The sequence below is a fragment of the Oncorhynchus keta genome, chromosome 17 (assembly GCF_023373465.1).
Source record: "Oncorhynchus keta strain PuntledgeMale-10-30-2019 chromosome 17, Oket_V2, whole genome shotgun sequence".
Taxonomy (NCBI): domain Eukaryota; kingdom Metazoa; phylum Chordata; class Actinopteri; order Salmoniformes; family Salmonidae; genus Oncorhynchus; species Oncorhynchus keta.
The window spans coordinates 10,027,180-10,099,268 of NC_068437.1; the positions used below are offsets into that span (position 1 = coordinate 10,027,180).

Sequence of the window (72,089 nt, forward strand, 5' to 3'; positions counted from 1 at the left end):
ATATACATGTACAGGCTATATATGTAATGCCTCCCATAATGCAGCCATTCATTTCTATGGAGGGACGTAAAAAAGCAGACTTCTCCTGACAGACAGTGAGTGGCTGTGTCAGAGCCCTGAGCGGAGGAGAGGAGATGGGAGGCTGAGTGAAAGAAGCTTTTATGGCCGGGCGCTGTGGCATTGACGCCAGGGACTAATACAGTGCAGTATACAGCTAAACCCCATAAAGATGACTGAAGAATCCCTGTGGCGCAATCCCAAGTGACACCAGCATCTGTTGGTTGTGGAGATGAAATGCGTGAATGAATGCCAGGAATCCATCAATGAGAATGTATTTATACACCTTCTTAAAATGAAGTCTGGAGTTTGTGTGCTTGTATTTGTGTGTTACTGTTAATGTCCCTTGGAATTATTGTAATGTCTTTTTAAGAAGTTTCCCTATCTCTTTATTAATATATTTACCAAAAAACAGAACTACACTGAACAAAAATATAAACACAACATGTCAATTGTTGGTCTCATGTTTCATTAGTTGGAATAAAAGATCCCAGAAATGTTCGATGTGCACAAAAAGCTTATTTTTCTCAAATTTTGTCCACAAATTTGTTTACATCCCTGTTAGTGAACATTTATCCTTTGCCAAGATAATCCATCCACCTGACAGGTGTGGCATATCAAGAAGCTGATAAAACAGCATGATCATTACAGAGGTGTACCTTGTGCTGGGGACAATTCAAGGCCAGGCTAAAATGTGCACTTTTGTCACACAACACAATGCCACAGATGTTTTGAGGGTGAGTGCAATTGGAGCTGTCCTCCAGAGCTGTTGCCAGATCATTTAATGTTCATTTTTCTACTATAAACCGCCTTCAACATAATTTTTGAGAATTTGTCACTACGTCCAACTGCCTCACAACCGCAGACCACGTGTAACCACGCCAGTCCAGGATCTCCACATCCAACTTCTTCACCTACGGGATCATCTGAGACCAGCCACCCGGACAGCTGATGAAACTGTGGGTTTGCACCAGTGGAGGCTGCTGAGGGTAGGATAGCTCATAATAATGTCTGGAATGGAGTAAATGGATTGGCATCAAACACATGGAAACCGTTCCCCTTATTGTGCTCTAGCGATTACCACAAGCCCGTCCTCCGAAATTAAGGAGCCACAACCCATTGTGAGTTGCACAGCCAAAGAAATTCTGCACAAACTGTCAGAAATCGTCTCAGGGAAGCTCATCTGCGCACTCGTCATCCTCACCAGGGTTTTGACCTTACTGCAGTTCGGCGTCATCAACGACTTTAGAGGGCAAATGCTCACCTTCGATGGCTACTGGAACACTGGAAAAGTGTGTTCTTCACGGATGAATCCCGGTTTCAACTGTACCGGTCAGATGGCAGACAGCGTGTATGGTGTTGTGTGGATGAGCGGTTTGCTGATGTCAACGTTGTGAACAGAGTGCCCCATGGTGGCTGTGGGGTTATGGCATGGGCAGACATAAGCTACCGACAACAGACACAATTGCATTTTATCGATGGCAATTTGAATGCACAGAGATGCCACGACGAGATCCTGAGGCTCATTGTCGTGCCATTCATCCGCCGCCATCACCTCATGTTTCAGCATGATAATGCACGGCCCCATGTCGCAAGGATCTGTACACAATTCCTGGAAGCTGAACATTTCCCTGTTCGTCCATGGCCTGCACACTCACCAGACATGTCACCCATTGAGCAAATTTGGGATGCTCTGGATCTACAGTAGGTGTACAACAACATGTTCCAGTTCCCGCCGATATCCAGCAACTTCGCACAGCCATTGAAGAGCGGTGGGACAAAATTCCACAGGCCACGATCAACAGGATCACCTCTATGCAAAGAAGACGTGTCGCACCGCATGAGGCAAATTGCGGTCACACCAGACACTTTTTTTTTAAAGGTATCTGTGACCAACAAATGCATATCTGTATTCCCAGTCATGTGAAATCCACACGGTAGGGTCTAATGAATTTATTTAAATTGACTGATATCCTCATATGATCTGTAACCCAGTAAAATATTTTACAATTATTTTTGTTCTGTGTATATTGCTCCTCTCTGTCTTCCTTGTGGGTTTGTTGAATTACAAACTGTTGAGGAAGGCCTACTAAGCGAATAAAATAACATCATGATTTTGTAATTGGAGCATTCTGGAGTAGTCAAATAGAGTAGCTAACGTCGTATGAAAGGACTGTAAATGTATGAACATAGCCCCGTGACACTATATTTGGCTCAGGGCGTCTTATTTGAGAATCCCTATTTCAGGTGTAAATGCAGCCTCCGAGGTTTTAAAATCATGCCGGTATTTGTGTTTGCCATAAATCTTTATGGAACAATGCTTGAAAGTGTGGATTTGTTTGAAATATCTGGATTTGAGGATAGATTCTGAATGATCTTTTGTGAAGCAAATTGATTATATTAGAAAAATAATTTAAATATAAGCTTGGGTTACTATACAGATCTAATAATTGTTTTACTGTATCCATTAGAAATACTGTACTCTAGAAACACAACAGCTGCTTCCTCTATCCTAGGCTATGGTGACATCTATCAAAACACAAAACACAGACCTTACTTTACAAATTAGATTATTTTATTTTTTTTGCAAATTCAGGGTCAAATAATAATAATCACAGTGGTTGTTGAGGGTGCAACATGTCAGCACCTCAGGAGTAAATGCCAGTTAGCTTTTCATAGCCCATCTTAGAGACAGCAGGTGCGGTAGAGAGAGAGATTTGAAAACAGCAGGTCCGTGACAAGGTAGCACGTCCGGTGAATAGATCAGGGTTTCATAGCCGCAGGCAGAACAGTTTAAACTGGAGCAGCAGCACGACCAGGTGGACTGGGGACAGCAAGGAGTCATGAGGTCAGGTAGTCTTGAGACATGGTCCTAGGGCTCAGGTCCTCCGAGAAAAGAGAGAAAGAGAGAGGAGATAGAGTTAGCATACTTTAATTCACACAGGACACCGGATAAGACAGGAGAAATACTTTAAATATAACAGACTGACCCCCAACACAAACTATTGCAGCATAATTACAGGAGGCTGAGACAGGAGGGATCAGGAGACACTGTGGCCCCGTCCGACAATACCCCCGGACAGGACCAACCAGGCAGGATATAACCCCACCCACTTTGCCAAACACAGGCCCCACACCACTAGAGGGATATCTTCAAACCACCAACTTACTACCCTGAGACAAGGCCGAGTATAACCCACAAAGATCTCCCCCACAGCACGAACCCAAGGGGTGCACCAACCCGGACAGGAAGATCACGTCATTGACTCAACCCACTCCTAGGGACGGGATGGAAGAGCACCATTAAGCCAGTGACTCAACACCAGTAAAAGGGTTAGAGGCAGAGAATCCCAGTGGAGAGAGGGGAACCGTCCAGGCAGAGACATCAAGGGCTGTTTCGTTGCTCCAGTGCCTTTCCGTTCACCTTCACACCCCTGGGCCAGACTACACACAATCATAGGACCTACTGAAGAGATGAGTCTTCAATAAAGACTTAAGGTCGAGACGAGTCTGTGTCTCTCACATTGATAGGCAGACCATTCCAGAAAAATGGAGCTCTATAGGAGAAAGCTCTGCCTCCAGCTGTTTACTTAGAAATTATTGGGACAATAAAGAGGCCTTGTGTCCTGTGACCGTAGCGTACGTGTAGGTACGTACGGCGGGACCAAATCAGAGAGATAGGTAGGAGGAAGCCCATGTAATGCTTTGTAGGTTAGCAGTAAAACCTTGAAATCAGCCCTAGCCTTAACAGGAAGCCGGTGTAGAGAGGCTAGCACTGGAATAATTACAATCACATTTTTTGGTTCTAGTCAAGATTCTGGCAGCTGTGTTTAGCAGTAACTGAAATGTATTTAGTGCTTATCCGGGTTACATCAATTCACTATGTATGAATCACAAAATTGTCTGTCACTCCCAAACAGAAGACAACTGCATTGATACCACTTTTTTTCTAAATGTACAGTATCAACTTATATTTCCCTATATTCAGTACCAGTCAAAAGTTTGGACACACCTCCTCATTCGAGTGTTTTTCTTAATGTTTACTATATTGTAGAATTATAGTGAAGATATCAAAAGTATGAAATAACACATATGGAATCATGTAGTAACAAAAAAACTGTTTTAAATTTGAGATTCTTCAAAGTAGCCACCCTTTGCCTTGATGACAGCTTTGCACACTCTTGGTCTTCTCTCAACCAGATTCACGTGGTAGTCACCTGGAATGCATTTCAATTAACAGGTGTGCCTTGTTAAAAGTTAATTTGTGGAATCAGTTGTGAGCCAATTCGTTGTGTTGTGACAAGGCTAGGGTGGCATACAGAAGATAGCACTATTTTGTCAAAGACAAAGTCCATATTATGGCAAGAACAGCTCAAATTAACAAAGGGAAAGCCAGTCCATCATTACTTTACAACATGAAGATCAGTCAATATGGAAAACTTCAAGAACTTTGAAAGTTTCTTCAAGTGCAGTCGCAAAAACCATCAAGCGCTATGATGAAACTGGCTTTAATGAGGGCCGCCACAGGAAAGGAAGACCCAAAGTTACCTCTGCTGCAGAGGATAAGTTTGTTAGAGTTACAAAATTGCAGCCCAGATAAATGCTTCACAGAGTTCAAGTAACAGACACATCTCAACATCAACTGTTCAGAGGAGACTGCATGAATCAGATATTCATGGTCAAATTGCTGCAAAGAAACCACTACGAAAAGACACCAATAAGAAGACAAGCAATGAACATTAGACCTGTGGAAATCTGTCCTCTGGTCTGATGAATCCAAATTTGAGATTTTTTTTCCAACCCCATGTCTTTATGCAACGCAGATTAGGTGAACAGATGATCTCTGCATGTGTGGTTCCCACCGTGAAACATGTAGGAGGTGTGATGGTGCTTTGCTGGTGACACTGTCAGTGATTTATTTAGAATTCAAGGCACACTTAACCAGCATGGCTACCACAGCATTCTGCAGCGATGCGCCATCTCATCTAGTTTGCAATAATTTGTTTTTCAACAGGACAATGACCCAAAACACCAAGGCTGCGTAAGGGCTATTTGACCAAGAAGGAGAGTGATGGAGTGCTGCATCAGATGACCTGGCGTCCACAATCTCCTGACCTCAACCCAATTGAGATGTTTTTGGATGAGTTGGACCGCAGAGTGAAGGAAAAACAGCCAACAAGTGCTCAGCATATGTGAGATCTCCTTCAAGACTGTTGGAAAAGCATTCCCCATGAAGCTGGTTGAGAGAATGCCAAGAGTGTTGTGGTGGAATATTATATTCAATGGAGAGATACTGTGTCATTTCTTCAAATAATCATCTTTATTCAATATTGTTGAATTATTGCAATAATGAAAACGTGGACCCAACAGTGTTGACTGTTGGGCCGAGAGCCTAACTGATATATAGGACAAAAAAAATGCTAAGTCAGACTGGTTCCAACTCCCATAAGCCACCTTGGTTATCTACAAAAATATGTTGTTTACTTCCAACCCGGCTTAGTTTCCCAGATGCCAGGATGATGATGCAATGAGGCATTGTTCTAAATTCTTCCAGGCTATCTCTATCTTGGGTCACACACACACACCACATCTTTCCTATAGAATGCCAGATTTAGGTAATTATAACCAAGTCATTGTCAGCCCAAGCTATCTAACAAAACCCATTTCCTTGACCCTACGCCCAGACTAACCACAGGAAGCTAGAGTGGAAACCATCTCTATACAGTAACAGATGCCAGCCCAAGCTTCAAAAGACTCCTCTCAGTTAACTCAGAAAGGGAGAGAGAGTCCGAAGAACCTTATTCTATTTCATGGAACGGCCATTTAGTGCATAAATATAACAATCTTGTAATCTTGCTACCACAGTGTGCACAGCTGTCATCGATGCAAAGGGTGACTACTTTGAAGATTCTCAAATATAAAATAGATTTTGATTTGTTGAATTTTTTGATTCCATGTGTTATTTCATAGTTTTGATGTCTTCATTACTATTCTACAATGTAGAAAATAGTCCAAATAAAGAAAAACCCTTGAATGAGTAGGTGTGTCCAACGTTTGACTGGCGATGTATTTATTAAGGAACACCAAACTTTACAAGACTCTCACTACTCCCTTCGACAACAGCAGCGATTACACATCCCAAGGATACATCAAATTAGGTTGGAGAAAGATCTTTCAGATACAAAGGCCCAACTGACTGGAATAATTGACCTATAGAAATCAGGGCATTAAAATCTCACGATGATTAAGCACAAACTGTTTGTGTTACCTACATCACAATGTGAAGATATTCGTAAATACTGCATGTATGTAAACATTACAGGTACTTATTTGTATTAGTTGTACGAGTAGTTGTAGCAGTAGTTTGCATTAGTTGTAGGCCTATTAGTAGTTGTACAATAATTAGACAGTATTTGCCATATTATTCTACTTAATAAGTATTGTTTTATTTGGACAACAAAATGGTGCATCAAGGGATTTCATCCTGAAAAATGTCTAATAAATAAATATACTAATGACAGTGTCTTTCTACCTTGACCGTCGATGCAAGCTGCGATACTGCCATCTGTAGGATGATAACGAGAGTGCAAACTGTTTCTACTGTAAACTCTGGATCCTCCTTTAACCTTTATTTAACTGGGCAAGTCAGCTAAGAACAAATTCTTATTTACAGTGACGGCCTACCCCGGCCAAACCCTAACGATGCTGGGCCAAAAGTGTGCTGCCCTATGGGACTCCCAATCACTGCTGGTTGTGGTACAGCCTGGAATTGAACCAGAGTCTATAGTGACACCTTTGAACACTGAGATGCAGTGCCTTAGACTGCTGCGCCACTCGGGAGCCCTTAAGTGAAATAATGTGACAAAGCAGATGATTATAGAAAAGCATATAAAAAGTCCATCTAACTTTAGCTGTACACATATGATTCTTAGGCAATAGCAGTATGTTTGTGTGCAGGGCTGAAATTTATTTGTTCATTTTCAAGCTGTTGGCTACGTCCCTTTCCAGCACACTAAGCAAATTCTACATGGGGCTCATGTGAGAGACGAACCCTTGCCACAATCTGCGACAATTACATGGATTAGGCACTTTACACAGAGGGCAATTTGACCAGTCAGTCAAAGACAAGTGATAGGCTAGTTGCTTTGATGTTGGACTGCGAAGGACGCTTCCATGAATAAGTGTTGGAACACGTCCAACTAAGTCTACGATTTTAATTGGCTGCATAAGATGTGCCAGGGTGTATTCACTGCCATCTGGTGAAGTTAGCAAAGGGCTAACGTGTGCCATGTTATCAGATGGGACCAGCTACAATTTAGCTTTCTGTCACATGCAAGTAAATCAACCTTTTTAATATGATGATACGCATTTTGTGTGTGAGAGCCTGTTTAACTTTAAAAGCTTGCTTATGTTTGCAGGTATGGTCCCAGTATATTTTGACATGGGAAACAGCAGACAGACAACACATTGTTATCAAAAGGCTATTTGAGTCATTTACCATGTCTAATAGTTGTTTTTGTGAGGCATTCCTTCACAGTTTCCTCATATACAATCCATTCATGGTCCCGTCCATAAAAGCAGTTCTAAGCACTACTGTCTGGTTCTGAGGACTCCTTAGGGGCCCTAAAAATGGAGTGACCCCTCCACAGACAATCTGTGCACTCAGCACTTTTAACGACCTAGTACAACTATGCCAGTGCACTATATTATTGCCATCAGCCTGTGTCCCAAACAAGAATACTTCATTGTCCAGAGAGTGTGTTTCAGTTCTCTTACTCCACAAAACATAGTCACTTGTAAGTGTATAAGGTCTGACATGATTGTGTGTAATAACAATATTAGCAGAGTATAACATGTCTATGGTTTGAGTGGTATTAATGATTATTAATAGAGAACAAAATGGAGGCCCACGATTATGGAGAATGTCCCCTTAATGAGGCATGCACACGGTAATGTGGAATTCTTTGACTGGAAACAGGCATTCAGTATGCCCATTCAGTATGCCCAAACTGAGGTATTTATTGGGTAATTCATTTAGAATAACATTGTGCCACATTCTTTCTGGCCATTTACAGTTACAGTTAACCCATATGACCCAGACAAAAACTACTTCAGTTTCCTGTTCTTGGCAATGAATCACAGCTCAGCAAGTTGTTACTTTGCACATACTCAGCCGTCTGAATGCAGTGTAGGGACTGACAGCCATAAGTCGCTCTTTAATACTGGAAAGAATCCAACCTAATTGGTTTGTCAAATGACTGAGGGCAAAAGGTGGGGAATTCCATGCTCCAAGCAGGTTCATTGGGATGAGTCTTATTCCGAGGCAGAACGGAACCATTTCCGCTAGATGGGTCAGCTGCCTAGTTAAAAATGGTCTGTTTTGTAAAAATTCATGATTTAAGGTTTCGGCATTAGGGTTAGCAGTAATGATAGCGTTTAGGGTAAAAACACGATTGTATGGCTTTGTGGCCGTGCCAGCTAGTGACCGTCCCACAGAGATTCCTCCAGGGCAAGATTCATGAAGAAAAACGCATACCGTCTCCTTCAATGGCATGCGGATACATCCGATAGTAGTAGACTTTGCTGATCCATCCAGTGTTTGTTAGGAAAGGGCTGCCACCATTCCACCTGATGTTTTGGGGGCCCTTTTTGTATTTACTGTACCTTTTTGTTTCCAGCGAGTGGCTTTGTACATTACATTACATTACATTTAAGTCATTTAGCAGACGCTCTTATCCAGAGCGACTTACAAATTGGTGCATACACCTTATGACATCCAGTGGAACAGCCACTTTACAATAGTGCATCTAAATCTTTTTAGGGGGGTGAGAAGGATTACTTACCCTATCCTAGGTATTCCTTGAAGAGGTGGGGTTTCAGGTGTCTCCGGAAGGTGGTGATTGACTCCGCTGTCCTGGCGTCGTGAGGGAGTTTGTTCCACCATTGGGGGGCCAGATGATGGAAATATCTCGACAAAATGTAAGCCTTCCTCACCTTGAATCTTCGGCACATATGTTCCCTCACAGTAAATGAGTCTTGTGGTACAGACCAGGGGTCTATACTCAGCTCTTACCCTACGAGGTCCGGAGCCTGCTGGTTCTGTTCTGCCTGACAATGAATTGCACACACCTGGTGTTCCAGGTCTAATCAGTCCCCGATTAGAAGAGAACGACAGAAAAAAAAAGTAGTGGAACTGGCTTCAAGGTCCAGAGCTTGAGTTTGAGGGGTGTAAACAACACTAGGCTGTAGAACGTTCACACAAGAGAACTGAAAGTGCCTGGATGACCTCTACTAAACACTACGTACTGATCCAGGGATGTGTGAAGCACCACAGGTATGCCCAGCCAGAACAGAGCCAAAGGACGACAGGGCAAAGGATGTTTGTTGTCACCACACAACACACTCCGGTTCACTTTCGGGTACTTATCCGTTCATGTGTGGTTTCTTGGAGGAAAGCGGAATGGAAATGGAGTTAACCATGCAAAATTACACACAAGGCAATTAGGCCTATACTTTATTGCGCACTACTGCATAATGAGTTTAACTAAATACAGAAAATCATGTACTCAATTGCACACTACAAAGATAAACATGCATGAAGCTAAACATTATTGTAGTGCCTGAATCACATCAATGAACATGGATGGCTAAATAGTAAGCAGGCCCAGGTAGAGCCAGAAGCTAGCGTTAGCCACGTCAAGTATGCTGTAAGGCTAGGATAATGCACTGGCCTACGTCAGAGAAAGGCACATATCCAACATCCAATTTCCTAAGCCTCTGTGTGTGTGTGTGTGTGTGTGTGCCTGTGTGTGTGCCTGTGCCTGTGTGTGTGTGTGTGTGTGTGTGTGTGTGTGTGTGTGTGTGTGTGTGTGTGTGTGTGTGTGTGTGTGTGTGTGTGTGTGTGTGTGTGTGTGTGTGTGTGTGTGTGTGTGTGTGTGTGTGTGTGTGTGTGTGTGTGTGTGTGTGTGTGTGTGTGTGTGTGTGTGTGTGTGTGTGTGTGTGTGTGTTATACTCTCCAAAGGGATGCACTCATATTGCAAAGGGTTAACTGGAAATGTGTCCCAGGTTTACTGATACTGTATAATAAAAAGTTATATCATATTATTTTAATATTATTGCAAGCACAGTCCAACACATCAAAACAATATATGTTCATTCTGAGTTATGCTTCTCCCCCCACAAAAATATATTTTAGCAATACTTCTAATCCTCTGAACAGGAGGTAGAAAAATATTATGGATTTAGCTTTATCAGCCTCATGCCAATTTCACCTTTATTGTGCCTATCAAATAGCAACCATCCACTAGTACATTAGAGTAGTGTGGTTCCGTGGTACTGCTTTGGTTTTCAAATCCTCCGACTGTTTGCATGACCTCACACTATTGGCAAGACGATTCAACACTACCTCTCTACTACAGCTCTCTCTCTCTCTCTCTCTCTCTCTCTCTCTCTCTCTCTCTCTCTCTCTCTCTCTCTCTCTCTCTCTCTCTCTCTCTCTCTCTCTCTCTCTCTCTCTCTCTCTCTCTCTCTCTCTCTCTCTCTCTCTCTCTCTCTCTCTCTCTCTCTCTCTCTCTCTCTCTCCCTCTCTCTCTCTCTCTCTCTCTCTCTTACTGCTAAACTTGGTACTCCGTTTGAATAAAGCTTCCTTCAACTCCCAGCACATCTGGGAGCAGCACACAGTCAGAACACATAAGGATTTGGCTCACAGGTTAGAGTCACGACGCATCAACGGTACGTTACTACAGGGGTGCGTTATACAGTACCAATCCAGTCAGGGACAAGAATACTGCGCTAAAACATATCCTTTTCAAGAGGCACAATTTGACCTCTTGATAACTTGACGTTTATCCTTGGCTTGGAGGACAGTGGCAAGGTAAAGTTTTGTTTTCAGTATCATCGGTACTGGGCAGCATCCAGTGCTGCTAGTAAGAGGGGATGAGCGTGCTGGACCGAATAAAATGTACCTTGACCTCAGTAACACCTAGAAAATATAGATAAAGGCATTTTGTTTTCATGTTTTAAAGCTTTTAGAGAGTAAAAAAAACACAAAAAAACATGCAAATAGTTTTTTAAAGATAAGCTGTGTAATAAAAACGTGTACATGGCTTATCAGAATTCAGAAGTTTTCCTGCAGCTCAATCTATTTCTTAACATGGAACTGCAGTGAAATTCTGTTTACATGCTATGTTGTTTTTTCCTTTTGCTTAACGTGCTTTGTTGTGCTGACTTGATTGTCCCTGCTGTCACTCACATAGTCAGTGTCAGAGCCCCTGGTGAAATGTGACTTTGGATTAATTGTGTGCAAACGAAACAATATCTTCTGTATTTTTTCAGTGTATACATGGATAAAACTGAGGGGGAACATGTTGTGGGCATGGCATGACAATTTTTTATTTGATTTATTTGACCTTCGTTTAACTAGGCAAGTCAGTTAAGAACAAATTCTTATTTTCAATGACGGCCTAGGAACAGTGTGTTAACTGCCTTGTTCAGGGGCAGTGAGCATGAGCATGATGCCACTGGCCAGTGTGTTTTCTGGCTACTATACCAGTTGGGGATAGAAGAGGGGTGGGCTATTCCAGTCCTCGGGGGCCTGATTGGTGTCACACTCTTTCTCCATCCCTAGCAAACACAGCTGATTAATCAAATTGCATTCTAAACTGAAGATCATGATTAGGTGATTATTGGAGTCAGGTGTGTTAGCTGGGGCTGGGGCAAAACTGTGACACCAATCAGGCCCACGAGGACTGGAATTGCCCACCCCTGGGTTAGAGGGTAACTGTACGGCTGAACTCCCTTTCCTAACCATTTCTGACAGAGGCAGATGTCTGTCTGATTAGAATATTTTTTGCTCTTATTGAAAATGTATAGGTTGAACTGAATTGTTAGTTGCAGTTTTCAGCATGTATTGCATGTATCAGCTAAGGCTGTTACAGTATTCGGCTGTTGGAAGTCACTGTGACGTAGTTTGAGCCTATTTAGAATGCACTGTGCCGTAGTTTGAACAGTTTTAGAATGCACTGTGCCGTAGTTTGAACAGTTTTAGAATGCACTGTGCCGTAGTTTGAACAGATTTAGAATGCACAGTGCCATAGTTTGAACAGATTTAGAATGCACTGTGCCATAGTAGCACTCACGTCTGTAGCCATGAAGTGCTTTGAAAGGCTGGTCATGGCTCACCTCAACACCATCATACCAGAAACCCTAGACCCACTCCAATTTGCATACTGCCCCAACAGATCCACAGATGATGCAATCTCTATTGCACTCCACACTGCCCTTTCCCACCTGGACAAAAGGAACACCTATGTGAGAATGCTATTCATTGACTACAGCTTGAGCTTGACTACAGTTAAACACCATAGTGCCCTCAAAGCTCATCACTAAGCTAAGGACCCTGGGACTAAACACCTCCCTCTGCAATTGGATCTTGGACTTCCTGATGGGGAAACTCCCCCAGGTGGTAAGGGTAGGTAACAACACATCCGCCACACTGATGCTCAACATGGGGGCCCCTCAGGGGTGCGTGCTCAGTCCCCTCCTGTACTCCCTGTTCACTTATGACTGCATGGCCAGGCACGACTCCAACACCATCATCAATTTGCCGATGACACAACAGTGGTAGGCCTGATCATCGACGAGACAGCCTATAGGGAGGAGGTCAGAGACCATGCCGTGTGGTGCTAGGATAACAACCTCTCCCTCAACGTGATCAAGACAAAGGAGATGATTGTGGACTACAGGAAAAGAAGGACCGAGCACGCTCCCATTCTCATCGACGGGTCTGTAGTGGAGTAGGTTAAGAGCTTCAAGTTCCTTGGTGTCTACATCACCAACAAACTATCATGGTCCAAACATACCAAGACAGTCATAAAGAAGGCACAACAAAGCATTTTCCCCCTCAGGAGACTGAAAAGATTTGGCATGTGTCCTCAGATCCTCAGAAAGTTCTACAGCTGCACCATCGAGAGCATGGTTGGTTGCATCACTGCCTGGTATGGAAACTGCCCGGCCTCCGTAGTGCGTACGGCCCAGTACATCACTGGGGCCAAACTTCCTGTCATCCAGGACCTCTATACCAGGCGGTGTCAGAGGAAGGCCATTTAAAAAAAGACTCCCGCCACCCTAGTCATAAACTGTTCTCTCTGCTACTGCACGGCAAGCGGTACCGGCGCACCAAGTCTATGTCCAAAAGGCTTCTTAACAGCTTCTACCCCCAAGCCATAAGACTCCTGAACAGCTAATCAAATGGCTATCTAGACTATTTGCATTGCCCCCCCTCTTTTACGCTGCTGCTACTCTCTGTTTATTACCTATGCATAGTCACTTTAACTCTACCTACATATTCATATTACCTCAATTACCTCGACTAACCGGTGCTCCCACACATTGACTGTACATTGACTGTACATTGACACATTGACTGTATTGTTGGTTAAGGGCTTGTAAGTAAGCGTTTCACTGGAAGGTATTCGGCTCAGGTGACATATAACATTTGATTGATTTGATAACAGTTTAGGAATGCACTGTGCCGTAGTTTGAACAGTTTTAATCAATAAATACAGTAGTTTGGTTATGAGAATTTTTACAGAAAGGGAAAGATCAGGACAACTATGGACAGTCTCTTTATCCCCGCCATAAATACACATTCGTAAAAGTAATGCTTTTTTTAAGACACGGCATGAATGATCAATTGTTCCTAACCATGAAGTCAGAAAATATATGCTACTATATAATGTTTAGTGTGGGCGTGTGTATGACACGCATGTGCATGTGTGTGTTTGCTCATGCACGAGTGCATGTGTGTATTTGCAAATGCATGTATGTGCCCATCTGTGTGTATACGGTACATGCACACCTATGTACTGTACACATCCACTTACATACAGTATCTGCATTGGGTGTGTGTGTCCAACTCATGAGTTGAAATTCCAATTGAATTTGAGTTTGAGCGGGAGGAAGTAGAATTTAATTGAGTGCAATTTAAAGAAAATTCCACTCAGTCATAGAACATGAGGTTTCATTGATTCTGATAGGTCACACTTCCAGATACCAAAGAATATATCACTTTCTCTGGAAACAATGTTCATATACTCTTTTAACCTTAGTGCTTAGAATAGCCAAATATATTCATAGATCTATATATTCATTTGTTTGGCTTCTTTTTGAAGGCCTCAGGGTAAACTTCAGGGTTAAACTAAGGCATTCTGGGAAATGTTGTATTTTCCTCATTTTGAATTTGGAAAAAGTGATGAAATATAATAACTTAGAATATTCACATACATGTTTTGCTTTCCTTGATCATTCATTTTAAGAGTTTGTCCTGAAAATCAATTGTTTCAACAATATTTTATATATAGGTCTATGATGGGCAAAGGGCATGTTCCCCAGCCCCCTGCTCCCTTACCCTTCTGAGGGCCTCTGTTGTCAATGTCCACTCTGTTATGGTGCCTGTGGTCTCCAGAGACCCAGGCGGGTTTAAGGGCCTCCTCAGGAATACAGCCCCCACAGACCTGTGTTTATCTTGGCTTCCAACACCCTCCCAGGGCCCTGCATTCATCCAAACTCACAGGGCTCCACCACGGCAAGAACAGACCAGGGCCTTATTGGCCTCCACCTCAATGGGGAACGGAACATACCACACTGGCTGAATGGACATACTGTAGAAGGGGTAGAAGACCTATACGGCTGCCGCTCCAGACTTGGCTGGCTTACAATGGGAGTGTAGATCGTGAAGGTTGGAGGATGGCAAGGTTTTAATTCATGCCTTGAAAGAGCATGTGGATTTATTGGCTACCTGTAGAGATATATAGTAGTATGCTACAGTAAACCCAGGGATACGGTTTTGGTTGGCCATGCTGTGTGTTTATATATGGCAACTGTGTTAGGGAGCAGCTAGTTCTTCAGGGAGGTATTTTCATCAAATCCATTCTTGAAAGGCCTCCCTTTTGTGAACTTAGCGTTATGGTCAACGTTGCCTTAGCTACTAGTTGTGTGGTACTTGCATTCAAATCAACGTTTAGAACTACATCTAGGTCAGTTGGAATGCTGGGATCAAATCATTGGATTATTCGAACACTTCATAAAGTCCGTCTTTATCAGGCAGACAAAGCCCTTCTCCTTCTAGATTTTCAAAGAAGGTTCTAAATAGATTGAAGATTTTGAGAGTTCCAGAAAAAGTCACTGTCCTGACTAAGGGCTATATTAAAAGTAGTATCACGGAAGATCCACGTTAGATCCACATGTAAAGGTGATTTCCGATTGAGCCGACGAATGCAGTCTCCGCAAACGTGGGAACATTGCCTTTAACTGCCCATCGAGCTATAACGCGTGTCTTCCACAAGGGTAAATTCATTTGAATTCCATTCTTTTTTAACAGCACACCTTTTGACTTGAATGAAACGTTTCATGCATATTTTTCCATTGTAGAAGTGCTCAGAGAGTGACTTTTTAGACCCGAATGCCAAAACATTCAAGAGAGGAAGGTGCTCAAATTTGAACTGTTTTGCATACCGCACCATACGATGAAACATCGATGTCTTCATCACTGGAAAAGACAAATGGATGAGATTGATCTAATTTATAAACTTACCAACAGGGTCGCCAAACTGTTTTAGAATTTCCAGATTTTTTTTTTGCTGTTTGAAATGTCCTTTCTTTTCTTCTCGCGATCTAAAACACATGTATTCACATATTTTGTAGCTTAGACCCTATTTTACATCATCTAAGGTTTTTGTGTTTTTCCCACCATCAGTTGAGACACAATATGCTCTTGAATACAGAGTGGGGTGTCATGTTTTGGCTGATAAATGAGAATAGAATTAAAAATGGGAATAGAATTAAAACGTCAACTTTCGAATGGTACCACAAAGATGGTTGGGGATCCACACGTCAGAGAATGTTAACATGAATGGTAATATCAGTTGTTTTAAATTATACTGTCAATCTTCCACCGGAAAGCTTTTGAAATCATAGAAACATAGATCATAGAATACACGCGACAATTTGAGTTGACATTCGACGGTGGGTGGACCGGCCACCATCTTCGTGGTAGTAATTAGAAGTTCAAATGTAAGTTCAATTTGAATTTTAATGGAGTACCAGCTAAATTGCAGTGGTCTGAAGGGATAGGTCCATTCTATTAGTTATATTTCTATCATTGAAAGGACACCAACCCTGCATTCAAGAGAATACTGTGTCTTAACCGATGGCGGAAAGAACACAACCTCAGCTGATGTAAAGTAGGGTCTAAGCTACAACATACAGTATGCAAATATGACAAACAAATCAAGAGTTTACAGGTTTTTAGATCATTTACATTAAAGTTGTTTTTTAAAAATAAATTCTGAAATAGTTTGACAGCTCTGTATGCTTTTTAACGATATCAAACTCAACCGTTTATCTTTTCCAGTAATGAAGGCACGGATGTCTCATGGTATGGTGGGGTGTGCAAAATTTGGTCAACTTTGAGCACCTCTGTCTCCTAAATGTTTTGGCATTCAGTTCCAAGTCCCTTTCTGAATACTTCTTCAATGGGCAAACATGTACTGTATGGAATGTTTTGTTTAAATGAAAAGTGATGCTATCAAAAAGTGATTGAATTCAAATGGATTTACCTGCCATACTTATGCAATACAGATTGAATCCAGCCCTAAGAGGAGTTATGAAGAATATAGCTAATTTTATGATTCAGCTGGAGGTTCTACAGTTGTGAGGTGATCTGCAATTTCATGTGCATGTGCCATTTAGTGTTTCCTCCTAAATATAACTGAGCTGATCCACCCAGTTAGATCTCTGACAGCAAATTTTGGAGCTGTATTTCCTGAGTGTGTGGAACTTAGAGAATGTTGGAGCTGTATTTCCTGAGTGTGTGGAACTTACAGAATGTTGGAGCTGTATTTCCTGAGTGTGTGGAACTTACAGAATGTTGGAGCTGTATTTCCTGAGTGTGTGGAACTTACAGAATGTTGGAGCTGTATTTCCTGAGTGTGTGGAACTTAGAGAATGTGGAACTTACAGAATGTTGGAGCTGTATTTCCTGAGCGTGTGTGGAACTTAGAGAATGTTGGAGCTGTATTTCCTGAGTGTGTGGAACTTAGAGAATGTTGGAGCTGTATTTCCTGAGTGTGTGGAACTTGGAACAGAATGTTGGAGTGTGTGGCTGTATTTCCTGAGTGTGGAACTTAGAGAATGTTGGAGCTTATTTCCAGAACTTAGAGTTGGAGCTGTATTTCCTGAGTGTGTGGTGTGTGGAACTTGGAACAGAATGTTGGAGCTGTATTTCCTGAGCGTGTGGAACTTAGAGAATGTTGGAGCTGTATTTCCTGAGTGTGTGGAACTTAGAGAATGTTGGAGCTGTATTTCCTGAGTGTGTGGAACTTAGAGAATGTTGGAGCTGTATTTCCTGAGTGTGTGGAACTTAGAGAATGTTGGAGCTGTATTTCCTGAGTGTGTGGAACTTAGAGAATGTTGGAGCTGTATTTCCTGAGTGTGTGGAACTTACAGAATGTTGGAGCTGTATTTCCTGAGCGTGTGGAACTTAGAGAATGTTGGAGCTGTACTGTGGAACAGAATGTTGGAGCTGTATTTCCTGAGTGTGTGGAACTTAGAGAATGTTGGAACTTACAGAATGTTGGAGCTATATTTTGGAACTTAGAGAATGTTGGAGCTCTATTTCCTGAGTGTGTGGAACTTAGAGAATGTTGGAGCTGTATTTCCTGAGTGTGTGGAACTTAGAGAATGTTGGAGCTGTATTTCCTGAGTGTGTGGAACTTAGAGAATGTTGGAGCTGTATTTCCTGAGTGTGTGGAACTTACAGAATGTTGGAGCTGTATTTCCTGAGTGTGTGGAACTTAGAGAATGTTGGAGCTGTATTTCCTGAGTGTGTGGAACTTAGAGAATGTTGGAGCTGTATTTCCTGAGTGTGTGGAACTTAGAGAATGTTGGAGCTGTATTTCCTGAGTGTGTGGAACTTAGAGAATGTTGGAGCTCTATTTCTTAGAGAATGTTTGTATTTCCTGAGTGTGTGGAACTTAGAGAATGTTGGAGCTGTATTTCCTGAGTGTGTGGAACTTAGAGAATGTTGGAGCTGTATTTCCTGAGTGTGGTGAGAAACTTACAGAATGTTGGAGCTCTATTTCCTGAGTGTGTGGAACTTAGAGAATGTTGGAGCTGTATTTCCTGAGAACTTACAGTGCTATATTTGGGAACTTAGAGAATGTTGGAGCTGTATTTCCTGAGTGTGTGAAACTTGGAACTATTTTGAGAGAATGTTGGAGCTCTATTTCCTGAGTGTGTGGAACTTAGAGAATGTTGGAGCTGTATTTCCTGAGTGAATGTGGAACTTGGAACAGAATGTTTGGAGCTGTATTTCCTGAGTGTGTGGAACTTAGAGAATGTTTATTTCCTGAGAACTTACAGTTGGAGCTGTATTTCCTGAGTGTGTGGAACTTAGAGAATGTTGGAGCTGTATTTCCTGAGTGTGTGGAACTTAGAGAATGTTGGAGCTGTATTTCCTGAGTGTGTGGAACTTACAGAATGTTGGAGCTGTATTTTCTGAGATTGTGAAACTTAGAGAATGCAGGCCTGCTCTCACACACGTGTGTGAACTTGTCTAGCCTGCTGTCACACACGTGTGTGTGTGTGTGTGTGTGTGTGTGTGTGTGTGTGTGTGTGTGTGTGTGTGTGTGTGTGTGTGTGTGTGTGTGTGTGTGTGTGTGTGTGTGTGTGTGTGTGTGTGTGTGTGTGTGTGTGTGTGAACTTTTCTAGGATGTGACCCCCGTGTGGATTTATGCTTGTGTGTACATGACTGTGTGTGGGGAGAGTCAATCCTACTTGTGATACACTTGGGTGGAATGACTTTTGAACTTTGAACTTGGGAAACTGACTTCACTAGCCTCTGAATTCCTCTGGCCTCCCTCTGTAGTCTTTCATTTACCTCAGGGTAGTGTTCATTAGGGCAGGTAATATTTTTTTAAACATTGCAAAGAAATAATAAAATGATTGATGATTGGACAAGTCCCGGTAGTCCCTCCATATTTCAGTCCGTGTTCTTTTTTTGGTGCCTAATGAACTCAACCCAGGACTGAGATGAAGAAGGACAGATATGATGTAATCTCCCTGTAGGGTAGAGTCCATCTGTGTCTGGATGTTGGAATGAGTCTAGTTTGTAATCTATCAAAGGGTTGCTGGACTGCATAGGCCCCCTCAAAATGTAACCCGATGAAGGTACTGTAAGGCTGTGGTGGAAAGCAGAGAAGAAATAAACCTGGGTCACAGTGGCTCACTCTCTCCAAGAGCTATTCAAGACTAGGAAACCATTGGTAACACTTGGCAACTATTGGTAACACTTCGCAAGCATTGGTAACACTTTAGGTTTTTACCGTTCTCGAATGCAGGTATGGATCTGGGCCTTGAGAGTTCTGGTCTTGACACCATCTCTACCTACTGTGAGCTACAGCACACAGTCGTTCCATAACCTCTAAATGCCTATCTGATATCTACAGCCTTTGACTTGCCCTTTCTGTCACCCAAACTGATCAAGATGATTGTTTTCTGTCGTGTGCTGAAGGAGATGAGAAAGTATAGGTACAATCCTAAGCTAAATGGCATAACAGACTCAGGAGCTCAGGAGTTAATATGTCTATAGTTTCCACTCTCATCCCTCACATTTTGGGGAAGGTTGTCCTTGACACACACACACACACACACACACACACACACACACACACACACACACACACACACACACACACACACACACACACACACACACACACACACACACACACACACACACACACACACAAGCCAGAGAGGAAGTGACGGGAGGCAGATAGACTACTATACACTGAAAGGGCCAGTATCTGAGAACAGCTGGAAAACTGCCCTGGCTGAGTATTTCATTTCTTCCTGTAAAAAAAAACACATATTGAATCATGTTTTTCCCTTTTCCTATAAGCTACTGTATAAAGACTTCCCATGCTGTATACATTTGAAAATTCTACTTTCTGCACTGAGAACATATCCTGTGCCAGGGACAGAGGGGTTTTATTCATTGATGAACATGTGAGTGGTATTTGAGAATGGGGGAAGTGATTTGTGACATGATGTTTCCACTGGTAATGCACAGTACAACCAGCCCGTGCTGATATATAATAGCAGTTAGCCTGTGTGAATACGGTGCCACTAAGGAGAAAAGTAGCTGTGTTGTACTGAAGAATACATCTAATAAACTATCTGGTAAAACCTTTCACACCAGACAAGTTGGAATCATTTAAACAGATGTTGCCTGGCGAAGGTCAACCCAGCACAGGACACAAAACACATGTGGGAATGTATAATCTGTTGAAGCTTAAATGTAAAATAGAATCAGGTAAGAGGGAAATCACTGCAAGGTCACCGTAAAGTAAAGTTCGGTCCCAATCACAATCATCTAGTGGATATAAATGAGTACAGCCATGTGCTTCTCCCACCTGGCTAAACAGAGAACGGCAACCGTTTGTGGTCTAATGAGGCTTTTTACACACCATTGGAACCCATAAAAAAAACGTGAGGCCTTTGTGTCATTTACAGTCAGCCTGGTCAACCAAAACGAGAGCTCAGTCTGGTTGACCAGGCTAAATGACAGTACCTCACCAAATCTGACAAGACATCCATTTTTTTCACTGACAGTTTTTTCTTCCATTACAGGTAAACCATGATCTCCTTGCTCCTACTGTGTGTGTCTCTGCCCTTCGTCACCTCAACAATATCATTTGAAGACCCTAGCGGTATGTGTTATATTGCATTACTATTGTTCACTGGCTCTATTCAAATACTATGGAAAAAACATTGTTCCTTCCTCATTTCCTTGAAGTAATCACTGATCCAACATGAATAGGTGTATGCAAGCTTTCCACTCCTCTGCTTTCATGCAATCAAATCCAATCAACATTAAGGAAGGACATAGGGAAGGATGCATTGCGTTCAAATAGGGAAGAACGCAGTTCTAGCTATTCAAACAGGGCCTCTGTTATGTACTGTATGTGTATCCCCCTGCTGAAACCAAATACAAAAGCAAAAGTGTTTTATAGTCTCTTAGGATAGGGTTTGGAATAATGCAGGCAGGTGACATGAATTTAATCCACTTTACTGTAGGGCAACATCTTCCCTACATGATCTACTAATATAATGTAAAAATAAATCTCATACTATCCTTCCAAGATCTCAACAGTACCTTGAGTGTCAGCATCCCCATGGACGTGCCACTGCGCCCTCTGATGGGCACCAAGGTGGTGGTGCCCTGCTACTTCCACGACAACCCAATCAACCACCCGGCCACACCCACTGTCGACCCCCTGTCCCACCGCATCAAGTGGACATACATCACCAAGGGCAAGGCCACCCTCATCCTGGTGGCATCGGAGGGCAAAGTTCACGTGGAGACGGAGTACCTAGACCGGGTCACCATGGCCAACTACCCGCTGGTGCCCACCGACATCACCATGGAGATCACGGAGCTGCGCTCCAAGGACTCAGGCACCTATCGCTGTGAGGTCATGCACGGCATCGAGGAAAACCATGACTCGGTGGACATCCAGGTTCAAGGTATGACTTGGAGTGTAACTACAGGCTCTCAATGCATTTTGTTGGTATGATCTCAAGGTATTAGGGACACCAGCCGACTACATCCGGTGAAACTTGAGGGCACGCAATTCAAATAAATAATCGTAATATTAAACATTCATGAACAAAGAAGTATCTTATATAATTTAAAAGCTTAAATTCTTTGTTAATCTAACTGCGTTGTCTGATTTACAATAGGCTTTACTGCGAAAGCATACCATGCGATTGTCTGAGGATGGCACCCCACATCAACATATTCTTCAACCAGCACAGGCTTCATAAAATCACAAATAGCAATTAAATAAGTCACTTACTTTTGAAGATCTTCCTCTGTTTGCAATCCCAAGGGTCCCAGCTACAACATGAATGGTCGTTTTCTTAGATAAAATCCTTCTTTATATCCCAAAAAGTCTGTTTAGTTGGTGCCATCGATTTCAGTAATCCAGTAATTCAGTAAAACTTCTTCAAAACAAGTCAAACAATGTTTCTAATCAATCCTCAGGTACTCTATAATGTAAATAAACTAAAATATTCCATAAGGAAAGTATTATGTTCAATAGGAAAGCAAAATTAGTAAGCGCATGCCCTCTCCCTCGCACGCCGAAAGAGTGATATTGTTCCGCTGCTCTCCTCACCAAAACTCAAAATTCTTGCTTGTTTTTCAAAAACAAGCCTGAAACCTTGACTAAAGATTGTTGACATCTAGTGGAAGCTATAGGATTTGCAATCTGGGAGACGGAATTACATAGGAACAATAGCTTTACATTATAAGAGCCTGGGACCTAAAAGAATTCCGGTTGGTTTTTCTTTGGATTGTCGCCTGCCATATCAATTCTGTTATAGTCTCAGACATCATTTCAACAGTTTTAGAAACTTCAAAGTGTTTTCTATCTAATGCTACCAATTATATGCATATCCTGGCTTCTGGGCCTGAGTAACAGGCAGTTTACTTTGGGCACGTCAGTCAGGCGGAAATTCAGGAAACCAGACCCTATCCAGAACAAAATTTATTTGACATAAAATATCGTAAGATTGTCTTTTATTCTAGTTCAGATGTACTCTACATTGTGTTGGGGGTTCTCACACACATTAAGATTAACATGGACATCTCACTTCAAAATCAAAGTTTGACAAAGGAAAGTGCCAAATAAAATCAGTCAATTATTTGGTTATTATTCGAGATTGAGGAATATATGTCACGTTCTTACCTTTATTTCCTTTGTTTTGTATTTATTTAGTATGGTCAGGGCTTGAGTTGGGTGGGCAGTCTATGTTTGTTTTCCTATGTTTTGGGGTATTTCTATGTTTCGGCCTAGTATGGTTCTCAATCAGAGGCAGGTGTCATTAGTTGTCTCTGATTGAGAATCATACTTAGGTAGCCTGGGTTTCACTGTGTGTTTGTGGGTGATTGTTCCTGTCTCTGTGTTTTGCACCAGATAGGGCTGTTTTTGGTTTTCCACGTTTATTGTTTTGTAGTGTTCATGTTTATCTTTTTTTATTAAACATGAATCAATATAACCACGCTGCGTTTTGGTCCGCCTCTACTTCACCACAGGAAAACCGTTACAATATAGCTGAATCCAGTGGCATGGGACATGGTTTCATCTGATATGAACCTTTCTAGCGCAGCGGAACCCCTCGACAACATTCCGCTGAAAAGGCAGCGCACGAAATTCAAAAATATATTTTAGAAATATGTAACTTTCACACATTAACAAGTCCAATACTGCAAATGAAAGATAAACATCTTGTTAATCTACCCATCGTGTCCGATTTAAAACATGCTTTACAGCTAATGCACAACATATGATTATGTTAGGTCACAGCCAAGTCGATAAAACATAGCCATTTTTCCAGCCAAAGAGAGGAGTCACAAAAAGCAGAAATATAGATACAATTAATCACTAACCTTTGATGATCTTCATCAGATGACACTCATAGGACATCATGTTACACAATACATGTATGTTTTGTTTGATAATGTGCATATTTATATCCAAAAATCTCAGTTTACATTGGCGCCTTACGTGCAGTAATGTTTTGATTCCAAAACATCTGATGATTTTGCAGAAATACTCATAATAAACATTGCTAAAAGATACAAGTGTTATTCACAGAATTAAAGATAGACTTCTCCTTAATGCAACCGCTGTGTCAGATTTCAAAAAAACTTCACGGAAAAAGCAGAATCTGAGAATGGAGCTCAGAACCCATAACAGCCAGAGGAATATCCGCCATTTTGGAATCAACAAAGTTAGAAACAACACCATAAATATTCACTTACCTTTGATGATCTTCTTCAGAAGGCACTCCCAGGAATCCCAGTTCGACAATAAATGACTGATTTGTTCCATAAAGTTCCATAATTTATGTCCAAATAGCCACTTGTTGTTAGCGTGTTCAGCCCAGTAATCCATCTTCATGAGGCGCAGGCAGTTCATCCAGACAAAAACTCGAAAAGTTCCATTACAGACCTTTAGAAACATATCAAACGTTGCATGGAATCAATCATTAGGATGTTTTTAACATAAAACATCAATAATGTTCCAACCGGAGAATTCCTTTGTCTTCAGAAAAGCACTGGAACGAGAGGTAACTGTCGGGAGTGTGCGTCATGAGACCAAGGCTGCCTGCCAGACCACTGACTCAAAGAGGTCTCATGAGCCCCTCCTTTATAGTAGAATCCTCAAACCAGTTTCTAAAGACGGTTAACATCTAGTGGAAGCCCTAGGAAGTGCAGCTTCATCCATATCTCACTGTGTATTCGGTAGGCCAAGCTTTGAAAAACTACAAACCTTAGATGTCCCACTTCCTGGTTGGATTTTTCTCAGGTTTTCGCCTGCCATATGAGTTCTGTTATACTCACAGACATTATTCAAACAGTTTTAGAAACTTCAGAGTGCATATATTAGAATGTATGCACACATGACTGTAAGTCGCTTTGGATAAAAGCGTCTGCTAAATGGCATATATTATTATATTATTATATATTAGCATCTGGGACAGAGTAGGAGGCAGTTCACTCTGGGCACGCTATTCATCCAAAAGTGAAAATGCTGCCCCCTATCCCAAAAAGGTTAAGAACTTTTGAGTTTGAACATTATATTATATTTTTGGAGTGAAATTTCCCTTCAATAGCACCTCTTCCTCATATATACAATAGCCTACCCTCTGAAATTGTATAGTAATCAATAATAATACAGTGGGGGTCATTTGTTCTCTCCTCTCCAGGTGTTGTGTTCCACTACCGAGCCATCTCTACACGCTACACTCTGAACTTTGAGAGAGCCAAGGCTGCCTGTATCCAGAACAGTGCCACCATCGCCACCCCGGCCCAACTTCAGGCTGCCTTTGACGATGGCTTCCACCAATGTGACGCCGGTTGGCTATCTGACCAAACAGTCAGGTAATTCTGACATACTAAACTGTGAACCGTTATCTGTCATGACTGTTTTAGGTAAGCCAGTGTGCACTATTGTCAGTCATACTTCTTTTAGGTTAGCCATCTTTGATGTTTTCATGTGGATATACTGTAGAAATTAACTAACCTGAAGGGTTTTGTGGGGATGTGAAATGTTGTTCTAGACGAGGGACACTCAAGTACTATTTGAGAAGGTCCGGTCACACAAATTTCCTAGGTGGCAAAAGTCCGGATGGATATTGTCATTTTTTGGCGTAGTAACAAACCCCCACCTCGCAACCCATGCGACCCCAAACTGTTCACACCCTTTTTGTTGGCGGAAACAACATTTGGCAGTTTTAAAGCTAATTTCCTGCAATTCTACACATTTTGCATGGAGCATTTTCTTCTGTTTTGAAGCTCATTTACTGCAATTTTACTATCCCCGTGTTGATCCGGTTGCGGTTAGTCCGGTTCAGGACCGCAGTCTGCCAGTTGAGTATGGGGTTCTAAACCATGGTTTGGAATGAAGCAACGTTATAACCGTTTGGGATTTTTTAAATATACATCATTTCAGACTAATTGATGTGTCATGTGTATACACATTTTTTTCTTTGCCATGTCACGTGATCTACTCAAGGTACCCCATCCATGAGCCTCGTGAGGGTTGCTTTGGAGACAAGGATGAGTTCCCGGGCGTGCGAACCTACGGCGTGAGAGAGGTCAACGAGACCTATGATGTGTACTGCTTCGCACAGAAGATGTCAGGTACTCAACAACAAATTTTATAGTTTGTCATAGTTATCATGGTCATTATGCAAGCTGTTTTGTGTTGCACGTAGATAGGCATCTAAGTTAGATGATTTATAGCATATAAATCAATATTTTTGGGGTGTCTAGAACATTAATATTGTATATTCTGAGACCTGGCAACCATGTTCTGTGCACGTTTGGAGGGGCGTTAATGTAATATTCCATTAACCCTCAGAAAACTGGAAACTGAATGTTCTCGCAACGTCCCATAAAACTTGTCTAGAAGATGAATATTGTATGTTCTGAGAACATGGTAACCACACTCTGGGTATATTCTGTTTGACATTATATACCCAGACTCCAAAACACGCTAAAAAGGTTCTCAGAAGGTTTTTGCTAGAATAGATATAATGTTTCCATGACTAACAGAAAACTGGACACACAAACATTAGGGGAACATTACAGGTAACATTGCAAAAATGTTCTCTCTCCCTGGAATCGTTAGCTGGGCATCAACTTTTTTTATTTATTTGACCTTTATTTAACCAGGCAAGTCAGTTAAGAACATATTCTTATTTTCAATGACGGCCTGGGAACAGTGGGTTAACTGCCTGTTGATTGCTGATATACTTGCCATACAAAGCTACCCAACTAGCTAGCCTAATATATTATATTAGCTTGAGAAGTAAGAAGCAGAAATCATGACAGATAACTAACTTCCTGTTTGTCAGTTTGCCTGCCTGCCTCTGTTTCTCACTCTTTGCTTTCCCCTCTACATCATCCACAGGCAGAGTTTTCTACTCCATGTCCGTGGAGAAGTTCGCCTTTTATCAGGCAATGGACCAGTGTGCCAAACTAGGGGCCAAGCTGGCCACCACAGGGCAGCTGCACCTGGCCTGGAAGGCTGGCATGGACGTGTGCAACGCGGGCTGGCTGGCAGATAGAAGTGTCCGCTACCCTATCAACATTGCCAGGCCGCAGTGTGGTGGAGGACTACTTGGAGTGAGGACCGTGTACCTGTTCCCTAACCAGACAGGCTACCCCTACCCAGACTCCCGCTACGACGCTATCTGCTACCAAGGTAAGTGTAAAAAAAAGTGTTGAAGATGTAATTGTGAATTTCATTTGGGTGTCTTATAGCCAGAGTGATTTCCAGTAACACAGAGTGTGACTTTAACTTTTCGTGCTGCCAATGGTCTATTTCACAGAAGAAGACGGCGAAGTCAAGACGACCCCGTTCCCAGAGGTGGCCACCATCACAGCTGGCCCCATGGTTTACCTTGGGCGTACCACCGCCCCTGAGGCTGAGGCACAAGGGGAGGTTCTGACCCAAGCCCCCCTGGACACCACCAGCATGGAACTGCCCTTACCCATCCTCCCCAGTGTGAATGACACGTATGCCAAGGTCACCCCGGTCGTGGGAGAAGAGATCATCAGCAGGGTGACAGCTAAACCTAATGTGGCCTCAGAGTTCCCTCGTGACAATGACACTGCCATGTCTCCTACAGGTTAGCAGATTGTGCTGGTCAACGTCAGGGTGGAAATTGTTTAGATTTTGCCATTTTCATTTTCAAGCGTAATAACACAAATTCTGTGTTTGGTTCTGTTTGTCTCTTCCCTCCCCTATCACACTTCTTTCTCTCTACCTCCCTCTCTTCCTACTCCTCCCTCCCTCCTTCCATCCCTCAATATAGGTGTAGTGTTCCACTACCGTGCTGGCTCCAGTCGCTATGCCCTGTCCTTCGTGGAGGCCCAGTTGGCCTGTCAGAGTGTGGGTGCAGTCATCGCCAGCTCTCAGCAGCTCCAGGCAGCCTATGAGGCAGGGCTCCACCACTGTGATGCAGGCTGGCTCAGGGACCAGAGCGTCAGGTGAGATAGATAGGTTACATTTCAGTTGTCCAGTAGCCTTCTCAGTAGGTTTGCACAATTCTGGTTTTACAGAAATCCCTTCCCTGCATATTTCCTCATGATTGCAGAAATTCTCTGATTGAAATAACAGAAAAACTAAATTTGACTTTCTAGTCTCTTTCCCTAAAGAGGACCCTAGTAGAACTGCTTCGTTAACCGTCAACCGTGACCTTAACCCTTACCTGCATAGTGACAGTTTGCTCTCTCCTGTGGTCAGGTACCCCATCCTGTCTCCCAGAGATAAGTGCTCAGGGAATCTGGAGCATCTTCCAGGGGTGAGGTCTTACGGCCTGAGACCCGCTACCGAGCGATACGATGTCTACTGCTATGTGGACCGCCTCAAGGGTCAGTGACATGGTGCATGGACCCTATTCTTCTTCTTCTCCTTCATCTTCTTCTTCTTCAGAGCTTAGCTTCAGATGTTGAGAGAATTCTTCTTCTTCTTCTACATTTAAAATACCCAAATGCGGTGACCCAAACTTGATGATTTTGCATGACATTCACAGGACAGCATAGGCTGCATTGATATTTTGGGGACAGCATGCGGCACAAAATACGGGACTGTCCCACACGGGACTGTCCCGACATGTGGTCGCCCTAGTAAAACCACCTGCTCTCTCATCTCTCAGGGGAGCTGTTCTACACCAGCGACTATGACAGCTTCTCCTACGAGGAGGCCGTGGCCCACTGTCAGAAGCTCAACACCACGCTAGCCACCACAGGGCAGCTCTATGCCGCCTGGAGACAGGGCTTTGACAAGTGCCGTCCAGGCTGGCTGCAGGACCGGAGCATCCGCTACCCCATCCACAACCCCAGGCCCCACTGTGGAGGAGGCAAAGCTGGGGTACACACCATCTACGCCTTCCCCAACCAGACGGGACACCCTGACCAGCACTCCAGATACGACGCATACTGCTTCAGAGGTATGTATGAGTTTGGATATGTTCAGAGTCATCAATAGGGTGGCGGTTAAATCTCAAACGGTTTAAGCCCAAATACAGCCACTGTTAAAAGCATGAAAATGATATTGTGTTGGTTTTCTTTATTTTGTAGCTGAACCTACGATTATTCACACTGAAACCAGACTCAACGTTACTGTAGTTGTCGAGGAGGAAATGATCAACATGACAACCAGAACGGACCAATTTACTCCGGGTACATATCTCTATATTAAGTGGTCAACGAGTATTTCTGTATCACTGCTAGTATTTCCTGTACATTTATCCTGCCGACCATGCCAAACGTAACAGTAGAGTGAAAGAGAATTACATACTAGCATGTTTACCTCTGTTAAAATCTAAATGCACAAGCTGTTTTCTAGTCAAAGTGAATTAATACTACATGTTCTTTTACCTTTGTTCTCTCTCTGTGGTTTTTCAGTGAGCCCCATCGTACCACCTGTATCTGTGGATGTGTCCGGTTCAGGCTTAGCTGAGCATTCTACCAGTGGTAGTGGCAGTGGAACCCCTGGTAGCGGAGATACATCTGGTGGGGCCAGTGGCGAGGGCTCCGGGTCTGGCTTCCAAGTCACATTCGAGGGCAGTGGACACATCTTGTCAGGACAGGGCTCTAGCTCTGGAGGTCTACAGGAGGCAGTAGAGGGGAGCACCACTGTCACTTACACCGGGTCTGGGAATAGTGGCTCCGGGGTGGGGGTGGGAGAGTTCAGCGGTGGGCTACCATCTGGTGTCCTTCCCCACTCCGGTAGTGGCAGTGGGGTATCTGGGGACCTGAGCGGTAGCGGGGACTCTGTCATAATCATGGTGGACGGAGAGATGGTGGACATCTCCAAGCAGCAGCCCACCGGACAGGAGTTTGGACAAGGAGGTTTGGATGTCAGTGGCTCCAGTGGAGTGTCCGGATCGGGTGGCTTCTTCAGCGGGGATGTGACCAGCACTTTTGGCTCCGGACTTCCCGACATATCTTTCGAGCATTCAGGTCTCATTGACCTGACCGAGAATCCCTCGGGAGAGCAGGAGGTCTCTGGCTACCAGCCTTTCGCCTCCGGTTTTCCAAGCGGTTTCCCCTCCGGTTATCCTTCCGGTTTTCACAGCGGCTCTGGATTCCCATCCAGTGGTGACGGATCCCACTCAGGCCATGAGGTCATCTTTCTGACAGAAGACGGGATGATGGAGGTGACAACACGGCGGCGTCCGGAGCAGGGTCGGGGCTACGTAGAGGTCAGTGGAGATGGCAGTAGCCAGCATGAGGGGAGCACCTCAGCCAGTGGGCTCTCTCTGGGGGAGTCAACGGTCGCAGAAGGCGTGGTGCTGCCCCCTGGGTCTACCATGACTTACCCAGAGCATATCACCTATCTGGGAAACACGGGAAGAGGGGATGACCTGGACCTGGTGGAGGAAGGCCAGGAGCTGGAGGGCCATGAGCAGAAAGGGCAGGAGCAAGAAGGACTGGAAGGGCCCATGGAGACAATCAATGTCACGGCACCAGCTGCATTCTTCTCTAGCCCAACAACAGCAACCGCCGTCTCAATGGTGACCGCTGTTGTGGTGGAGGAGCCTGCTGTAGTTGACGGTAAAAAGCTTATTTGATCATTTGGTCGTAGAAGTGTTCGACAGGCCATTGGTTATAGTATCTACGATCAGCCATTGTTTTCTTTGGTTCATCCACCACATGCTAACAGCTAATGAACAATGCCCCCTAGTAAGCATATTGTCTAATCAACCTATTATATTCTGACCCTGCCTCTTTCTAGCTACTCGTGACCTTTGTGAGCCTAATCAGTGTGGCACAGGCACCTGTTCTGTGCAGGATGGCATTGCTTTGTGCCAATGCCCACATGGATTCACTGGAGAGGACTGCAGCACATGTGAGTGTCAGTGACAACACTATGTGTTACAAGATGTATTCACGTGATTACAAGCCGGCATATCTATCATAGACATTTCACTCAACATTCCCGGTTTCTCTGTTAACAATCTGTTGTTATTTTTGTGTTTACATGCAAATGAAAGTTGCCCTGTCCTGCAATGTATACCGTTACAGGCATAGGCGGTGCGTGAGTCTCAAACTATATCCTGATTATATTTGGAAAAATTGTGATATGGCTGTCAGGACCTTTCACTGACATTCGCAACTCAACGATCATCTACACTTTTAAAAACAAAGGCAATTTTATTTTATTTAACTAGGCAAGTCAGTTAAACCTGTTAGGCCGCCCCATCCCGGATCCGGGATTGTGACTACAGCCTCAAGCTCATTACCATAACGCAACATTAGCGATTTCTGAAAATTGCTAAATAAATGAAATAAATATGCCTGTCCTCAAGCTTATCCTTTTCTTAACAATCCTGTCGTCTCAGATTTTCAAAATATGCTTTAGAACCAGAGAAAATCAATAATTTGTGTAAGAGTGGTGATAGCTAGCGTAGCATTTAGCGTTAGCATTTAGCACGCAACATTCACAAAAACCAGCAAAGGGATCAAATAAAATAATTTACCTTTGAAGAACTTCAGATGTTTCAATGAGGAGACTCTCAGTTACATAGCAGATGTCCAGTTTTTCCTGAAAGATGCTTGTGTAGGACACAACGTTCCGTTTTGTTACTATGCATTTGGCTACCGAAACTAACCGAAAATTCAGTCACCTAAACGTCGAACTTTTTCCGAATTAACTCCATAATATCGACTGAAACATGGAAAACGTTGTTTGAATCAATCCTCAAGGTGTTTGGTCATATATCTCTTCATTGAAATGCCAGTCCTAGACACGTGCATTCTTCTCTGATTCGGATGGAAAAATACTGGGACCTGACTTTTGCGCACCTTTCCACGCAGACACCATGCGGGACACTTGGTAATTGTAGGCTCTTATGGCCAATCTTCCAATGATATGCCTACAAATACGTCACAATGCTGCAGACACCTGGGGGAAACATAGGAAGTGTCCGTTGATTCCTGTGCCATTCACAGCCATATAAGGAGATCATGGAAAACGTGCGTTCAAAAATCCTGTTGATTTCCTGGTCACTCAAACATCTTGGTTTTGCCTGTAGATTTTGTTCTATGGCACTCACAGTGAAAATCTTTGCAGTTCTGGAAACGTCAGAGTGTCTTCTTTCCAAAACTATCAATTCCAAGCATAGTCGAGCATCTTTTCGTGACAAAATATCGCGCTAAAAACGGGCACGTCTTTTTATCCAAAAATGAAATACTGCCCCTAGAGTTCTAACAGGTTAAGAACAAATGCTTATTTTCAATGACGGCCAAGGAACACTGGGTTAACTGCCTGTTCAGGGGCACAACGTCAGATTTGTACCTTGTCAGCTCGGGAGTTTGAACTTGCAAACTTCCAGTTACTAGACCAACGCTTTAACCACTAGGCTACCCTGTTATTGAGAGTGATACCATAGGGGAACCATTTTAGGGTCTCTGAAGAACCATACATGGTGTGGTTCTTTGAAAAACCATACAAAAATACAAAACCAGAAATGTTTTGGCCCCTCCAGGAATGGAATTGAATAGCCCTACTGTAGGGTTTTAAGCCTTATTTGCACATTTCCCAGGGTACCTTTCATTTAAGTTACCAGTACCACCCATGACTGTGTTTGCTGGTGATGAGAGATATAAATGTTGCATTCATTTTGTTTGTCTTCCCCAACTGAGAAACTAAGTGAATTTGTTGCCATTCAAATGTTATTATTCAAGACAATACATATTTCATAAGGCCTTATTTTGAGGGCCAAGTTTTAACTAAATACAGTGGCCTGAAACTCATAGTTTAGAGTCCACATGAGTTCTGCAAATCATGTTATGCTGGCTTGCAAAGTGATGCATAATTCGTATTGGCATCCAGCCAGAGTGACGAAATCACCTGCAACCTGCATTCAGAATGACTGCCAGGTTTGGGAAAACTAAGATTACCCTAAACATCTAAACTGGAACAACCTGGAACAACCATTTCAATAACAACCAAGTGCAAGTAACAGATTGGAATAGTTTAGAAAAATGTATGTTATTTCTGTATATTTGAGTAGCATAACATTAACGAATCAGTCAAAGCAACATGCAAACATTTCAACGATTTTACTGAGTTACAGTTCATATAAGGCAATCGGTCAATCGCAATAAATTAATTAGGCCCTATCTCAAATTACTTGGCAGGGGTACAGCCATGGGTAGTCCAACGGGTACAGTGCCTTGCGAAAGTATTCGGCCCCCTTGAACTTTGCTACCTTTTGCCACATTTCAGGCTTCAAACATAAAGATATAAAACTGTATTTTTTTGTGAAGAATCAACAACAAGTGGGACACAATCATGAAGTGGAACGACATTTATTGGATATTTCAAACTTTTTTAACAAATCAAAAACTGAAAAATTGGGCGTGCAAAATTATTCAGCCCCTTTACTTTCAGTGCAGCAAACTCTCTCTAGAAGTTCAGTGAGGATCTCTGAATGATCCAATGTTGACCTAAATGACTAATGATGATAAATACAATCCACCTGTGTGTAATCAAGTCTCTGTATAAATGCACCTACACTGTGATAGTCTCAGAGGTCCGTTAAAAGCGCAGAGAGCATCATGAAGAACAAGGAACACACCAGGCAGGTCCGAGATACTGTTGTGAAGAAGTTTAAAGCCGGATTTGGATACAAAAAGATTTCCCAAGCTTTAAACATCCCAAGGAGCACTGTGCAAGCGATAATATTGAAATGGAAGGAGTATCAGAACACTGCAAATCTACCAAGACCTGGCCGTCCCTCTAAACTTTCAGCTCATACAAGGAGAAGACTGATCAGAGATGCAGCCAAGAGGCCCATGATCACTCTGGATGAACTGCAGAGATCTACAGCTGAGGTGGGAGACTCTGTCCATAGGACAACAATCAGTCGTATATTGCACAAATCTGACCTTTATGGAAGAGTGGCAAGAAGAAAGACATTTCTTAAAGATATCCATAAAAAGTGTCATTTAAAGTTTGCCACAAGCCACCTGGGAGACACACCAAACATGTAGAAGAAGGTGCTCTGGTCAGATGAAACCAAAATTGAACTTTTTGGCAACAATACAAAATGTTATGTTTGGCGTAAAAGCAACACAGCTCATCACCCTGAACACACCATCCCCACTGTCAAACATGTTGGTGGCAGCATCATGGTTTGGGCCTGCTTTTTTTCAGCAGGGACAGGGAAGATGGTTAAAATTGATGGGAAGATGGAAGGAGCTAAATACAGGACCATTCTGGAAGAAAACCTGATGGAGTCTGCAAAAGACCTGAGACTGGGACAGAGATTTGTCTTCCAAAAAGACAATGATCCAAAACATAAAGCAAAATCTACAATGGAACGGTTCAAAAATAAACATATCCAGGTGTTAGAATGGCCAAGTCAAAGTCCAGACCTGAATCCAATCGAGAATCTGTGGAAAGAACTGAAAACTGCTGTTCACAAATGCTCTCCATCCAACCTCACTGAGCTCGAGCTGTTTTGCAAGGAGGAATGGGAAAACATTGCAGTCTCTCGATGTGCAAAACTGATAGAGACATACCCCAAGCGACTTACAGCTGTAATCACAGCAAAAGGTGTCGCTACAAAGTATTAACTTAAGGGGGCTGAATAATTTTGCACGCCCAATTTTTCAGTTTTTGATTTGTTAAAAAATGTTGAAATATCCAATAAATGTCGTTCCACTTCATGATTGTGTCCCACTTGTTGTTGATTCTTCACAAAAAATACAGTTTTATATCTTTATGTTTGAAGCCTGAAATGTGGCAAAAGGTCGCAAAGTTCAAGGGGGCCGAATACTTTCGCAAGGCACTGTATAGGCCCACCCACTTGAGGGCCAGGCCCAGCCAATCAGACTTAGTTTTTCCACACAAAGGGACTTTATTACAAACAGAAATACTCCTCAGTTGCATCAGCTGTCCAGGTGACTGGTCTCAGGTGATCCCGCAGGTGAAGAAGCCGGATGTAATATAATAATAATAATAATATATGCCATTTAGCTGACGCTTTTATCCAAAGCGACTTACAGTCATGTGTGCATACATTCTACGTATGGGTGGTCCCGGGAATCGAACCCACTACCCTGGCGTTACAAGCGCCATGCTCTACCAACTGAGCCACAGAAGGACCACATGTGGATGTGGAGGTCCTGAGCCTGCGTGGTTACACGTGGTCTGCGGTTGTGAGGCAGGTTGGATATACTGACAAATTCTCTAAAACGAGAGAGAAATTAACATTCAACTATTTGGTTACAGCTCTGGTGGACATTCGTGCAGTCAGCATGCAAATTGCACGCTCCCTCAAAACTTCAGACATCTGTGGCATTGTGTTGTGTGACAAAACACAATGGTAGCGCCGCCTATGGTTACAGCTAGCCTTATGGTAGCGCCACCTATGGTTACAGCTAGCCTTATGGTAGCGCCACCTATGGTTACAGCTAGCCTTATGGTAGCGCCACCTATGGTTACAGCTAGCCTTATGGTAGCGCCGCCTATGGTTACAGCTAGCCTTATGGTAGCGCCGCCTACGGTTAGAGGGGAGGGGGATGGTTGTATAAATGAAATAAATAGCCAACATTCTACAGTAATATGTTAATGTGTCTATCTATCGGTTTGTGTGCAGCACTGCAGGGCTGTGCCGAAGGCTGGGTGGAGTTCATGGGGAGCTGCTACATGCACTTTCTAGAGAGAGACACCTGGCCCGACGCCGAGCAGCGCTGCCAAGAGCTCAACTCCCACCTGGTCAGCATCACCTCCCAACAGGAGCAGGAGTTTGTCAACTGTGAGTATAGATATAGGATGTGTGTGTGTGTGTGTGTGTGTGTGTGTGTGTGTGTGTGTGTGTGTGTGTGTGTGTGTGTGTGTGTGTGTGTGTGTGTGTGTGTGTGTGTGTGTGTGTGTGTGCGTGTGTGCGTGTGTGTGTGTGTGTTTGCAAGCTTGTGTTTGTAAGTACTCTTTATTGTCTTAGTTGTGAAGTGTGTGTGTGTATGTGTGTGCATGCACACGTGTGTGTAATACATTTTTTGCACAAACATAGATCATATCTGATACACACTGTACATGACAGCTCAATGTTCTATTTTCCATATAGCTAACGCTCAGGACTATCAGTGGATTGGACTCAATGACAAGGACGTGCAGAATAAGTTCCGCTGGACAGATGGGAGTCCATTGGTGAGTTTTTTCCCCCCCCTCGGCCAGTTCAGGTATCCCCTACTCTGGTCCCCTACAATTAGATCTGACTTTACTTTCAGTTACGTACGCAATATGAATAACACTATTATTATTGATATTAATATTCAATTACCATTTGACTTCTTCACTCCATTTTATCCTCCTTTCTAATCAAATGGTCCTGTGTTGACGTCTTCGCATGCAGGGATTTGAGAACTGGAGGCCCAACCAGCCGGATAACTACTTTAACTCTGGAGAGGACTGTGTAGTGATGATCTGGCATGAGAACGGCCAGTGGAACGATGTTCCCTGCAACTACCACCTGCCCTTCACCTGCAAGAGTGAACCTGGTAGGGAGCAGGGGTTAAGTGGTTGAGGGTCAGGGGGCACAGAACATTAATTGGGTCAGCTGTCAGTGACTGAGCCAACAAGACATTTGGCCTGCTTTTTGAAAAATAGGGATGTCCGGTGGTGACTATGCACAAATAAGGGTTAATCAGGTGTTAATTGAAGTGAGATGAAACTGTGAGTCTTAAAACAAATTGGTACCCCCAAAAAACATTATTGTTGTTGGTCCAGCTCGCTATTTGTAGGGCACAACGAAGAGTCACTGTGTCATTCAAACTCTGACTTTATCGACATCGCTGGAAACAAACAGACAGATCTCATGAGATCATTTCCTCTGGTTTCCCCTTTCTTCCCAGTCGTGTGCCACTCCCCTCCTGAGGTGGACAACGCCAGGCCGATGGGCAGCAGAAGAGACCGCTACCCCGTCAACTCTATCGTCCTCTACCAGTGTGATGCAGGCTTCACACGGCGCCACCCGCCTGTTGCACGCTGCCTTCCCGACGGGCGGTGGGAGGAGCCACAAGTGGAGTGTATAGGACGTGAGTCTAACCTTCCTTGTTTAATCCATCGTGTCTCGTCCACTCCCATCAACTCAGATTCAAAAGCTCATTAAAGTAAGTTAGGCGAGATATGAGTGTCTCGCAGCAAGTTCCACTGCTGATTTTCATTCTTTCCCTTCTAATCAAGGGCTGATTTAGAGGTGGGTGCAATTAATTCTCAGGTAGAAGAGAAACCCAGCAGTTCTCCGGACCGCCAGGCTCAGTTTTGAATACCCCTGCATCTTTGATGGTTATTCAGAAATGTTTTAAGGATGTCATCAACATGCGCCTCTCTCTCCCTCAGCTGGTGCCACCCCCAGCAACCGACTACATAAGAGGTCCATCAGGAGACGGTCTAAAGCAACCAACAGTCGGTCATGGCGGGAGCTTCTCTAAGCAGGACCGAAGGGACACACTAAAAGAGAACCAAATGGACCGCTCTTGTAAAGAAACATTGATATTCAATGCCATTTTGCCTGACCTAAAGAGATAAAGTTCCCACCAGGGGTGGAAATGGGGAAAAGTTACTTTGGGAACCCACCAATGAAATAATCCTTGAATTCACCTGTAGCTAATTTTTACATGTCAAAATGATTGAATTCCCTCATTTCCACCCCTGATTCCCATCGTGTGTATATATTTACATATAAACACCAAAGCACATTCGACATGATTTTGATAGTCCGACTGACAATGTTGATCTCTGAGTGTCACTCTGTGCCTTTGTGGGGGATATTTGGGCAGTGGTTCTCAACCTGGGGTACCAGCAACCCTGGGGGTACCTGGCCTATCCACAGGGGGTACTTGGGAAGACTCGAATATGTATAATTGAGAGGATACTTTGTGCAGAGCATTATGGACCTGATTTCGCCCTAATAAACGATGCCTTTCTTGTGCACGCCTTTCCTATGCACATCTCAGTAGTTGGTACTCAGACTTACCTTATGAAGGTGCGTAATGGGGTTTGCAGACGTGGTTTCCTTACGCGCAAAGAAATATATTGGTTTGTTTCATCCGGAAAGTAGTCACATTCAAGTTCAATCCATTAAAAATTGGGAAGGTGGGAAAAAAAGTGTACAATAGGATTTGAACAATAGTACTATAAATCTACCATAAGCCTTACTAAACATCGAACTGTATGACAACGGTCCAGTCGTTATGAACCGTTCGCCGAGCTCCAGGTGTAACCTGCTAAGTGTGGTCTGAGTTCCATAATGATTCAAATAGGCTACATGTCCGAAATGATTGCACAATGTTAGACTAATGCTTGCGACACTCAGGCAGTGGAAGGTTCTAGCTTGTATGGCTCACTGGGCGAACCCACCGTGACATGATATCAATGACGTTACGTGCAAATGAGCGATAGAAAACCGATCGTGCAAATGTCACCATTCTGAATTTTTTTATGCGGGCGCCCTGGGTTGCCCATGTCGCCTATACCTAAATCCGCCACTACCCTCAGGAACAGTTTACACGGACGTGAAAGAGAACTAACACTAAGTACTGACCGTGGCCCCCGAGAGCAGGCTAATATTTAACATGATACATGTTTTGTATGAAACAGAAAAGCCTGGGCATATAATTATAATTAAACAATTCTAAAGTGCATACATCAACATCTGCAGGTTCAGCCATACAGAAGCCTATAACTTGGGTGTCCAAGGGTTCTACCTGGAACCAAAAATGTTCTCGTATGGGGACAGCCGAAGAACCCTTTCAGGTTCTAGATAGCACCTTTTGGGGGGGATTTTCAGAGATCATAAGGAAAAACCATCTAAAACAACGAGTCTCATGCTTAAATTCAAGGTCAGAATACGCATAGAGAGAAAAGTGCATCAAAAAAGGGAATCGGAGTCTAAGGGGTACAGTTGACCAAAAAAAGGTTGAGAACCACTGATACAGGGGAATATGGGGGAGGTTCATCTTGTGTCAGAATCGTTTGAAAGGTTCATTAGTTTATGGCTGTGTTCAGCCATTGGAGTCTTTTGATTGGGTGGTAGAGAGAATATTTGGTCCCTCATGTATTATACTCTGACTAGGGTGGGAGGTGTGACTCAATAAAAATAGATAGTATTATTTATTTGGGGAGTCCCATCTGAATGGAGTGGGAACGAAACATCCCTCCCCAAGGCACTAGAATGACACTGAAAGTCAAGAACAAAGTTAAAAAAGTGTTTAGGATTGCAGCTGGATACTCTGAAGTCAAGCACATTTTTTCCCCCCTTTTAGTTTATGTTTGATCATTTGCTTTTTTTTCTAGCGTTGGACCTTAGGACCAAATAGGGAACAACTCCTATATGTGAAGAAAAGAGACAGAGCAATGTTTGTCTGTTTCGGAATGTCGAACAGAGTACCTCCAACTCTGGCATAGTATTGTGCTCTCATCCTGGACCTTTGGGCTATTTTCGGGCACCAAATAATTCAGAACACAGAGACGAGTAGAGGGCGCACTTGCCACAAAGCCTGTTTTAGCATGAAGAAGGGAAAATGGACAACTTCAGAAATGGGGATAGTCCTCAATGGCGATGCCCACGCTGTCACAGAAGTGATCAATGGCAAAGATAGGACGTGTGCTCTCTTTTTTCATCTCTACGCTTCAGAACCATCTGGTGAAAATGCCATCGATGCAACTGTAGCACTATGGGAACAGGCTAGCGTCCAACAATCCATGTGACCCTACAATCCATACGCTCATACACGTGTTTGTCTGTTTATTTCTCACTGTGAATTCTCTCAAACGACGCTTTTGATGTCAGATATCAAGCATTCTGATGAATGAATAAACAGGGCCTTTGTTTTCCATTCATCTTATTCACGACCCCAAGTCTCCCTGTGTGCAGGAAGGGGATTATGAGGGGTTGAATTGGTACTGAAGCACTTCAAAATGAATTGACACCAGTAGCATAACAAGCTGTGATGGCACAAGGATAGATAGAGGAGGAGGAGTTAGAGGATATGTTAAGTTGACGAGGATCCTTTTGGGTCGAATCATGTTTAACGTTTGGGAAGCAGGGGTTCATACTCAAGCTTCCCTCCCACCCAACTCACGCACGTTCAACAAACTCACTCAACACAATACTCTCACACGTCGGAAGTGATGTCAACATTTGATGAATGGTTGAATGGTTTATGGGTGTGTCAGTGCAGAGGGAGGTCACACACACGTGCACACACAGACACACAGACACAGACCCCCCCACACAGACACACAGACACACAGACACACAGACACAGACCCCCCCCCCCACACACACACAAACAAACACACAAGAGAGAACCGTATGGGTGTGTGCCCATGCATGTGAGTATAAAGTGTGTGTGTGTGTTGAATGAGTGTTTCAGCACAAAGAACATAGATACATGTGATAATGTTTATTCAGTGTGTGACATTCTAATAAGGGATTTGGATGTGACTATCAAATAAAATCTGAAATCGTCTGTTTCTGTTCAGTAATGTGTCCAAGTTATCTTTGATTTAGGTATTGTGTATATATATATATATCATATTATACATTGTATACTATGAATATCATATGGCAATATTGTAAAAACCTTAATCCAACACCTAGCAACCTGCAAAAGAGATTTTGGCATAACAGGTAAGGTATTGAATTGGTGGACCCAGTCAATGGACCCAGCGTCCAGTCCAGATCAGGGCTATCCTCCCAAATTCGTTGCAATATGTAGCTACAGTATTAAGAAATTATAAAAAGTGAAGTACATTACATTTACATTTAAGTCATTTAGCAGACGCTCTTATCCAGAGCGACTTACAAATTGGTGCATTCACCTTATGACATCCAGTGGAACAGCCACTTTACAATAGTGCATCTAAATCTTTTAAGGGGGGGGGGGATTACTTTATCCTATCCTAGGTATTCCTTAAAGAGGTGGGGTTTCAGGTGTCTCCGGAAGGTGGTGATTGACTCTGCTGTCCTGGCGTCGTGAGGGAGTGTGTTCCACCATTGGGGAGCCAGAGCAGCGAACAGTTTTGACTGGGCTGAGCGGGAACTGTACTTCCTCAGTGGTAGGGAGGCGAGCAGGCCAGAGGTGGATGAACGCAGTGCCCTTGTTTGGGTGTAGGGACTGATCAGAGCCTGGAGGTACTGAGGTGCCGTTCCCCTCACAGCTCCGTAGGCAAGCACCATGGTCTTGTAGCGGATGCGAGCTTCAACTGGAAGCCAGTGGAGAGAGCGGAGGAGCGGGGTGACGTGAGAGAACTTGGGAAGGTTGAACACCAGACGGGCTGCGGCGTTCTGGATGAGTTGTAGGGGTTTAATGGCACAGGCAGGGAGCCCAGCCAACAGCGAGTTGCAGTAATCCAGACGGGAGATGACAAGTGCCTGGATTAGGACCTGCGCCGCTTCCTGTGTGAGGCAGGGTCATACTCTGCGGATGTTGTAGAGCATGAACCTACAGGAACGGGCTACCGCCTTGATGTTAGTTGAGAACGACAGGGTGTTGTCCAGGATCACGCCAAGGTTCTTAGCGCTCTGGGAGGAGGACACAATGGAGTTGTCAACCGTGATGGCGAGATCATGGAACGGGAAGTACTGTGAGGGTCTGTGCATGCAGTATACTAGAGCAGGTGTTCTCAATCTGGGGGCCAGTACCCCTTTTGTGACAGCAAATTCATCATTCATAGCCAGAAGACAATTCCAGTGAAATAAGAAATAGCATACAAGGAGTTTAACTATGACTTCGGCAGTGCATGGCCGGACGAATCAAGTCTCAGAACCTGGGAAGGAACATTTCAAAGGCCTGAGTCTTTTGCATCGGAAAGAAAACCGTATCTACAGATATTGTCAATGGGCAGAGAAAAACATTTGTAGCTTTAAAACTAAAACAGTGCATTTATGTAAAAACTAATTGGGGTAATACAAGACATTTGAGTTGAAAAATGTATAAATGGTAGTGTGGATGCCAATATTCCTGTGATATCCATGTTGCCCAGAGTTAAGAACATAAGGTGTAGATTAACAATATTACAAGTTATTGTATAACACACTCTAAACTTATTACACAGATCCCTTAGCCAAAATTAGTTTAACCTGTTGTTGTTAGTAAGATTCATGAAAAAATGAAAAAAAACATTTATTTATTTATTATATATATATATATATATTTAAAAAATAAACTCAGCAAAAAAATTAACGGCCCTTTTTCGGGACCCTGTCTTTCAAAGATAATTAGTAAAAATCCAAATAACTTCACAGATCTTCATTGTAATGGGTTTAAACACTGTTTCCCATGCTTGTTCAATGAACCATGAACAATTAATGAACATGCACCTGTGGAACGTTCGTTAAGACACTAACAGCTTACAGATGGTAGGCAATTATGGTCACAGTTATGAAAACTCAGGACACTAAAGAGGCCTTTCTACTGACTGAAAAACACCAAAAGATAGATGCCCAGGGTCCCTGCTCATCTGCGTGAACGTGCCTTAGGCATGCTGCAAGGATGTATGAGGACTGCAGATGTGGCCAGGGCAATAAATTACAATGTCCGTACTGTGAGACGCCTAAGACAGCGCTACAGGGAGACAGGACAGACAGCTGTTTGTCCTTGCAGTGGCAGACCACGTGTAAAATCACCTGCACAGGATCGATACATCCGAACATCACGCCTGTGGGACAGGTACAGGATGGCAACAACAACTGCCCAAGTTACACCAGGAACGCACTATACCTCCATCAGTGCTCAGACTGTCTGCAATAGTTCTGAGAGAGGCTGGACTGAGGGCTTTTAGGCCTGTTGTAAGGCAGGTCCTCACCAGACATCACAGGTAACAACTTCACCTATGGGCACAAACTCACCATCAATGGACCAGACAGGACTGGAAAAAGTGCTCTTCACTGAGTCGCAGTTTTGTCTCAGAGGTGATGGTCGGATTCACGTTTATTGGTCAAAGGAATGAGCGTTACACCAAGGCCTGTACTCTGGAGTGGGATCGATTTGAAGGTGGAGGATTTGTCATGGTCTGGGGCGGGGTGTCACAGCATCATCGGACTGAGCTTGTTGTTATTGAAGGCAATCTCAATGTTGTGCGTTACAGGGAAGACATCCTCTTCCCTCATGTGGTACCCTTCCTGCAGGCTCATCCTGACATGACCCTCCAGCATGACAATGCCACCAGGCATACTGTTTGTTCTGTATGTGATTTCCTGCAAGACAGAAAAATATATAAATACAGTGGGGAGAACAAGTATATGATTCACTGCCGATTTTGCAGGTTTTCCTACTTACAAAGCATGTAGAGGCCTGTAATTTTTTATCATAGGTACACTTCAACTGTGAATGTCAGTTGGCTTTTCATAGCCGATTAAGAGTATCTCTACCGCTCCTGCTGTCTCTAGAGAGTTGAAAACAGCAGGTCTGGGACAGGTAGCACGTCCGGTGAACAGGTCAGGGTTCCAAGGCCGCAGGCAGAACAGTTGAAACTGGAGCAGCAGCACGGCCCCGTGGACAGCAAGGAGTCATCATGCCAGGTAGTACTGAGGCATGGTCCTAGAGCTCAGGTCCTCCGAGAGAGAAAGAAAGAAAGAGAGAAAGAGAGAATTAGAGAGAGCATACTTAAATTCACAGATGTTGCTTCAATATATCCTCATAATTTGCCCCCCTCATGATGCCATCTATTTTGTGAAGTGCACCAGACCCTCCTGCAGCAAAGCACCTCCACAACATGATGCTGCCACTCCCGTGCTTCAAGGTTGAGATGGTGTTCATCGGCCTGCAAGCCTCCCCCTTTTTCCTCCAAACATAACAATGGTCATTATGGCCAAACAGTTATATTTTTGTTTCATCAGACCAAAGGACATTTCTCCAAAAAGTACGATCTTTGTCCCCATGTAAAGCTGCAAACCGTAGTTTGGATTTTTATGGAGGTTTTGGAGCAGTGGCTTCTTCCTTGCTGAGCGGCCTTTCAGGTTATGTCGATATAGGACTCGTTTGTACTGTGGATATAGATACTTTTGTACCTGTTACCTCCAGCATCTTCACAAGGTCTTTTGCTGTTGTTCTGGGATTGATTTGCACTTTTCGCACCAAAGTACGTTCATCTCTAGCAGACAGAACGCGTCTCCTTCCTGAGCGGTATGATGGCTGCGTGGTCCCATGGTGTTTATACTTGCGTACTATTGTTTGTACAGATGAACGTGGTACCTTCATGCATTTGGAAGTTGCTCCCAAGGATGAACCAGACTTGTGCAGGGCAAAAAAAAGAAATCTGAGATCTTGGCTGATTTCTTTTGATTTTCCCATGATGTCAAGCAAAGAGGCACTGAGTTTGAAGGTAAGCCTTGAAATACATCCACAGGTACACTTCCAATTGACTCAAATTATGTCAATTAGCCTATCAGAAGCTTCTAAAACCATTACATAATATTCTGGAATTTTCCAAGCTGTTTAAAGGCACTGTCAATTAGTGTATGTAAACTTCTGACCCACTGGAATTGTGATACAGTGAATTATAAGTGAAATAATCTGACTGTAAACAATTGTTGGAAAAATAACTTGTGTCATGCACAAAGTCATGCACAAGACCTAACCGACTTGCCAAAACTATAGTTTGTTAACAAGAAATGTGTCGAGTGGTTGAAAAACGAGTTTTAATGACTCCAACCTAAGTGTATGTAAACTTCTGACTTCAACTGTATATATCTGGTCACGGACCCCCTGCAGTCGGACCCCACTTTGAGAACCCCCGTAAGAGAGCATTCAGCAAGTAAACCGGTCTATCAAAGAGATCAAAAAGCCTATCAAGCTTGTCTTGCCAAGTACTGTATCCATCAAGATATTCTCTGATTCCGAATAAGGGTGCCATTCATATAAATCCACACCTTTATATAAACCAGTGGCACATCCCTTACCGTCGCTGTGAGCACAGACTCCCTTTTTTACTATATTTTGACCCCCTCCTGGAATCGCCAAAGTGAAAAAAAGAAGCAAATAATTATCTCTCTTAGGTCTCTAAAGTGAATACCTTCATTGCCGGCAGGCTGACCCAAACAAGCCTGCCCTGTGTGTGTACATGAGGGCAAGCATGCGTATGTGTTTGCATTCACGTGTGTGTGGGGAGGGGGAGGTCTGGGTGTGTGTTTGCCCTCCGCCCGTGTTAAGGCAGCAGGACGTGCTTTTTTGGAGGCCCCGGGAATCATAAAATTACAGGGACCTCTGTTTGCTCCTCAAGAGAGGGAGGGAGTGTGCTGGTGTAGTACTACCTACTGCCTTTGACTCCCTCTCCAACTCGGGCCCCCTCCATCTAAAGTGCTATGCCCAGACTGAGTGGCGCGTGCTGAGGAGTTTCTGTAGAGTGTGGAGTGCAAGTACACACACACATACAAGCACACGCATGCAAACACACGCATACCCACACACAGTGCCCCGTTTGTATGGGTCAGTGTGACCCCTTTTAGTCTTTGCCCCATCATATTGTAGTACCCTACCGTGCGCCCAACAACGCACCTGTGACAGCAGCGCTCCCTGGTGGTGATTTAATGAATTACACTGCAGGAGGATTTCTTTCGCAATCAGCAGGGTCATGTTCATTAGGCACAAAACGAAAGAAAACCAACTGAAACAGGGAAAGACCACCTTTTCCATTTCCATTGAACAAGACCCAGGCACCATTGGCAGGCACACATGATATAAATGCTATTATATTTTAATTCCTGTAGTCAAATGACCAAATCACCCTCCAGTGGCCTCATGGGTGAAATGTTATTCATAATTTCATAATTAATTAACTGTCACACACTGATCGGTTTCACCTCGCTTTGTGATTGTCTCCACCCCCTTCCAGGTGTCGCCCATCTTCCCCATTATCCCCAGGGTACTTATACCTGTGTTCTCTGTTTGCCTGTTGCCAGTCCGTCTTGCTTGCCAAGTCAACCAGCGTTTTTTCTCAGCCCCTGCTTTTCCCAGTCGCTCTTTTTCTCGCCCTCCTGGTTTTGACCGTTGCATGTCCTGACTCTGAGGCCGCCTGCCTGACCAATCTGCCTGCCCCTGACCCTGCCTGCCGTCCGGTACTGTTGCCCCACCTCTGGTTACTGACCCCTGCCTGCCTTGACCTGTCTATTGCCTGCCCTTGTTGGATTATGAAACCATTGTTAATTCAACGGTTAATTCAAAGCCTCTGGGTCTTACCTTCATACCCGATGTAAGCATTTTTTGGGGGGGAAACCTTGCAGAAAATCTGGTGTTTGTTATATTTCAGTCTTCTGTTATGTATATAAAGTGCAATATTGGGGTGTAAACTCAAACATGATTTTATTCCATTTAATATATATGCCATTTAGTCGACGCTTTTATCTCAAGAGCCTTACAGTCATGCGTGAATACATTTTGCGTATGGGTGGCCCCAGGTACTGAACACACAACCCTGCCGACGCAAGTGATAACGTCAAAGGAGGGACGACATCATTCATTCGTTAAAAAAGTTTTTCATGTCACATAACTTGATTAAAGTCGCATAATATGGATGGAACACTTCGACGCCGTGCTCTCTACAAGGGGTGGTCATAAGATACTGTCAAAACACCTTCCATCATGACATAGTCTATATACCATCCCCCATCGTCATCAAATGCATCATTCCATTTCCATCCTTATACAAAACAAGACATGGAAAAACATTTTAACATATAAGGATAATCCAGAAATGTGCCTAAAACTATGAATTACATACATTGAACTGAAAGTGCTGCAGGAACAATGAGATAGCTGCATACAGTTCAACAAAACACCAAGGGAAAGAGCTTGGTTGGACAACAAAATCACTGGCAAAGCATTATGAGGGCGGCGGGCCTTGCAGTGGTTGAACACCTTCCCTGAGTCTGGAATGTAACGACCCTTTACTGTGACACAAACCTGGCAATACAACACTAAATAGTCCGTTTGTGTATCCGTTCTGGTTGGCGTCTCAGTGGGGAGTGGCGGTATGACTGATATTATGTACAGTATGAGGAGACAGTTCACTAGAACTATAAAGTGGACACTGTGAGGGCAGAACTGGCTAATGCTAACTAGCATCCAGGCAAGGGTTGTGTAACAGTGCACCGTTTGTGATGAATGGGGAAGTTGTATGTGCTTTCTGTTGTACTGTAGTTGAGCTCGTTACTATTATTGTCCTCTGGTTATTCTTGAGTGGAAGTTGAGGGGAGGTTTACCGATTGCAGTAGACACTGTATTTCTGATGCAGAGGGGGGAATCCCAAATTCCGCACCCCCGGTTCTGAAGGGCCGCAGTTAGGGCGGGCCTTTGCAATGGGGTAACGGATGCTCCCATCAGCCAACCAGCCTGCGTCGCAGCGGTCCAATCCCATGAACCGCCAGGCGGCATAGAGCTGGCCCACCTTTGCGATGAGACCGCCGTCTGTGGTGCACGCAGCCACCGCTTCGGTGAAGTTGAGCTTACGGGGACCTTTCAGGAAGTAAACTGTCCCTATGACGGAAAAGAGAGACAGGAGATTCAAGTAAGTTCTGAGCACGTCGAAGGAGAAGACAGATTAAAGCAAGTTTGACAATTCCAATCATTCACATTTCTCCTGTTACACTTATTGTTTGCGGAAGTGTTTTGCATGCGTTTTGTTTCCCGAGGCGAGACGTTTTATGCAGAGCGACACGCACACTGACCCTTGGGGGCGGCTGAGAAACAGAAGGCGTCAAAGCGGTGGAGGTGGCGGTGGCGTTGTCCATAACTACGGAGACCGGAGGCTAAGTCCACGCCCCCACAGGCCTCCCGCGGCGTGGTGATTGGGTACTGAGCCGTCCCGTCAGCTAACCAGCCGGCGTTGCACCAGTCCAGCCCCTCATCCCAGGCGGCGTAGAGCTGCTCAAAGGTGGCCAGGGTTGAGTCCTGCTCCTCACACGCACGCTGGGCCCCCAGGAAGTTGAAATGGTAGCGTCCCATCTTGGATTGGTAGGGAAATACCACTCCTATAACAGGGATAAAGTGAGACATTTGCTGGAGGGGTTAAAGTGCAATAGGATCCAGCAACTGTCCTTTTCAGTGAAAAATGCCATTCATGACACTCGTAAGGACAATAGGTTGAAGGTCATTTAATAAATAGACCATAGCTGGAACTAGGGATGTGAACGTTTAAACGTTTCAACAAAATTGGGATCGTTACCGTTTAGAGAAACTAACTAACCTATTATTTAATTTTTTAAACACAGTGCAGTTATCACAAAACTACCACTAAAAAGGTTCCGATCATCATCTTAAAGGGAAACATTTCAATTCAACGAATACCCAATGCAGCAATGCCGTAAGGTTAGTAAGAGATATGCATATTTCAAATGATTTGCCACGGATATAAAGCGCTCCGCACTCCCGTCATTGTTAACAGTTGGGAAAATGGCAGAGAGTGAGACAGGGACGCGACAGCAGCGAAGTCCTGCGTGGCAATACTTTGAGAAGTCCAATGAGAAGCTGGCGAAACGCAAACGTTGTGAGGTGGATTTGAGCTACAGTGGAAGTTCAGGTGCAATGCTGAACCATCTGAAAAGGGAGGCACCGTGAGACCCAAGTCATTGCTGCCCCCAACAACAGACCTTAGAAATGCTCTTCACGCGAAAGAAGTGCAATAAAGGATGGAGTGAAAAAGTCACAGCGCTGATTACAGAAATGAATGCAGTTGATATGCAGCCATTGTCAATGGTAGAGGATGTCCACTTCAATGCCCCGATGGCATATAGATGCCATGTTGAAAAACATTGACGGCCCGGATGGAGAAATTGTACCATGATTGCTCTGCAAGTACACAGCTCAAGCTCTCAATGTCATACACCCTATTCATGGCATTAAAAACAAATTGTTGGACGCCTATGAACACGCTGTCATACATCACTGCAATGAGCCATCACGTTGACGAGAAGTGAGATATGAAGTCCCATGTACTGACTACTGATACACAGCAGAGAGCCTAAAAACCTAATTAACTACCATCATTGCTGAGTGGGTGAGGGACAGCAGTAAGTGCCGTCTGGTAGCCATGACTGAGGTAGATTAAACTGCATTGCCCCCTAGTGGTCATATTGTGAATTCACATGTTTTAAAAGATATATACAGTACCAGTCAAAACCTACTCATTCAAGGGTTTTTCTTTATTTTACAATTTTCTACATTGTATAATAATAGTGAAATAAAACTATGAAATAACACATGGAATCATGTAGTAACAAAAAAAGTGTAAAAAAATAAAATTACATTTTATATTTCAGATTCTCGTACTGTATATAATAATTTAAATGTTTAAACTATTAAAAAAATGGCATTTTTACATTCGTCACATCACTCGATTGAACGGAGTGAACCCTGTGTTCTGTTGTTTAGAGCTGAGGGAGTTGACAGACAGACAGAAACACACACCTCGCAGCTCCAGCTCCACCGTCACGCTCTCGTCTTCTAGCCCGTCGATGATCTCACAGCGGTAGCGGCCCGTGTCGTTCTGGTGCAGCTCGTTGATCACCAAAGACATGTCCCCTGGTGCCGCCCGATGCAGGCGCACACGCCCCTGGAAGCTGCCGTAGCTACGGTGACGGTTGCCCATGGCGACCATCACGTCTGTTTCGTAGGCTGTCTTACCCGCGCCGTTGGCAGGTAGCCAAGACCATTTGACCCGGGTCCGGCGGGGGCCGTTGATCTCGGGCTCGTAGCGGTAGTGACAGGGCAGGGTGATGTTACTGCCCCTGGCTGCTGACACCGAGGGCTGGGGGGACTCCACGTGGAGACGCACCCTCTTAATGTAGACTGGAGAAGAAACAGACAAGGACAGGACACAGGATAGATAAGAGTTATGCAGTAGAGTAGATACTGGATAGGAGCCAGGAACTTTTCCTGACCATGTGATCAAACCAGAGCCTGTAGTAAGTAAGAACCTGGGTCTGCCGCCTTCAGTGTACAGTGCCTTGCAAAAGTATTCACCTCCCCTTGGCATTTTTCCTATAATTTAAATGGATTTTTATTTGGATTTCATGTAATGGACATACTCAAAAAGAAAAAAGTTTGAAAAATAAAAATAATAAAAATTCATAAAAATGTGGTGTGCATATGTATTCAACCCCTTTGCTATGAAGCCCCTAAATAAGATCTGGTGCAACCAATTACCTTCAGAAGTCACATAATTAGTTAAATAAAGTCTGTCTGTGTGCAATCTAAATGTCACATGATCTGTCACATGATCTCAGTATATATATACACACCTGTTCTGAAAAGCCCCAGAGTCTGCAACACCACTAAGCAAGTGGCACCACCAAGCAAGTGGCACCACCAAGCAAGTGGCACCATGAAGACCAAGGAGCTCTCCAAACAGGTCAGGGACAAAGTTGTGGAGAAGTACAGATCAGGGTTGGATTATAAAAACATATCCCAAACTTTGAACATCCCACGGAGCACCATTAAATCCATTATTTTAAAAATTGAAAGAATATGGCACCACAACAAACCTGCCAAGAGAGGGCCGCCCACCAAGACTCACGGACCAGGCAAGGAGGGCATTAATCAGCGAGGCAACAAAGAGACCAAAGATAACCTTGAAGGAGCTGCAAAGCTCCACAGCGTAGATTGGTGTATCTGTCCATAGGACCACTTTATGCTGTACACACCACAGAGCTGGGCTTTACTGAAGAGTGGCAAGAAAAAACAAAAGGCATGTGGGGGACTCCCCAAACATATGGAAGAAGGTACTCTGGATAGATGAGACTAAAATGTAGCTTTTTGGCCATCAAGGAAAACACTATGTCTGGCGCAAACCCAACACCTCTCATCACCCCAAGAACATAATGGGAAACTGGTCAGAATTGAATGAACGATGGATGGCTCTAAATACGGGGAAATTCTTGAGGGAAACCTGTTTCAGTCTTCCAGAGATTTGAGACTGGGATGGAGGTTCACCTTCCAGCAGGACAATGACCCTAAGCATACTGCTAAAGCAACACTTGAGTGGTTTAAGGGAAAACATTTAAATGTCTTGGAATGGCCTAGTCAAAGCCCAGACCTCAATCCAATTGAGAATCTGTGGTATGACTTAAATATTCCTGTACACCAGCAGAACCCATCTAACTTGAAGGAGATGGAGCAGTTTTGCCTTGAAGAATGGGCAAAAATCCCCGTGGCTAGATGTGCCAAGCTTATTGAGACATATCCCAAGAGACTTACAGCTGTAATTGCTGCAAAAGGTGGCTCTACAAAGTATTGACATAGGGGGGTGAATAATTATGCATGCTCAAGTTGTCTTATTTATTGTTTGTTTCACCCCACAAAATGTTTTTTGCATCTTCAAAGTGGTAGACATGTTGTGTAAATCAAATCATACAAACCCCCCCAAAAAATCTATTTTAATTCCAGGTTGTAAGGCAATAAAATAGGAAAAATGCAAAGGGGGGTGAATATTTTCGCAAGCTACTGTATTTGGGTCTTCCCAGGTAATCAGACCCTTTTTGGAACTCTTGGGAATGGTGCGTCTATAAAATCTAACCTGCTCTTAGTTTAGCATGTGTACTGACAAAACATACTGTGTAGCACATATCGTATAAATGAATACCACTCTAGATGGTGTGTTGTCTGCTACAACTTAGGCATGGTCAGGCTTGTCACACGCAATGGAATGGTCTTTGATCATTATATATATGAAGAGGCTCCACTTAAGATCATTATCCCCTTTTAACATTATCGTGCCAATCCAAACCAAACTCTGCTAAAACTGGTATTTTCTTTTCACATTCTCTTTTCCAGCAGTTTCAGAAAACGTTGGTGGATATATCGTCAAGTCAGCCCAGTACAGCTTGGCTCAGATTAGTGTGAACAGGTTATTTGTGTATTTATGAAAATACTGTATTACATACTCTCTCCGTTGCCATCGCCGTCCATAACGTCATGGTAGAAGAAGCCGTTGTTGTATACGGGGAAGGCGTGGTTGGAGACCAGGTGGTACATCCAGACGACCAATAGGGGGTGTAGGGGGCTCAACATCCTTACAGCGGAACACTGGGATCTGACTTCCTCTGCAAAGGATTCATGTCGGTACATGTTTTAATGGTGAAATGACTCAACCTGGACTAGATGGTCCAACATGGTACATTCCACTCAATTGTCCCCTATCTTATCAAATCCATAGCCGTGGGAAGTAGTTTGAGGGGGGGCTGCTGCGGCATCAGTTCAGCTAAACATAGGGTGTGGCAAAGTGGGGTGTGTGGAGATACACCCACCAGATGAAGCTCATTTTACTGTACGTCTACACCATTTCAAAACGTTCAAATGCTATTTGGAGAACAGCAAAAACATACATGTCCCCCGGACTTTATCATCTCAATATTAGGTTTAAAGGTTTGTGGAATGGTGTGTGTATGATGTACTACTCAACCTCATCAGACATAGGTTACATTGACTAATTTAGCCTATTTGTGGGAACAGTGCAACATGAAATAGACGCATAAAACACACTATCAAGGCCGACTCCAAATACCGACATCAATGTGAAAGTAAGCGGATCATAAAACAGCTGACTGTGAATGCAAACTATGCCAGATAAATCCGACACATGCATTGAAATAAAAGCCATACACCAAAGTAATTATTTAAGCCTACAATCGACAAAATCAATTAGCCCGCTAGAATTAGGCTATTCTACAGAACACGTGTTTGGTTCAATCTTGATCAATCTTCCTTTCTTTCCTATCCACCCCCAATGACAATCCTATTTTCTCCATCAATATGAAAAATAGCCTTTGCACATGCCTGTCTCACTCTGCACACCAGTGCTAGTCAGTGCTTATTATTGACCTCCAGGGGACCCAAAACCAATGTTCCCTCCCCCAAAAATTGGACACTGAGCAAATTTCAGGTCTGCTGAGCGTAAACTTGAACGTTGTGAAAATTCTGTGCAACTTCCAGCACGTGTTTACTGTGAACACTGCGGCTGTATCCGCTTTAAGTTACAGTTTTACTGTGAACACTGAGGCTGTATCCGCTTTAAGTTACAGCTTTAACAGTGGCCATGTAGGCTACTGTGGCTATTTGATCATAATGTAGGCCTACCGGAGTGGCCTACCGTAAAAAAACAATGGAGAAAATGCATCCCATAACATTATAACATGGAAATAGCTGTTCTATCATCCAGCAAACAGTAGCAGCCAATGTGTGGTGTTAAATGTAGGCCTACATTTAACAGAAAGAAAAAAACATGCAGGGCTTGACATTATCTCAAAATACAACACTGCCCCTTTAAGACAAAAAAAAGCTCTTTATTTGACTCACTTTTCAAAGATGTCTACAAATGTATGTTATGTCCTCTTGAAGCAATCACTTCTATTGCTGACTACAAATGATCTATAACTGGGCTACTAACTCACCAACTAGCAAAGGATATGAACAAAATGTGCACATGTGGCTACATGCAGCTCTCGCTTTGTTCTCAAAACAAGCGCATCTACTCACGACCGCTCATGCTGTAAACATGATCAACCGGTTGGTGCCCACTGCGCTAGAAAGTTGGATGAAGTTCAATCTTGTGTTTCTCTCTGGGGGATGATATTTCTGCGCGGCAGTCTCGGGCTACTGTGGCGCAGTTTAAAGGGAACATTGCCCCCAACCAAAACCCAAAGGCATAAACCATGGCCAAATGTGTGGAATAGCAGAGCATTTGCTTAAAAAACAACTTTATTACATTTCAGTTTTTTTTTGCACAGTTGTACTAAGGACAAATAACGTGCAATGAATACAAATAAACCGAAATACAGGCTATAATTGTTCAGTCAGTGTTTCGTCCAGCAGCTAATGCTGTGTTCATGTGCTATCAGAGTTATCGGTCATTTCCTATGTCGGACCGGGAAGTTTCACTTGAATGACTCTCCAAATCGCAATTACAAAGGGTCACTGAGAAAATGTTGTTGTCCGAGTTTCACCACTGACCTTAAACCCTTTCAACCAACAGATGACAACAAGTCGGGTTTTGACAAATACAATATGGGTAATGTAGCTAGTTTTACCATATCGTCAATGTTAAGCAATCTAGCTAACTTTACTATAAGCAACGTTAGTTAGCTTATCAAACTAGTTCAAATCTTATTGGTTGAATATTGTTCCGACCAAAAAGCACATGAATGAAACAAAGTTGTATTTCCAACATCCAAAATAAGCAGTAGGAAGCTCCGAGAAGCACGTGAACGCAGCATGTCAAATTTGAGGGGAATTGTGGACTTTGTGAGGTACCACATTTTACACACAGCTAGAACAAGTCCTTAGAAGTGTTTTTAGCAACAGTGCCATCGCAGAGTTTTAAACCCCATGCAGTCTTTTTATTTGTAATATATCCTTGAACGTCTAATCAATCATTGTGTGTGTTTATTTATTGAATATAACCCCAAAATATATTTTTAATAATTGATATCCCTGGGCCTCCTTGCTCAGTCCGACAGTGTGGGCGTGGGGATACAAATTAGATTTTATATTTACATATACAGCACTGATTGGCTGATTGAAGTCTAAAACCCACCACCTTACCCCTTAGGAAATAAACAAAGTCACATGGTTTTCAACCTGTCAGTTGGAGCTGGAGTTGAACCCTGAAAGCAGCGAACTTCCACAGGTGTGTAGACTACTCTGTTTTGTCATCAAAATACATCATGCATCCTAATTTGCTATATTATTGTTTTACTGTTTTCAATAGGTCACCAGAAGATGCAGACAGGTCCCAGAACAGCCTGTTTGCAGGGTGGATCATTCTGGCCTATACCCTGTCCACTGTCTCATTGCAGTAAACCATGATTATCTACAGGGCATACTATAGGCCTCTGCAATTTTAGCTAGTTAACATTAGCATTGCTAGCTATTTGGACGAACTTGGCTAGCTAATAGCAACAGTCATCTTTCTAAAATAAATTTGACATGATGGCATAGTTGTTTTCTTAAATGATAATGCCCTCGAAGCCAATATATCCCCCAAACACCGGCTTCGAGGGCATTATCTATTTTATACAACGGGTTACCAACAGATTCAAATAATGATTGAAAATTTCAGTAAAAACTTTATTTTGATGAATACTATACTATACTATTACATCCTTCCACGAGCTATAGTACAATCACAAATCTAGGGTTGCTACCCAAGGTGGCTGGTCGTTCATTCTGTAGATTAGGTTGCCAGAGACGCGACCCAGTTGTGAAGTCTTTTTCTCCGAAATATATGGACACAGCCCAGTCGTTCGTTCTAAATATTCCGTTGCCATGATGGCTGGCAAAGTTCTCATCTCTATCTTGCTAGCTAGTCAACTTTGGCTAACACAGTCACATCAAACACTGCAGCCAGAATAAGAGCAAAGTAGCCGCATTTGCGTTTGTTTAAGCTGTTTTCTATTGACATTTTATACATACATAAGAATCAGCTAATGATGTGACATTTCACCTGGCTTGTTTCCAAGCCACAGTTTGCATTGAGTAGAGTAGAACTTTTAGTCGGGCATCAGTCTTCAAAATAACATTCAAAATGAAACATGTGACCCATGAATTGCATGTTATTTACTTTTAATAATATATAGATGAATAACTGTCTCTAGACCAGGGTTTCCCTAACTCGGTCCTCGGAACCAACAGGGGGCCCGTTTTGGTCTTTGCCCTAGCACTGGACAGCTGATTCAAGTAATCAACTAATCATCAAGCTTTGATCATTTGAATCAGCTGTGTAGTGTTAGGGCAAAAACCAAAACGTGCAACACTTGGGGCCCCTAGGGCCAAGTTTGGGAAAACACTGCTTAAGACACTTACTTCTTGAATGGTTACTGCCACTGCCGGGTGAAAGATGGGTGGATGGGGGATCAAGCTGCTGGTAAATCCACATGTGTATCTATACATAGCCTGATTTGCAATGCAGTCCAATGCGAAGTGTGCTCATATGCCCATGGATTGAATTTCTCTGACAAAATCAGACAACGTTATTGTTGGATGGAAAACAGTGCAAAGAAACATTTGCTGCCTTGCAGCCAGCTACTGCACAATTGATCTTGCTTTTTCTCATTGCTTTAAAGTGAGAAATGTTTGGTCTTTGGTATCTTAACTCTGCATGCTGTAAACAATGAGGGGGCAGCAGCAATGTAGGAGGATATTTAAGCAATAAGGCCCGAGGAGGTATGGTACATGGCCAATATACCATGGCTAAGGGCTGTTCTTATGCACTACGCAACGCAAAGTGCCTGGACACAGCTCTTAGCCGTGGTATATTGGCCATATACCACAAACCTCTGAGTTTCCGTATTGCTATTATCAACTGATTACTAATAGAAATAGACATAAATACAAACCGTCATACCCATTATATACGGTCTCTTCCAGCCAATCAGCATTCAGGGCTTGAACAACCCGGTTTATAAATGCAAATAACAGATCTATTGTCATTCAATGCATTTCTTTCAAACAGCTCTTATATAAAAAGGGTATTATCATCATTTTCACAATTTCAGTGTTATTTCAACTTTATATTGTGGAAATCTCGTCAAAATGTAAATCACATTTGAACTGCACTGCCCTTCTGCATTGTCGGTTAAGGACTTGTAAGTAAGTATTTCACGTTGTATTCAGCGCATGTGACAAATAAAATGTGATTTGATTTGAATATTACCCCGAACTGGTTGCCAACCATCTCTATGGGGCCATATTGGACAGGATTCACATGGCCATATCTCCATAAATAATTGGTACATAAGGCCCAATAATGACTTAAAGGGTTTAGAGAACACAAGAAAATGGCATTCTAGGTGACTACCTCATGAAACTGGTTGAGAGAATGCCAAGAGTGTGAAAAGATGTCATCATGGCATATGGTGGCTACTTTGAAGAATCTAAAATATATTTTGATTTGTTTAACACTTTTTTTGTTACTACAAGATTCCATATGTGTTATTTCATAGTTCTGATGTCTTCACTATTATTCTACAATATATAAAATAGTAAAAATTAAGAAAAACCCTTGAATGAGTAGGTGTGTCAACTTTTGACGGGTACTGTATATTTCCCACAATTTTTTTTGCCTGTTTTGCATGTTATTTTGGCATTAAGTCATTTTCTTCTATCTCTTGTGTTATTGACTGTATGTTTGTTTATTCCATGTGTAATTATGTGTTGTTGTTTGTGTCACACTTTGCTTTATCTTGGCCAGGTCGCAGTTGTAAATGAGAACTTGTTCTCAACTAGCCTACCTGGTTAAATACATTTAAAAATTCTGTTTAAAAACAATGTAAAACATTTAATTCATTGAGTTAATAAAGCCGCATACAAACATGGAGGGTCTCATGGTCTTGCTTTGCGCCGTGAGTGGCTCAGTGTTCTGTCACTCATGGGGACACTACGTCACTGCAAAATCGACATGTAGAGGTTGAAAAATTCAAGCCCCTAGGGTGCTGCCATAGAGTTACATTAGAAGTGCCCATCCAAGAAGGCTCAAGGTCATTGGCAACAGATAAAATTGTCAAATCACGTTATATCTACCGTAGCTTTGATTGGACTGATCATGTCAACATCATAATTTCAAAATCTTAGCTAGCAATCATCATCATGAATCAAGTCGACAACCTACTGGCAAATCCTTTTCAATCCTTGTTATAGGAATGGAAATTATAGATAAAACTTATCAGTGCTCATCGGCCTTTGGACATAAACATTACACAACAAGTTGGAAACCGCAAATTCAAGAATGAGTGGTTTGAAATGAATCGGTGGCTAACTGCAAGCATTGCACAGCAATCACTAGCCTGCTATTCAGTGAAGTGGGTGTGTGGTCCAAGTCTGGGTTTAAGGGTCTCTTTTCCAAGCTTAAAAGGATAAACATTCAACACCATAAAATGTTGAATACATTGGCCATGCTGTGAATTCAGCATGACTTCTGCCACATTCAAAACAACTGGAAACTCGGAACTAGGAAATCTCAGACTTCAGTGAGTTCAAGACAACTGGGAACTCGGAATAAACCGAGCTCTGACTGGGAAAATATGTTTTGAACGGTCATCAAACTCGGAATAACAAGTCGGGAACTTAGGCCTCTTTCTAGCTCTGATCTGAAGATCACTGACATCATGATTCGACCTTGTTTTTTTTCAAAGTCCCAGTTGTCATGAAAGCACCATAAATCCGGAGACTGTCAGACTTTGATGACAAAGTTTGATGACAAAATTTGCCCATGAAGGACCGCCGCCCCACCTTCCTGTCCAAGTGAGCATAGCACAACAAGTTGAGTCCAAAAATGTATTGTATGCTGCTACATACATGATGTAAGGGAGATATGTATATTGTAGCTAAGAAAGTAATACTAAGTGTATGTTGTGTAGTAAGCTGATAGTAGCCCATGTGCTTCACCCTAATAATTTGGTCCCTTTCCCCCTCATAATTTGGCCTACTGTTCTGACTTGGTGGTGCACATGTAACCTATTGCCTGTTTTAGATAAATGTAATCATCAAATATTGGAAGACCTTTCATTGTCTGCATATATGCCCCCTTTATTTATCCCATGGTTCTGACTTGGTGTACAGGGAGAATGCTGTAAGAATGGCCCATGTTCTGAATTCTGCTCTGTACATTTCAAAAGTGCTGAACAAATAGTTATATTGACTACGGCTCGCTCATTAATGTCTCATTCGAAATTACAGATGGCCTCTTATCCGCTCGTTGGCCCCTTATGCCATAGTTTGTACATCTCAATTGTCAGTAGAAACCACATTTGTTTAAGCAAGTCAGCCATATCAGCTCTGATTTTTTTAAAGGCAGTAAATGCAGCTGAATGAACTGTTTCGCTGCCAGACAAGGCTCTGCTAATAGCCAGCTGTAGGTAGCAGTGGTTAAGATTCACTCCATGGTTCTGAAAAGAAAGCACTGTTTGTCACCATTATAGTGCAATCTGTGTATTGTTTAGTGTTGTGTAGTGGCTTTGCTGGCATGCATCTTATTTTATTTTTTAAAGTTTGGCCCACCAAGATTTACATGCTAAAATCACCACTGGCTATGTGAGAGGTTATAGACTTACAGTAAGTGTTCAGATTTCAGGCTACTATTGAACTTAACCTATCTGAATAGTAGGCTTGCCATTTTTAAGTCAGTATTGTGACTGTAGAATCTGTATAACATCTCACAATTATCACACATAACATAGCCAGCACGGCTATTATCCTATTTTACCTCCCAAGCATTAGGCTACTGTCCTGGCCCTCCTTCTATTTATTTTCAACTCTCCATTTCACATCTTTTCTCTTATTGAATTAAACTCTGACAATGCCGTTTTTGCCTCAGTGGATTGGTGTTAACTTTTTCTGCCCAAGTGCCATGGCCTACCGTGACATTCCGGGGTTTCTATTTTTGTAAAGACATGTAAAGACGTAATGTTGCATGAACATAACCAATCATGATGTTTTCATCTTATTCTTGTCAAACAAATCACTTCCTGTGCATGTTCATCCACCCCCAAATAATTCCAGCATCCAAAAGTGCACTGTGCACTCACGCCATTTGATGAATGGAAAGAGACACCAAAAAAGTGTAATGAAATTTGGCTTATTGCCTGAATTAATTGATTTTGTCTTGCTGACAAAAGGACCTTTTTTGGAGAAATATCACGCCTTGACCTTAGCGATATTTGTTTTCTTTATTATTTTGGTTAAGTCAGGGTGTGACTAGGGTGGGTATGTTAGTTTTTGTATTGTCTAGGGTTTTTTGTATATGTAGGTTTTTTTTGTAAGTCTGGGTATATTTCGGTCTATGGTGGCCTGATATGGTTCCCAATCAGAGGCAGCTGTTTATCGTTGTCTCTAATTGGGGACCATATTTAGGTAGCTATTTTCCTGAGGTATTTGTGGGTTCTTGTCTATTTGTGGGTTCTTGTCAGCACTTGTTTATATAGCGTCACGGTTCATTTTTGTTAGTTTGTTTAGTGTTCATTTGTCTAATAAAAGAGAATATATGCATACCATGCTGTGCCTTGGTCTCCTCCATACAACGAACGTGACAAGAAAGAATAGTTGGGACACCTGAAAGGGGGCTGAAATACATGCAGGACTGTCCAGGGCTGACAGTCCTGGGATATACATGGGATATATATTTTTTAACCATGACACAGAGGTGTGGGTGTTCATTTAATATGGAATAAGCTTCTTTTTTTTTCATTTCTGCATTGACTCCTCTGGGACCCCATAATTCGCACTCTGATCCAAACAATTCATGTGGATTCATTTTGGCACACAAATGTGAATATATTTTCATACTTATTTTCAGTATTTTACATTTATACACAAAGTTTTCTGATTGCAACCCAGCCAGCACATAACGTTCTGAGAACCATATGTTTTTTAGAGCCTGGTGAGAGCATGGTTTTCCTATGGTTATTTTGCATACAACCTTCCCACAACTTTCTGGGAATGGTGCAGGATAGTTGCTTGGCTTTGGAACGTTCTCAGAACATTTTAAGGAACTTGACAAAAAACGTTTTATTTTCTTGGTATCTCAAACTTTTGCTAAAAGTGTTGGTAATGGTCTAGGAACGTTCTCCAACTGGTTTGATATTGGGAATGTTCTGAAATAGTTAAGTTGAGAACATTAAGAAACAACAGTCCTCTATGGGAATTTCAGTACTTCAGCATAACGTTTTCTGCAGGTTTCCTCATGGTTCTATTTAAAGTCATCTTCTCAGAACATTAAGAAAACTTTCCATAAAACCACAAGAAAATAGTAATGTTTAAAGAACATTCCGTGAATGTTATTTAAAAACATCCGCAATCCAGTCTCGGTGTCAACCAAGCTCTCTTGAGCCTCTATCTTGGTGTGTTCAAGTGTGTTGGCCGTGCCCAATTATTGGCCACACCTAATCTTAATGAGTGCTTGTTTCCTTTGAAATGGGGTCTGTTTGAATAGACTAAAATTAGCTGCTTTGTATGAGTAAAAAAAACACATGGCATGCTAGCTCCACCATGGTGGCGCAGTGGAATACTTCAATGAATAGACAACAGAAGATCATGGGTTTGAATCTCATTGACACCTTGCCACAATAAAAAAATAAATGTTTGCATTATTAAACCCGAAGAAAATGTATTTGCATGTGTCCTATCTGTGTTTGGAGTTCAAAATATGTAATAAGCTAGTAGTGTTATTAAAAGTATAATTGAAACATTAAGTGAAAGTTAAGGAAGTTCTAAAAAATAATCTCTCAATAAAATCCTCCCAGGAAAATTTTCAAGGAACCTTTATCAGAACCTCTCTGCAACCCCCCAAAAATGTATGTTCACAGAACAGACGATATTTTTCATTGTGTTACTTTAAAAAATACCAGTCAGGAAGCGTATGGTTTCTTTGCCAGAACCAATGGGAAATCAATAATAATCAAAAACGTACTTTCCCGTAGCTTAGTTGTCTTATTCTCTCGAACAAGTATTTCTTATCTAATTGTCCATCTAATTTTATTGGTTATCACTTTCAAGTTGTGGTGGCAAAGTAGGCTAATTTAAAGCTACACATTATTCAAGTATCTATTTGGCATCACTCAAAAGATGTAACTCGAATTAAGGTCGAAAAAATAAGACTTACTTACAGATTGTAAGATGTACGTTGTTCTCCGGCCAGAAAATGGACAACGTCGTGTCAATTAATGTTCCCCTGATGTTACTTTGTGAGACAGTTACGCTGTCTGCCGGGGCAATTCATCCCATTGCGATTTTCAGGGAGAACACGAGTTGCGACGCATTGAGAGGAAAGTGACCTCATCGATCACAACAACAGCAACAAAAACGGGCATAAGAGCATAAAAGCGGCATTACGTTTACTATTGCATTACATAGGGATATATCACAACAATGTACTTATTGATATTTCCAATATTCCCTTTACTAGCCCACCGTCATTTACAGGTGCATTTTATGCCATTTTTAATCCAATAATTAATAAATCAATCAAATGTATTTTACTTAGCCTTTTTACATCAGCAGTTGTCAAAGTGTTTTACAGATATCCAGCCTAAAACCCCAAAGAGCAGACACGCATCCAATAGTTTATGGTTTTCCCGTATTCTTTTTAAACACCCGGGCAACCTAAATGAGGATATGTTTCTCATGACTGAGCCACATACTTTAATGTTCATATTGATATGAAATATGTAAATCCCTTGAAATTAACCAAGTTTGTTTTATCAGTTTGAAACAATATACCTTAAATAGATTTTAGGCCTATGCAAATCCTGACGAATATGAATGAGCGATCTGTATTCACATGTTCAAGATTCTCAATGAGGCTTTGGTTTATGGGTATTCTCTCTGAAAATGAAGTAGTTAGCTAAATCCTGTATGTGAAGCATATTCTTTGACTCGACCTTGAATGGCACTGTCAATATTGTCACGTGGGCTCATATTTCTGTGGAAGGCTGAAATAATACCAGCAGTGGTGGAAAACAGAGACAATTCCAGTTCTCCTCAGAAACCTCTGAAATGTGTTTTCCACTGTAAATAGCTGAGCGAAGTATAGAAGTTATCATAGTGCAGATGTGAGATGTTTTCCTACTTTTCTACACATGCTAAGCCCATAGGGAGCTAGAGGGTGTATACTACCTCTACACATGCACATACACACATAAAACCTATGCACACGCGCCCACACACCCCTCTGTCACCCCACCTCAAGTTCAAGAGCGAGACCCCTACACACGCTATGGCCCCCCTCATGCTTCCTATGGGAGGAGACCTGTCTACATCCAGCTGATATTTTAGTGTCACTGGTGCCTGTTCTTCAACTGCCTCAGTAGTGATGTCATATCATGTATTTAGTCACACGTTATAGTCACATGCACACAAATAATAGAAACACTAAACACAGCTACCGGGGGAAGGAGGGAAAAGCCAGACTACAATCAACTCCCCCTCTCTCCCCATGGACAGAGCCCCCAACCCATTCTCATCCTAGACTCCACCACAAACATGCAATCACACGCGCGCACACACACACAGAGAGAGGCATGTAGCCACGTACAACCCATCCTACACCCTCACCACAACCACCCATCTTCCTCGCTCTGCTTAATACCCACAGCCCTCCGGCTCTGTGCTGGCCTGGGGGACACCCATTTAACTTTGCCAATCTCACTGACACAGCCATTACACTGGTGCGTTTGAAGAGCCCCAGTCGCTGGTCTTCCCAAAGCCCAGATGAAAGCCTCTGCCTGGGGCTCCGAATACCAGGGCACTATGAACTGCAGGGCTGACTGGATCCAGGGGTATAATTTCTACTGTCAACAGGGAAGCCAGTTTGTGTTGGATGAGACACTTCCCTCCACACAAACACACAGAGTCAGACACGGACACAAACACATGAAAGGAGACCAAATGTGTGGTTTGTTTGACTAAATAACACATAAGTAGCTCTGCGGCCACGTTTGTTGACACTCAGAGGAGACACTCGCAGACCGCAGGGTTCGTCACAAAGGATGTGTGTGGGAGTGTTGAGTTGGGATGTATTTACAAAGTTAGATGATTATAGGACAGAGACGGGACATAACGGTGAGAAAGCCTATGCTCAAGCATAAAGACATGAAGATAAAATAATTAGCTGGATTTCTTACAGCTTGCCTAAGTATAGAGAATAGAATGAGTCATTTCTTAGAGGATCGTCTTCGGCAATCACATGTTTCAGAGGCACCATTTTGATTCCTCAGAAAGAGTCCTTTACACCATGACTTCCTCAAAAAACGTATCGTGATATGACGGAAAAAGGAAACTTAAGCTGAGACCTACTTTCCTTGCATTTCTCAAATTTCCTAGGATGACTTGCATGCATGCATGCACATGGTTATGGATGATTATTAAATGAAAGTACACGTATTGCAACTCTCTACATGAACTCAGCAAAAAAAAGAAATGGCTCTTTTTCGGGACCCTGTCTTTCAAAGATAACTTGTAAAAATCCAAATAACTTCACAGATCTTCATTGTAAAGGGCTTAAACACTGTTTCCCATGCTTGTTCAATGAACCATAAACAATTAATGAACATGCACCTGTGGAACGGTCGTTAAGACACTAACAGCTTACAGACGATAGGCAATTAAGGTCACAGTTATGAAAATGTAGGACACTAAAGGGGCCTTTCTACTGACTCTGAAAAACACCCAAAGAAAGATGCCCAGGGTCAATGCTCATCTGCGTCAATGTGCATTAGGCATGGTGCAAGGAGGCATGAGGACTGCAGATTTGGCCAGGGCAATACATTGCAATGTATAAGACACCTAAGACAGTGCTACAGGGAGACAGGATGGACAGCTGATTGTCCTCGCAGTGGCAGACCACTTGTAACAACACCTGCACAGGATCGATACATCCGAACATCACACCTGCGGGATAGGTACAGGATGGCAACAACAACTGCCAGAGTTACACCAGGAACACACAATCCCTCCATCAGTGCTCAGACTGTCCGCAATAGGCTGAGAGAGGCTGGACTGAGGGCTTGTAGGCCTGTTGTAAGGCAGGCCCTCACCAGACATCATCGACAACAATATCACCTATGAGCACAAACTCACCGTCTCTGGACCAAACAGGACTGGCAAAAAGTGCTCTTCACTGACGAGTTGTGGTTTTGTCTCACAAGGGGTGATTGTCAGATTCGTGTTTATTGTCGAAGTAATGGGGCGTTACACCAAGGCCTGTACTCTGGAGCGGGATCGATTTGGAGGTGGAGGGTCCGTCATGGTCTGGGGTGGTGTGTCACAGCATCATCGGATTGAGCTTGTTGTCATTGCAGGCAATCTCAACGCTGTGCATTAAAGGGAAGACATCCTACTCCCTCATGTGGTACCCTTCCTGCAGCCTCATCCTGACATGACCCTCCAGCATGACAGGAATGTCATTGTTCTGCCATGGCCAGCAAGGATCCCGGATCTCAATACCATTGAGGACGTCTGGGACCTGTTGGATCAGAGGGTGGGGGCTAGGGTCATCCCCCCCAAGAAATGTCTGCAAATCTGGTGCAGTCCATGAGGAGGAGATGCACTGCAGTACATAATGCAGCTGGTGGCCACACCAGATACTGACTGTTACATTTGATTTTGACCCCCTTTGTTCAGGGACACATTATTCCATTTCTGTTAGTCACATGTCTGTGAAACTTGTTCAGTTTATGTCTCAGTTGTTGAATGGTCATTCAAATATTTACACTTGTTACATTTGCTGAAAATAAATGCAGTTGACAGTGATAGGACGTTTATTTTTTTTCCTGATTTTATATCCTTGAGTGGATATAATCAGTTTAATTTCACATACAGTGGGGAGAACAAGTATTTGATAACCTGCAAAATCGGCAGTGTTTCCTACTTACAAAGCATGTAGAGGTCTGTCATTTTTATCATAGGTACACTTCAACTGCGAGACAGAATCTAAAACAAAAATCCAGAAAATCACATTGTATGATTTTTAAGTAATTCATTTGCATTTTATTGCATGACATAAGTATTTGATCGAACCAAACCAGTAAGAATTCCAGCTCTCACAGACCTGTTAGTTTTTCTTCAAGGATCCCTCCTGTTCTCCACTCATTACCTGTATTAACTGCACCTGTTTGAACTCGTTTGAACCTGTAAAAAAGACACCTGTCCACACACTCAACAAACAGACTCCAACCTCTCCACAATTGCCAAGACCAGAGAGCTGTGTAAGGACATCAGGGTTAAATTTTAGACCTGCACAAGGCTGGGATGGGCTACAGGACAATAGGCGAGCAGCTTGGTGAGAAGGCAACAACTGTTGGCGCAATTATTTGAAAATGGAAGAAGTTCAAGATGACGGTCAATCACCCTCTGTCTGGGGCTCCATGCAAGATCTCACCTCGTGGGGCATCAATGATCATGAGGAAGGTGGGGGATCAGCCCAGAACTACACGGCAGGACCTGGTCAATGACCTGAAGAGAGCTGTGACCACAGTCTCAAAGAAAACCATTAGTAACACACTACGCCGTCATGGATTAAAATCCTGCAGCGCATGCAATGTCCCCCTGCTCAAGCCAGCGCATGTCCAGGCCCGTCTGAAGTTTGCCAATGACCATCTGAATGATCCAGAGGAGGGATGGGAGAAGGTCATGTGGTCTGATGAGACAAAAATAGAGCTTTTTGGTCTAAACTCCACTCGCCGAGGAAGAAGAAGGATGAGTACAACCCCAAGAACACCATCCCAACCGTGAAGCATGGAGGTGGAAACATCATTCTTTGGGGATGCTTTTCTGCAAAGGGGACAGGACGACTGCACCGTATTGAGGGGAGAATGGATGGGGCCTTATATCGCGAGATCTTGGCCAACAACCTCCTTCCCTCAGTAAGAGCATTGAAGATGGGTCGTGGCTGGGTCTTCCAGCATGACAACGACCAGAAACACACAGCCAAGGCAACTAAGGAGTGGCTCCGTAAGAAGCATCTCAAGGTCCTGGAGTGGCCGAGCCAGTCTCCAGACCTGAACCCAATAGAAAATCTTTGGAGGGGGCTGAAAGTCCGTATTGCCCAGCGACAGCCCCGAAACCTGAAGGATCTGGAGAAGGTCTGTATGGAGGAGTGGGACAAAATCCCTGCTGCAGTGTGTGCAAACCTGGTCAAGAACTACAGGAAACGTATGATCTCTGTATTTGCAAACAAAGGTTTCTGTACCAAATATTAAGTTCTGCTTTTCTGATGTATCAAATACTTAATGTCATGCAATAAAATGCAAATTAATTACTTAAAAATCATACGTGATTTTCTGGATTTTTGTTTTAGATTCCGTCTCGCACAGTTGAAGTGTACCTATGATAAAAATTACAGACCTCTACATGCTTTGTAAGTAGGAAAACCTGCAAAATCGGCAGTGTATCAAATACTTGTTCTCCCCACTGTATATGATAATCACATGTGGTACAAAGATCTACTCACAGCAATGTTTTTTTTAAACCTCTACCTGATAAAAATGGAAATAAAAGAAAATAGGCAACATTTTTTAGACAAAAATATGTGCTTTGGTGGCAGGTTTTCATCAAGGATCTCTCTGTACTTTGCTCCGTTCATCTTTCCCTCGATCCTGACTAGTCTCCCAGTCCCTGCCGCTTAAAAACTTTCTCACAGCATGATGCTGCCACCACCATGCCTCACCGTAGGGATGGTGCCAGGTTTCCTCAAGACGTGACACTTGGCATTCAGACCAAAGAGTTAAATCTTGGTTTCATAAGAACAGAGAATCTTGTTTCTCATGGTCTGAGTCATTTAGGGGGCTTTTGGCAAACTCCAAAGGCTATCATGTGCCTTTTACTGAGGAGTGGCTTCTGTCTGCCCACTCTACCATAAAGGCATGATTTGTATTTGTATTTATTATGGATCCCCATTAGCTGCTGCCAAAGCAGCCACTACTCTTCCTGGGGTCCAGCAAAATTAAGGCAGTTTATACAATTTTAAAAACAGTACAATACATTCACAGATTTCACAACACACCGTGTGCCCTCAGGCTCCTACTCCACCACTACCACATATCTACAGTACTAAATCCTTGTGTATGTATAGTGTGTGAGTGTGTGTGTGTGTGTGTGTGTGTGTGTGTGTGTGTGTGTGTGTGTGTGTGTGTGTGTGTGTGTGTGTGTGTGTGTGTGTGTGTGTGTGTGTGTGTGTGTGTGTGTGTGTGTGTCTGTGCCAATGTTTGTGTTGCTTCACAGTCCCCGCTGTTCCGTAAGGTGTTTTTTTAATCTGTTTTTTAAATCTGATTTTACAGCTACTTTTACAGCTACTTGATGCGTCAGTTACTTGATGTGGAATAGAGTTCCATGTAGTCAAGGGTCTATGTAGTACTGTGTGCCTCCCATAGTCTGTTCTGTACTTGGGGCCTGTGAAGAAACCTCTTGTGGCATGTCTTGTGGTGTATGCATGGGTGTCCGAGCTGTATGCTAATAGTTTAGACAGACAGCTCGGTGCATTCAATATGTCAATACCGCTCATAAATAAAAGTAGTGACGAAGTCAATCTCTCCTCCACTCTCAGCCAGGAGAGATTGACATGCATATTATTAATATTAGTTCTCTGTGTACATCCAATGGCCAGCCGTGCTGTCCTGTTCTGAGCCAATTGCAATTTTCCTAAGTCCTTTTTTTGTGGCACCTGATCACACGACTGAACAGTAGTCAAGGTGCGACAAAACGAGGGCCTGTAGGACCTGCCTTGTTGATAGTGCTGTTAAGAAGGCAGAGCATCGCTTTATTATAGACCGACTTTTCCCCACCTTAGCTACTACTGCATCCATATGTTCTGACCATGACCCTTTACAATCCATGGTTACTCCAAGCAGTTTAGTCATCTCAACTTGCTAAATTTCCACATTATTTATTACAAGATTTATTTGAGGTTTAGGGTTTAGTGAGCGTTTTGTTCCAAATACAATGTTTTTCGTTTTATAAATATTTAGGGCAAACTTATTCCTTGCCACCTACACTGAAACTAACTGCAGCTCTTTGTTGATTGTTGCAGTCATTTCAGTCGCTGTAGTAGCTAACGTGTATAGCGTTGAGTCATCCGCATACATAGACATTTTGGCTTTACTCAAAGTCAGTGGCATGTCGGGGCCTAAACAGCTACCCTGGAGAATTCCTGATTCTAACGGAATTATATTTGAGAGGCTTCCATTAAAGAACACCCTCTGTGTTCTGTTAGACAAGTAACTCTTTATCCACATTATAGCAGAGTGTGTAAAGCCATAACATATAAGTTGTTCCAGCAGCAGACTATGATAAATAATGTCAAAAGCTGCACTGAAGTCTAACAAGACAGCCCCCACAATCATTTTATCATCAATTTCTCTCAGCCAATTGTGTAAGTGCTGTGCTTGTTGAGTGTCCTTCCTTATAAGCATGCTGGAATTCTGTTGTCAATTTGTTTACTGTAAATTAGCATTGTATCTGGTCTAACACCATTTTTTTCCAGAAATTTACTAATGGTTGGTAACAGGCTGATTGGTTGGCTATTTGAGCCAGTAAAGGGGGCTTTACTGTTCTTGGGTAGAGGAATGACTTTAGCTTCCCTCCAGGCCTGAGGACACACACTCTCTAGTAGGTTTACATTGAAGATGTGGCAAATAGGAGTGGCAATATTGTCTGCTATTATCCTCAGTAATTGTCCATCCAGATTGTCAGACCCCGGTGGCTTGTCATTGTCGATAGACAACAATACTTTTTTCACCTCTTCCACACTGACTTTACGGAATTCAAAAGTACAATTTGTCTTTCATAATTTGGTCCGATATATTGGGATGTGTAGTGTCAGTGTTTGTTGCTGGCATGTCATCCCTAAGTTTGCTTATCTTGCCAATGAAAAAGTCATTAAAGTAGTTTGCAATATCAGTGGGCTTTGATGAATGAGCCATCTGATTCAATGAATGAAGGAGCTTTTTCCCCCAAACATTTAATTTAAGGTGCCCCAAAGCTTTTTACTGTCATTCTTTATGTAATTTATCTTTGTTTCATAGTGTAGTTTATTTTTATTTAGTTTAGTCATATGATTTATTCTTTTGCAGTACATTTGCCAATCAGTTGGGCTGCCAGACTTAATTGCCACACATTTTGCCTCATCCCTCTCAACCATACAATTTTACAATTCCTCATCAATCCAAGGGGATTTAACAGTTTTTACAGTCATTTTCTTAATGGGTGCATGCTTATTAGTAACTGGAATAAGAAGTTTCATAAATATCTCAAGTGCAGCGTCTGGTTGCTCCTCATTACAGACCACAGACCAGCAAGTATTATTTACATCATCAACATATGAATCACTTCAAAACTTATTGTATGACTATTATACACTATTATACACTATTTATGTGGCTTCTGAAGGTAATTGGTTGCACCATATCTTATTTAGGGGCTTCATATGCACACACCACTTTTCCGTTTTTGTATTTTTATATATTATAGTTAGTTATTTTCTTCATTTCACTTCACCAATTTAGACTATTTTGTGGGTCCATTACATGAAATCCAAATATAAATAAATTTAAAGAAACAAAATAGGAAAAATTCCAGGGGGGTGAATACTTTTGCAAGGCACTGTATGAATATCCTCTGTTACAAGCAAGTTATTGACTTCATGGACCTTGTTTCTTAGGCTACATATGTTAATATGAACTATTCTAGCACTTTTCTGGGTTGTTTGTTTTTAATTCTTTACTTATCAGAGGTAGACCTACTTATGTTATTTACATTGGAGCTGATAGTGCAGGGTGAGCTGCATAAAGTGTTCTTCCTACTAGGGCACACCGCCTCAGTGCTAACAGTGTAACTGGTGAAGAGAAATTATAGATAAAATGTATTGGTGCTCATCAGCTATTGGACATAAACATTACACAACAAGCTTGAAATCGTAAATTCAACAATGAGTGGTTTGGAAGGAATCAGTGCCTAATTGCAATCATTGCAAAGCAATCACTAGCTTGCTATTCAGTGGAGTGGGTGTGTGGTCCAGGTCTGGGTTTAAGGGTCTCTTTTCCAAGCTTAAAAGGATAAACATTCAACATTGGCCGTGCTGTCAATCCAGCATGATTTCTGCCGCGCTCAAAACAACTGGAACTGGGAAATCTGACTTCAGTAAGTTCAAGACACCTGGGAACTCTGAAAACAACGAGCTCTGACTAGGAAAATACGTTTTGAATGGTCATACAAATCGGAATTGCAAGTCGGGAGCTCTGGCCTCTTTCCAGAGCTCCAACTTGAAGATCACTGCTGTCATCATGATTCGACCTTGTCCCCCCCCCCCCTAAAATCACCACTGATCACATTACACATTTAGTAATGACAGAATGCATTTTCAACTTCACACAATGTAACCAAAGTGTGCATTGAAAAGCACACCAAAGACGGCATTAATAGTAAGTAATACTATAAAGACGGCACTTCTAAAGCACAAGCATTTCACTACACTACACCCTCAAGCCTTTCACTACACCCACAATAACATCTGCTAAATCTGCTCTGTGACTAGTCAAGGATCATATCACCTCCACCTTACCGGTCACCCTAGACCCACTTCAATATACTTACTGCCCCAATAGGGCCACAGATTGTGCAATCGCCATTACACAGCGCACTGCCCTATCCCATCTGGACAAGAAGAATACCTAGAGTTGACGTCGGAGGTTTACATACACATAGGTTGGAGTCATTAACTCATTTTTCAACCACTCCACAAATTTCTTGTTAACAAACTATAGTTTTGACAAGTCGGTTAGGAAATCTACGTTGAAATCTGAAGCCGTTTAGCTTTAGAAAACCCTGTGTAGATCTAGCTTGCTTCTGGGGTGCTCTGTAGGGCTGTCTCAATTTGTTTTTTAAAATCTGTCCTCTCCTCCCCTTCATCTGCAATGATTAGAGACTTGACAGGGGAAAAACCATACAACGGAAGCTTATAGGCTGGCTTTCACCTTGTCAGTTCTCTAAGATCAGAGCAATGAAGTAGAGGAGGCGAGGATGGATTTAAGATAATTGAGACAGCCTATGAGTACAATGACACCAACATGACAACCTTTACACCAAATAGTGCAGGCAATGTTGACTGGCACACTTTTAGACCAGCACTAACACCACACCCACAGTCCTCCTTTATCTGGTGGCTCCATCCATGTGATACCACTGTAGTCAAACTGTAAACAGGGAAATGGAAAGACAAAGGAACAGCCTTAGGCACAATCAGTGATATGTGTAAACTGAAGTTTACACGTCTGGGTTGGCGCCCCCCCCTTGGGTTGTGCGGGTGGCGGAGATCTTTGTGGGCTACACTTGGCCTTGTCTCAGGATGGTAAGTTGGTGGTTGAAGATATCCCTCTAGTGGTGTGGGGGCTGTGCTTTGGCAAAGTGGGTGGGGTTATATCCTTTCTGTTTGGCCCTGTCCGGGGGTGTCATCGGATGGGGCCACAGTGTCTCCTGACCCCTCCTATCTCAGCCTCCAGTATTTATGCTGCCGTAGTTTGTGTCGGGGGGCTAGGGTCAGTTTGTTATATCTGGAGTACTTCTCCTGTCTTATCCGGTGTCCTGTGTGAATTTAAGTGTGATCTCTCTAATTCTCTCTTTCTTTCTCTCTCTCGGAGGACCTGAGCCCTAGGACCATGCCTCAGGACTAGTTTTTCCTAGCCACCGTGCTTCTACACCGGCATTGCTTGCTGTTTGGGTTTTTAGGCTGGGTTTCTGTACAGCACTTTGAGATATCAGCTGATGTACGAAGGGCTATATAAATAAATTTGATTTGAAGTTTAGAAAGTATGGAGGCTCTCTTCTGTGTGGATTCACTCTGTAATTAGACTCACAGCTGTACCCGAAGAGAAAAGTGTAAGGGTGATTACGCATATGTATA

The 72,089-nt window shown here is 42.9% G+C and overlaps 2 protein-coding genes across 7 annotated transcripts; one reads left to right on the forward strand and one right to left on the reverse strand.

Annotated features, from left to right (window-relative positions):
- Positions 1 to 10,713: 10,713 nt before the first annotated feature.
- LOC118396390 (aggrecan core protein) lies at positions 10,714 to 40,463 on the forward strand. Of its 2 annotated transcripts, none has more exons than XM_052465419.1 (18): positions 10,714 to 10,788; positions 20,749 to 20,828; positions 21,262 to 21,645; positions 24,895 to 25,069; positions 25,704 to 25,831; positions 26,604 to 26,897; positions 27,025 to 27,324; positions 27,511 to 27,685; positions 27,942 to 28,069; positions 28,354 to 28,647; positions 28,778 to 28,879; positions 29,105 to 30,256; positions 30,438 to 30,551; positions 35,311 to 35,469; positions 35,779 to 35,861; positions 36,067 to 36,211; positions 36,566 to 36,748; positions 37,053 to 40,463. In XM_052465419.1, the coding sequence occupies exons 2-18, from the start codon at positions 20,756 to 20,758 to the stop codon at positions 37,142 to 37,144; spliced, it is 3,981 nt and encodes a 1,326-aa protein (XP_052321379.1). In that variant the 5' UTR covers positions 10,714 to 10,788; positions 20,749 to 20,755; the 3' UTR covers positions 37,145 to 40,463. The 2 variants fall into 2 exon arrangements, with proteins under 2 accessions (XP_052321379.1, XP_052321380.1); XM_052465420.1 differs by lacking the exon at positions 10,714 to 10,788 and adding an exon at positions 10,798 to 10,930.
- Positions 40,464 to 46,001: 5,538 nt separating this feature from the next.
- LOC118396391 (hyaluronan and proteoglycan link protein 3-like) lies at positions 46,002 to 61,454 on the reverse strand. 5 transcript variants are annotated; one of them, XM_035790564.2, is made up of 6 exons: positions 61,306 to 61,440; positions 55,511 to 55,658; positions 51,595 to 51,753; positions 49,121 to 49,501; positions 47,377 to 47,685; positions 46,002 to 47,191 (listed from the first exon to the last, which is right to left on the reverse strand). In XM_035790564.2, the coding sequence occupies exons 2-6, from the start codon at positions 55,581 to 55,583 to the stop codon at positions 46,914 to 46,916; spliced, it is 1,200 nt and encodes a 399-aa protein (XP_035646457.1). In that variant the 5' UTR covers positions 55,584 to 55,658; positions 61,306 to 61,440; the 3' UTR covers positions 46,002 to 46,913. The 5 variants fall into 5 exon arrangements, with proteins under 5 accessions (XP_035646457.1, XP_035646458.1, XP_035646460.1 ...); XM_035790565.2 differs by having other exon boundaries at positions 47,383 to 47,685; positions 61,306 to 61,438; XM_035790567.1 differs by lacking the exon at positions 55,511 to 55,658 and having other exon boundaries at positions 61,306 to 61,454.
- Between the last annotated feature and the right edge of the window lie 10,635 nt (positions 61,455 to 72,089).

Bases quoted from the DNA above. Each gene is read 5' to 3' on its own strand.
- LOC118396390 (XM_052465419.1), top strand. From the start codon at position 20,756: ATGATCTCCTTGCTCCTACTGTGTGTGTCTCTGCCCTTCGTCACCTCA. The intron at 27,325-27,510 runs GTTAGCAGATTG...CCCTCAATATAG, and splicing joins CACTGCCATGTCTCCTACAG to GTGTAGTGTTCCACTACCGT. The intron at 27,686-27,941 runs GTGAGATAGATA...TCCTGTGGTCAG, and splicing joins CTCAGGGACCAGAGCGTCAG to GTACCCCATCCTGTCTCCCA.
- LOC118396391 (XM_035790564.2), bottom strand. From the start codon at position 55,583: ATGTGGATTTACCAGCAGCTTGATCCCCCATCCACCCATCTTTCACCC. The intron at 49,502-51,594 runs GTATGTAATACA...TTTCTTCTCCAG, and splicing joins CGGCGATGGCAACGGAGAGA to TCTACATTAAGAGGGTGCGT. The intron at 47,686-49,120 runs GTGTGTGTTTCT...TCCCTGTTATAG, and splicing joins GGTGGAGCTGGAGCTGCGAG to GAGTGGTATTTCCCTACCAA.